Source organism: Dermacentor albipictus, chromosome 8, assembly GCF_038994185.2.
Source record: "Dermacentor albipictus isolate Rhodes 1998 colony chromosome 8, USDA_Dalb.pri_finalv2, whole genome shotgun sequence".
NCBI classification, from domain to species: domain Eukaryota; kingdom Metazoa; phylum Arthropoda; class Arachnida; order Ixodida; family Ixodidae; genus Dermacentor; species Dermacentor albipictus.
In genome coordinates, this window is record NC_091828.1 from 70,288,137 (window position 1) to 70,360,225 (window position 72,089).

The 72,089-nt window shown below is 43.1% G+C and overlaps 2 protein-coding genes and 1 long non-coding RNA gene across 4 annotated transcripts in view; 1 reads left to right on the forward strand and 2 right to left on the reverse strand.

The window, feature by feature from the left end:
- Nucleotides 1-313: 313 nt before the first annotated feature.
- Nucleotides 314-20,642, reverse strand: LOC139048471 (centromere protein X-like). The gene is made up of 6 exons (XM_070522864.1): nt 20,444-20,642; nt 9,451-9,502; nt 8,556-8,609; nt 5,433-5,464; nt 3,435-3,491; nt 314-508 (listed from the first exon to the last, which is right to left on the reverse strand). The coding sequence occupies exons 1-6, from the start codon at nt 20,582-20,584 to the stop codon at nt 491-493; spliced, it is 354 nt and encodes a 117-aa protein (XP_070378965.1). The 5' UTR covers nt 20,585-20,642; the 3' UTR covers nt 314-490.
- A 402-nt stretch (nt 20,643-21,044) lies between these two features.
- PICK1 (protein interacting with PRKCA 1) lies at nt 21,045-58,781 on the forward strand. 2 transcript variants are annotated; one of them, XM_070523582.1, is made up of 12 exons: nt 21,047-21,244; nt 22,682-22,796; nt 32,949-33,060; nt 33,737-33,865; nt 38,932-39,001; nt 40,163-40,252; nt 43,798-43,914; nt 48,100-48,233; nt 49,364-49,456; nt 52,414-52,609; nt 54,234-54,564; nt 58,029-58,781. In XM_070523582.1, exons 2-11 carry the CDS (start codon nt 22,705-22,707, stop codon nt 54,539-54,541), a joined length of 1,341 nt encoding a protein of 446 aa, XP_070379683.1. In that variant the 5' UTR covers nt 21,047-21,244; nt 22,682-22,704; the 3' UTR covers nt 54,542-54,564; nt 58,029-58,781. The 2 variants fall into 2 exon arrangements, with proteins under 2 accessions (XP_070379684.1, XP_070379683.1); XM_070523583.1 differs by lacking the exon at nt 22,682-22,796 and having other exon boundaries at nt 21,045-21,244.
- Nucleotides 58,782-70,018: 11,237 nt separating this feature from the next.
- Nucleotides 70,019-72,089, reverse strand: part of LOC139048814 (uncharacterized) — a 9,810-nt gene continuing 7,739 nt past the window's right edge. Inside the window, exon 3 of the long non-coding RNA XR_011507964.1 lies at nt 70,019-70,178. This is a non-coding gene — a long non-coding RNA (uncharacterized lncRNA). The remainder of the gene's footprint in view (nt 70,179-72,089) is intronic.

Sequence of the window (72,089 nt, forward strand, 5' to 3'; positions counted from 1 at the left end):
TGTAATGGTAAAGAACGAAGTCCCTGGCAGCAATAACCGACATATACTAGTCCCCTGAAGTAAGGCAGACTACTAAATATGAATCAGTATGTAAAGAAGTGCACTTATAAATGTCAGTTAGGGCCCTTCAGCTTGTGAACGGCTCGAGATGGCACAATGCTTGCATATCCTCTTGCCACCTTTCTTGACTGCAGCTCCTCTTGGCACAGTTTCTCTCATTTGCAACATTAATGAAATGGGGCAGATTGTCACAATAAGCACAACCTATCCACCATTAGAATTAATATCTCAGACACAAAAGAACTACAAGACAATCGGTTACAAAGGAATTTTATTTCAGTAGTTCGAACTGTGAACACAAATATGTACATGATGACAATGACTTCTACTTCTATTCAATATTGCTGTAGCACCAGCATTGGAAACCTTAACTACATTGTTAACACCGGCTGTCAGCACAAGTGGAAGCAGAACTAGCTTGGCACCATCTTCAAGGAAAGTCAAGCATCTAAAAGACAAAAGGAAAATGCAATACCTTGTATTTACTACAACAGCTAATGTAAAAAGTTAGTATCACAAACAAAGCATCACAGACAAGTTAGAGGTCATTGATTTCCCTCAAACATATGTACTTAAGCTAGAACATGCACAGTCCTCATACTTTAACATGAAAGTTTCTAAATTAAAGAAAGACACCCGACTAGGATGAGAATCAAGAACCATGATCTGCCATCCAGTGTAGCTTACTTGGCTCTTGTTTAATTTGTGTTTTAATTGAGAAACACATACAGGAGAATATGCCAAATAAACAATACTTGAAGAGAGATGCAGGGATTTAAAGAATTTTTAAAAAATGAAAGCCATATTCCGGAGGAAGAAATAAGTGCCTTGTACGAAAGTGGTAGTTATGTTCGAATGGAATACAATGGCTGACTCATTAAAGACTGCTCCACATTCAACGTTATGCCCAAGAATCTACCTTGGACAACAAACATCAAGAACGGAAATGGGCAATACAACAAAACAGCAAGTTTCATCTGTTTAATGGCACTGCCCAGTGTTCCAATGGGCCCATATGTTCAGGTCACTGAGCATTTAATATGATCGGCATTCTAGCCTAACATGGTGCAATATCACTGTTTCTTTGCCTTCCTATTCACTATGCTGTACTAACATGCAGACCTTGCCAGCCCTCAAACATTAGGTATACCACAGTCCAAGCCAAAATTAAATTTTCCTGACAAATAGTATAATTTTTTTACTTGTGATATTAGGTTTATCATAGCCTATGCCAAAACTAAATATTCCTGACAAATACTATTAATATTTTTATTCAAGATGTTGACAGATCATCAAAAAAAAAAAAACACTTCACAGAAGTCTGCCAATCTGACAACTTACACATCAAAGCTAGCTAGCTAATCTGTACTAGGCCTGTTTTCACAGCCTTTAGAAGCACTAGGGGTCTATTTGCTGGCACACGGCCTCGCTCAAATGCAGCAGCAGTTGCTGTTGTTGCCCTACAGCGTCAACTGCCACAGCCATACAAATACCTAGCTAACCACCAATGTGAAACCAGTATAACACGACTTAAAAACAATAATGATGAAAACCTGGTTGAAAAAAAGACAGCACCTATAAGTTGTGGTCTACTCGAATGAGATACCCACAAGGTAACTTATTTTTTACAATAATTGATCATTACATGTTTCAAAGCAAATTTGGGACTCTGAGATACGTTGCATTTGATATGACCATGCCGTCACATGCCGGCCTTCACTGCCACATGCAAACTGTTGCGGAGCTCTTTTAATAGCTTCACAGTAAAATTCACAGACTCAATTCTGCAAAGGTGCTGTGAACAGGCGCTCTGCCCTATAGCTATAGAATGATCTGCACACTGACAGGTGGCAATATTCACAAAGCTTATGAAATATTAATGTAACAGCAACTGAAACTTTGATTGCTGTTATACACTATCTGGAGTGGGTGGCGGTGCTGCGTGTAAGTTCAAACTTTTAAATAGATCCGATAAATCAGCTTCTGAACAATTGGCTGGTGACTGCATTTGTAATCTCTTGAAATCTTTTTATACAAAACCGGAGGCAAATAAAAAATTTCAAGATTACTGGTATTATTAGAACAATCACAAAGCTTTAAAGATAGGCCACTTCGCAACAAAATTGTAAAAGTAGGCAGGTGTGTATAGTGCTCAACGAATCAAGTGCAACAGACAGTATGACTGCGTGGTGGCCAGAGCTTCTGACAGTCCCAATAAGCATTGGGTGATTACTGGAAACAAAACGCAGTCACAATGTGTCACAAAGGCTCTGGTGTTCATTTTTTATACCATGAGGTATGAGCTCGGTCACCCCAGTGGCCACTCGTAGTGCAAGAATTGGCAGTATCCATGTGCTTCAAGTACCGTCTTTCACTAACTGAGCTGTGTACCTGCTAACCTAGCGTGCCGACCTTTCAAAGTGATTTACTCTTGTTTTAGAAAATGGCTGAGGCTCACTTTGAGCCCTTTCTGCATTTCGTAAGTTTGGTGGTTTGCTTTCGATGTTTGTTACCACTGCAGCCCGTGCTCAATCCAAGTCTTGCTTTCCAGGACACAAAATGCACTGTGGTGGGTTCAGAGTCTGCTGGAGCATTTACCAGAACATAAAATATGCTAATGCTGGTCCATGAATCTATAGTCATACAAAATTGTGAGAAAGTGCGAGACCTTACTTCAAGCTATTTATGGTTCCTTTTAATCCTGCAATCTGAAGCACAAACCACTTGCTCCACAATTTGTAAAATAGTCTCTCTGGATTAAGGTGCCAGCAATATAAGATGCATAAAGGGAAAATCAGACATCCACCCGTTTGTAGCAATTGCTACAAAGGAGACCCATACGGGTTCCTCGAAAGAAAGGCTCATAGTTGATAAAAAAAACTCGTGCCTTTGCTACGTGCTGTCGACAAATTCGACTTCGCCCTGCCATCTGCTAGCCGCCTGGTTAGCTCAGATGGTAGAGCGGCTGCCCCGGACAGGTGGTGGTCCCTGGTTTGAGACCCGGACCAGGACGAATATTTCAACTATGAGGCTTTTCTTTCGAGGAACCCGTATGGGTCTCCTTTGTAGCAATTGCTACGAACGGGTGGATGTCTGATTTTCCCTTTATTCATTACTTCTCTCCACCTTGCGGGTTTCCGCAGAACTACTACGTCAATATAAGATGCAGTGCTCCACATCAAAACAGATCCCATTTTACAATTTTTGGTGGTTTACTATGCACTAATAACAAACTGTTACTAGCTAGACAAGTTTTGCCATTCTACAAAACTACTCTGGACCTCCTTGGAAACAGGTTGAGGCTAATTTCATAAATGATCTTCAAGCGATTCCCATTCATTTTGTTGTAAAGTGTGTGTAAGCACGATACTCACCAGCTGCGGCAGAATTTTCTCTACGTGCTCCGTTGTAACCACATTGTCACACTGAACCTGAAACCGTGAAGAGGCTCTGCTGATTTGCTTATTTAATTGACGAGGGTTCAGCATTACAAAACACTGCCAGCAGTACAAAAGGTGTCAGGTAGATGGCTACAGTGTGAGTTCAACTGGCTAAGTCAATTGTTAGCATTTAAAAGATTGCTAAACAAAGATTTTCACATTCTAACCCCATATATATATGCAGTCACCACAACTGGTAGTCAAGCCTGAAACATTGTGTTCGGCAGTAGAACACCACGACAGTGGATCACCATGGGGTTTCCTAGTGTACAGGTGTAGTCTCCACTAGCACGAAGTACACAGGAAAGCTTCCAATCTTGAACTTTTTTTAAAGTAGTACTGACATGAAAATTTTGTTTTTCACATTTTCGTACTATTGTAGATAGCTGTCGACTCCATTATTACTGTACGAATCCTCAATTCCTAATGAGCACCACAAACATTTAACTGCTACACCCCCACTTTTACACGACCCATTCAATATGTATGTCAAGCACAGCTTGGCTTGAGCCATGGAAAAGGAGACTCACCACGTCACCAAAACTAGATGTGGCGATCGCGCGGCATCATAAACTAAAGGGTATGTGAGTCAACCTGTTGCCATGGTTGAAGGCCATGCAATGAGCATGTCACTGAAAGCTGTGAAATCAGCCCTTCGAACGGTTCACTTGTCTTGGAAACACAGAGGGGCACACTGCAAAGTGCCGAATGGGCTCGGCTTTCAGCAACATGGTCATAGCATCTGTGCACGCGTCAGTGGTATCCGGTACTATGAGTCTGCCACAGCACATTTTGATGACGTGATGAGACTTCTTTCAGAGTCTTTTGGAGACTCCTTTGGTGCTTGGCATGTGTTTTGAACTGGCCGCATTAAAAGGTAACACAATTCATTATTCTTCGTGCCATCAGCGAATTGAGGTTCCATAGTGTTTTAACTCCATAGTGGGTTTACATCCAATAAAGCAATAAAAATGAGATGAAAATCTTCAGCCAGCGCTCCTTTAAGAACATCCCTTTTTCATTGAAGACACAGCAGGCATTTTTTGTTAATCATGCAAGAATACTGCTTATATCAAAAGACAGCATAGCAGAAAAGAGGTTACAGCAAAACATATGTGAACACCCATTCACCATTCACATAAAATGCTGGTATAAGCAATGCATGTTGCAGTAACAACAGCCGAAAATACGGGCTATACAACAGTTTACTAAACTAAGATCAGCCATTCAGACGACAAACGCAATAATGCAAAATAAGGTAACCTGGTGTAGTCAAGCAGAATTAGAGGGGTACAAAATACAAGACAGTGTACTTATAGTACTACAGACAGAATAACAGGCTATTGGAAGTTCAGACTACTGTACCATTAAATAATGGGGCACCCTGGACAAGGATGTATGGTTCAATGTCAGCCAAGGCAGAAAGGCTGCTAGGAAAAGTATCTGGATTTGCAGTCAGCAGAACAAATGTAAATCAAAGCCACTAAGCATCTCCAGTGCATAACTGCAGCAGTTTTTGTTAAAATGCTAACAAACAGCGAACCACTGCTAAAATTAGACTTCGGTATATGCATAAATGAAGGGCATTCTAGTGCTTTTACTTAATGCAGAGACCAGGTGAAGACCTACACCAATGTGGAGGGACAGAAAGCACACACACACAGAGAGAAATGCAAAGGAAAGACAGGGAGGTTAACCAGAGATTATCTCCGGTTGGCTATCCTGTACTGGGGGAGGGACAGAGGGATGTGATAGGTGAGAGAGAGAAAAGGATAAAAAAAAATGAAAACACATACACACACATACATACACACGAACTGTTTCTGTGGGCACTGCCACACAGCCTACAAGGACGTTCCTAGTGTTATGCAGTGTTACCGTACAATCACATCACCCAATGAGTACCACAATATGCAAGTTTGAAGCTCGTACCTTTGCTTGCTCAGTGGCCCTTTCTACCGCTTCTGCATGAATAAGAGCAAAGAGACAATTGAGTTGCCAAGTACTTCACATGTGTGCCAACAGATGTGCTAAAAGTATTATAAAACATTTATATTATCTATAGGAGTAAACAGTTCTGTTGTGCAAAAATATGAGCTTTGGTTGTTCCTCTATCAAATTGTTCTTGGGTTACCTTTTTATTTAATGTGATAACTGACCTTCTGTACAGCAACTAGTACTGGAAAATATTTGAGTACCATTAGTATAAATAACGAGAACCTTTATACGTTTTGATAGCTCCAAGAAGGTGTTTGAATACATACATACATCTGCATGTGTGTGGGTCAATTGTATTGTTCACAATAAAATTAATTTGAGAAGGTATACCACGGCAGATAAACGATGCCACTGTTGATAGCTGTTCCCAAGCAGGCCTTTACGACATTTTGTGGCTCACTGCTATCATTTGTATTGTGTGTTCAAATTATTTTGTTGATACAGTAATCGTATGCTTAGCTTCAGCCAGATCGTGCCATGCAGGAAATGGCTCCCTCTGTTAATGGCAGCAAAAAGCTGCTTTGGTGGCCCTTTACATCATAATTTTTAATATCTATTTTTTTTAACACACATGCAGTTCGCCAGCTTCAACCTCAATAACCAGCATCAGCTGATTAACAAGGCAAGGCAGGCAGCTAGGTCACATGGCTGTCTGGACTGATGAGGCCAGCTGGAAGGAAGGCAACAAACACCTTCGTTTGCTCTTAAAGGGCAACTCCAGCAATCTTTCAATGTCAATGGATGTCGATGAAATTCACTGGATACGTTCCTCTGAACACTTCTGCCCCATCCTCAAAAAAGCAGGTTAGAGAGTTAAACAGATTTTTGACAAATTAATTTAATTAATTGCCTCCAACACCCTACTTGGCTTCCTCCTCAATTACAAGCTACATTGTGTATGATGTCAGGAGTGTTCCATGCAGAGCATGCCAGGATTTTGCAGACAACAGTGAAGAGAACATCAAGGAATTGACAATTGTGAGCGTGTGCATGGCGTGAGAAGTTGCTGTAGCGAGAGGCTGCGTTTCCTGTAGATGTAGGGTGCACGAATTTCAGCCCTCGCCATCCGCAAACACAGTTTAAGCCGATGCCAATTGCATTCAGCCGAGCTTAAGCCTACAAGTCACAGTCGTGTGGTTTATACGTCTGCACCTAGCGAATCTGAGTGACTGACATGAAGCAAATTAAGCCAACAGGATGAAAAAAACATTTTCTGTAGCTTAGTATTGACCTTACGGATTTGAAATAAACCATTCCTCATTTCATACAGTGCACACACAAAAAGCAAGAAGCGACGACACGGAGCAGTATTGACATCGGTACGTTGCTGTTTTCGACAGAAAGCTGCCTGCCGCACTCATTGGTAATTACTTAAATTAGATGCGACTAAGAACATGGGTGTATTTTTACGTATTGTCATGCAGACTCATTATTTAGCTTCCGAGGTGCACTGCTTGCCTCGTATCCCAAATGGGCAGCAAGCGTAGGCCCCTCCATGCACCAGCGTAAACAACCACCTCGTTCAGCTGCCAATGGTGTCTATACTGGCATCAGCATTCCCACGAAAAAACTACACGTTCTCTAAATAAACGATCATACGCGTAAAGTCCTCATCTATGTCCACTTTACGGAACATATTGTGTGCATGAAGAGAATACGAAGAATGAGCGGGCTACAAATAATTAATTAAAGCTAAACATTAGTAAAACTAAAGCAGCTTTGTTTCACTCACAAAACAAATTCTGCAAAATCCCACGACTACTGCTAAACGATTTCGAAATAGAAGTTGTAGAAAGCTTTAAAACGCTTGGCGTGATTTTCTCCAATAACTTGTCCTGGGATGCTCACGTCAATCACCTAACGAAAAAACTGTGCAAAGTAATTGGTCTCATGCGTTGACATTGCTTTACGGTACCTCTATCTATCAACAATATCTTGTACAATGCTCTATTTTCTTCCATGCTAAACTATGGTGCGATAGTTTGGGGAACAACTAACAAAAATATAACGAAACTTCTTTCACTTCAGAAGCATGCAATATGCCTTGTTTTTAAAGCTCCGTACCTAAGTCACACACAGGACATGTTTAACAAGCTTAAGCTTGTAAACGTACAATCCATGTAAATTTCTGACTACTTCGACAACATAAACTGTAAACAAACAAGAAAACTTTCCTTCTGAAATCACTGGCGCAGTTGCAAAAAAATTCCCCTGCATACAACACACGCCATTCCGAAACATGGAAAGTTGTTGTGCATGTCCAAGCAGTCCGACGTTTTGGCACTGGCCGGCGGCAAATATCGCGCTGTGTCGGCCTCTAAGCTAGATGCAGCTATACTTAATATTTTTTCTAAATCATGTCACCGCTAAGAAGGTGAAAAGCATTCATTATGAAAAAAAAAAACAACATTGACTGGATTGATTTTGCCAGAAAGAGCAACATTCGATAAACAGTAGCCAGTTGCTTTGGTGCTTCATGCAAGAGGTAATTTTGTGCTTCAGTGCTCCCATGTATGCGGCATACACTCTTTCGTTTGTCATTTCCCTGTATTTGGATGTGAGTTGTTTTTGACAATGTGCTGTTTATTATTTCTTTCAGTGACTCCTATGGGCTCTCGCACTTCAGTGTTTCTGTATAAAGACATTTCAAGCAGGGAATTCCCCTGGCTTTGTCACGCTTCTTTCAACCTTTTTTGTCAGTGTGACATGCACCGTTATTAAGTAAAATTCATAAAATGGTTTTGTGTGTGTCCCTATGGGTCACTTGAAATAAAACATTCAAACATAAAAGCACTGAAAGTGAGCACATTTCTAGCCATAACAAAACAGCTAACGGGTTAGAATTATTGCTACTCTTGGTGCTTCTTTGAAGATGTTAAAGCATTTATGAAACATTTATTGACATCCTGCATGCATATGTTTTATGCAACTACGAAGGTGATGAAGGTGGCTAGTTTTGTAGTACAGGCAATGGATCAACTTACAAGGACATTGAGAGATGAAAGGGCCCAGAACTGGTTACTGCTATAAGCATATGGCGAAGAAAGCGAGACTCACCCATTGTAAACACCCGGAAGAACTCTGCAAGCAGCTTGAGTGCATCGGCGCTTACTACAAGGATGGAATGAGAAACAATAGTAACACATAATGCAGGACCTGGTTTCTGACTAGAGTGAACAGAAATGCTGTGTGGCATAAAATGGACCATGAGTGGATACTATGATTAATTGACGCAATGTTGCATTACTAAGTTCCAAATGATAATTGATGGGGTTTTCTGTCTCAAAGTTCGAGAAGTACGATACTGCGATACTTTTCTGTCAAAAGTATCGCAGAGTTAACATTTGATAATGCTGCTTTTGCTGGTGTGTAAATTCAATGTCACGTGCTGTTGACAGACATACCTTAACATTCATAAACAACTTCTGCATTGACACCACATCAATTAAGTAATTTGAATAGAAGTTAGCTAATTAAGCTAATCTAAATAGTTATTTTTACACACAGTAAAAAAATTAATACTCATGGCTGGCATGAACTGTGTATATCAAAGTACAGCACGACCCATTTGCATAAGCCCTCTGTTATTTTTGTCATTTCTTGGTGACGTTTAGTTAGGATAGCCCCCATGCTCCAGCTATTTCAGGCAAGTAACAATAGTAATGCCTTATCATTAGCGATGTGCTGTCAAAAGACAACGTGCTATGACGCGAGTGATAATGACCTAACAGGTGAGAGTCTAATGTACTTTTTCAAAAATTTTTTTAAGAAATGACATTTCAAGCAGCGTTCCACCTGTCCTATATATACTATATGCTTTGCCACAGAATAAAGGCAAGGTCTCAACAACTCCGAAGTCACAGTCAGAGCAACTATTGAAATTATTGAAACAAAATAAACTAAAGAAGCAGGAAATAATTTCATATTTAGGCAACATCAGTTTACTACTCACTCCTTGTCTTGTCATCTTCAAAGTTTAGCTTCATCAGCTCTTGGATGGTTTTCTGCATTGGTTCCATATATGGCAAGAAATTAGTTTGTTTTGAGGAGATATTAAAAGCAAACATCAAGCTTGTCTAAAGTGAAATGCTTGCCCCAATATTGTTTTTCTTTTGTTTCCAGGTTTGGTAACATAGTAAAGAGAAAACAATACCTACTGATGACAAAGTACAACATTTGCTGAATACAAATTGCTTGTTAATATTTTAACATACGTGTCGTCTTTGCTGGCCGTAGTATCCGAAGTCGTCGGTGCATCACAGGAGCAGTGCATTTGCCAACAATCTCTGACGACATGCTATTCTACTCCAGGTGAGCTTAAGTGTGATGCAGATAGGGTGTCGCTCAACCAGGAGCTCTACGGGAGCCACATACAGTAACTCTAGCACGCTCCAAGTAGGTTTTCACAGCTGCAGGTGACTTTAATAAATAAAGCAGAGATTGGCAGAATGCTGAATTCAAATAAATACTAAAGCATAATTAGGTCTCACAAGCTAGATGGCTATGTGCCACCACCTCACATCAGAGGGGATGCCATTAATGATCATTATCATCATAATTAAACCCTCAGACTATTTTAAGCAGTAACACGTTCACGTGATCCCCTTTTTCCTTTCTCTAAACAGCTTAAATGGCGTCATCCCCTCATTTTGGTCATGGGCATGGAGCTAGTCCTTCACGCCCACAGCGACTATCCATACCTCCACTCTGCCTTTCTCAGCCTTCAACGTGAGATAGGCTGGTGATCTACTGCCACTTCTCATGAAACTCGAGGCCTCCGCACATTATTTTGCATTCTCTCCCTGATTATCCTGCTAAGTGTAGCCTCTGCTTTTGGTAAGAGGGTCATGGTGCGCCCTGCGATCACTACACTAGGCTGACATGCGCACTGACCCGCAAGTACAAAAAACATGTGAGCATTTAACATGCTGCACATTCTCAAGTGATCACAGCCACCAATTAACATGGAGGGGAGGATCACAGAGGCCATCAAAGGACACTGCCACTTTAACTTCTTCTGGAAAAGAGCGACAAAAGAATCCTGCAAAGTGAGATTTTGTTGAATGGCAGCGTACAATTATTGTGATATTCTCTTCCTTTGTGCTACTGAATTCCTTTAATCCAAAGACAAAGAAAAATTTTTAGGCTGCCTATCCTAATAGATTAACAGCTCTCGCACTTTCTGTTATGACAGTATTGCCATGAGTGCAGGTCTCAGAAAGTCAGAAAGGGGGCAAAACATGAACTTTCAGTAACGTCATATATCTGTAAAGAGTCTGCTCGGCCCTACACTCACCTCATACTTAGTAAGCAATGATGAGTAAGCTATGCAAGTTGAAGTTAAAAACAACTTTACTGACACATAGTAAAAGTAATATAAGGATAGTTGGCCCAATAGCCTAGTTCCTGGTAAGTATGCACGCTCCACAGTAGCAATGTCTCTAATCTATAATGCTTTTTATGGAACAATTACTTCATATACAGTTGGACCCGGTTATAACGAACTGGCTTTTGCACTATACACGGTTCCAATATGTCAGGACATTCAATACGTCCAAACTCGCCCCCAACAAACTTGCACGAATTTTGGTGATGCATTCATTACACATGGATTTGTTATCTCCAGTGCAGAAGAGGAGTAAGGAAGGAATCCATACACTAAAAACAAAAGTATGCACAGTAGGCAGCAATTTTTGCTTGAGTTTTGTTTCTGTGCATCACTGAGAATGGAATTCTTGATGCGGGAGATTGCACACACCTGCTCCTGTTCGCTTCCAATGCCCCCACAGTACTGGCACAGCGCATCCATTGCAAAAGTGGATCATGAAGTGTCGGTAGGGGTGGCTCTTCAAACCTAACAGCCACCTCTCAGTTCAATACATCCAATGTCCAGTTCGTCATCATGGAGAAGTTATTTACAGGAATATCGGGTGGTGAGTTCCACATGTCCAATATTCAAAATGCACTTTATGTGGGTTCGGCTGTACCACAACTACAACTCATGGACGTAAGCCCATGCAAAGGTGCACATTATTTGAACACTTTTGTACTTCCAGTGTGAGACATACTAAGTTTTGGTCATGAGCACTGTAGCCACTGGTCGCAAATGTGTGTCACTGCACTTGCTAGGTCATAAATGGGATCACATTCAAGATGCAGGGTGTCTACCAAGTTGACATTTCCAAATTCCCTGAGTTTTCCAGGTTTTCCCTGAGCACCTTTGCGAAATTCCCTGAATGAGTCAGATCTTTGTTTTATGTAAAGACAGGCTGACACCACGTTGCCCGATGCTGTCACTCTCTAGTAAGCATGCTGAAACAAAAAAATGACTTAATCCAGTTTGAATAGTAAGGAGTAATATATATTTTATTTAAAAAGAAAACAGAAGGAAGGTGTTAGTAAAATGCACAGCGAAAGAAATGGTAAAGCCCATTCCAAATTGAGTCGAACATTTTCAAATACGAATGAAAAGGAGATGCATACATAAGAAAATATTTTTTTAATATCAGCTATTTCTATCAACTGATAGCAAGCTCATCTGTATGAGGTCCTGAACTTTGTCACAACTAAGGTTCTCTCTCAGCAGCTGGGAAGTCAACCTCAACTGTCCTGACATACTCTCAGCCCGTACAGAACATCTCAGTGTTGGGTTTCACTGCGTAAACAATTTATTTTGGTTTGGATGAGGGACACCTGTGTCTCAGCATCAGCCATCACTTAGTTTTTTTAGCTCAAGCTCCTTCAAAAAGGTGGCGGCACCCCTCCTTTCCCGTTAATTCCTCAGTGCGTCGGTCCTTTCTGTTCTCATCCTCCTTCTACCACGCTTTCACCACATGGATCATCTGAAGCATCCTCTTGGTCAGTTGTACAGTCAACATTTGATTTCTTGGACTTTCGAGGGGCCGCAAAAAAAAAAAATTGAAAAGGCAGTCTGAAAAAAATTAATGCATGTCTTTAACTGCCTTTAAGGGCTAAAATTACCACAGGCACGTCTCAAAAAGCTCTAAAGGCCTGCCAGTACTTTTTTTAGGCATATCAGGGCTTGTACTGTGACAGAAGACGACGTGCACGCATGTGTAATTAAGTAATGTATACTGTGTCCCGCGACAATTGCCCCTTTCCCACGCTTGTTATGCTTCACCGCCTAACACTAGTGTACCGAGGCGAAGCTAACTTTCGCAGACTGGCATTACGCAACGCACTGTGCTCTGCGAGCTTCAAAGCCAATCGCTAGGATTACAAAGGCGGAGTCGGTGCCATTGGTGATAGCGGCGAATTCTTTCAATGAAAAACACGGCACCGCACGGCAAGAAGCTTAATAGCGAACATAGAAGCAGCTAGGCCTGACGTTGCCGCGGTGGTGGTTACGGATTTGCGGATTTGCCTGCGAGAGTGCCGGTTCGAGGCGGCGAGATAATCAAAATAGCGGCGGTGGCGGCTTTGATTAATGCCATTTCAGACCTGCAGTCGGGGCAATATACATTGACTATATGGAGTGCGTGGTGGTGCCGCAAAACCGTGCAAATTATCGGGCATGTCCGAAAAATCGGGCGTCTAGAAAATCGGTCGTTAACTACTCTGGCAATACATCGTGCCGATGACACGGCGTCAATAATGATTCGTTGCGATTCCTCTGTTACTGGAGCCAGCATTAACACGACTTTCGTTCCCTTTCAATAAAGTTACAGCTAATTTTCCCTGATGGAAGCACAAATTCCCTGAGTTTTCCCCGAGTTTTTCCAGACTGTTCAAATTTCCTGAGAATTCCCGGTTTTCCCGGTTGGTAGACACCCTGAAGATGCCTTCCGTGTAATAAATACATCACATTTTGTGGCTTAAAACCACGAAACATAATGCTACATAACATTATGTGAGGCAACTGTATAATTTTTTCATGAACGATGCTATGCGCACCATGGAGTGCGCTCCTGCTGCAAATGGTTACGTGCACGACGCACAGATTCCACACAGCGATGCTGACACATTGCGTGTGAGGCTTGTTGTTTCAGCTGCACAGAAGTTTGACAATCGATACGTACACTCGCCGGGCATCCCAAGTCTGGTTCAGACCTTTACATTCGCGCACCCAAGCCGGGAGCTTCAGTAATATTTTGTTAAAGCCAAACTATCCCCAACTTGTATTTAAAGTAACCTAAACTTGCGCCAATTTTAATCCCCATACTCACATGCGTTAAAAAAAGATAGCAAGTTTCACGAATGCGAGAATCGCCATTTTGTAATGGCGCTGCATCGTCGTGAAGATCACATGGGAAGTGGAAAACCAGCAATCGACTATTGATTACTGTCTGATAACTCAAGGAATTCAAGATAAGTTGAGAGAAATGCTCATTGACGAGGAAGGGTATAGCAGCATAGGGAGTGACCATAAACACATCATTTTGAAAATGGGATATGTAGTTGGGAAAGAGAGAAAGGAGTGCAAGATGGCCAGTCCAAATTTGAATGCTGAACAAATAACAAATATAGTCACAAGAGTCAAAGAAGAACTTGACAAGTGGCCAAGTAAAGAGTGCACATAGTGAGCTAAGTGTAATAACGACAGAAATACGAAAAGAGAAACAACATGTTCATTGGAAAGGAATAAAGGAACCGAAAAGCTGGTGGAACAGGGAGATACAAGAAGCGATCGCTGAATGACAAAGAGCATTCTGAAAGCACAGGCAGGCAAAGAAGGCGCAGGTGCCGCAGGATGAAGTGGCCAATAAATGGGAAACATACCACAAGAAAAAGTTTACGGTTCAAATACTGGTGCAAGCAAAGATAGAAGGTGAAAGTGAACGCTGGTTGACAGAAATACGTGAGAAAAAGAAGGCCGAACCTAGAATATTTTGGAACCATATAAAATTATTAGGCAGGAAGTCAACAACAATACGACATATCCTAGACGAAGTTGCAAACAAACTGGAAGGGGAAACATTAAGTTACATCTGAAAAATAACAGCTGAATCTTTCAAAGGCAATGAAGAGCATGAAAGAGAACCAGATGGAAAAAGAGCTCGTGCTGACAAATTTCAACAGGAAAAAGCCAAAGAGAAAATTCCTAAGTGGACAGCCACAGGGCTAGACGAGGCTCCTGTTAGGCTGATTAATTAACTAGGACCAAAAAGTAAGGAAGCTCTGGTGAAAGCAGTGGAAAAAAACTTTAAAAGATAGGCGAATACCAGAATACCAGATAGTTGGCGACATAGTAGAATGATATTAATTTATAAAAGTAAGGGGGAGAAAGATAGAATTCACTCGTATAGACCATTGACCATTACGTCGGTAATATACAGGCTAGTAACGCAGGCAATCAAATTAAAGCTTTAAGCATGGGCAGAGAATAATGGCATTTTGTGAGAACTTCAGTATGGCTTCAGAATAGGTAGGCGTTTAGTTGATAACTTATTTGCTCTTACTTGGTGTATTGAAATATCAAAAGTATAATGCAGACTGTTATATGTGGCCTTTTTAGAAATTATAGGAGTGTATGACATTGTAGACTGCAACATATTGTGGGATATTCAGGAAGGGGGAGGCTTAGGCGATGATTGTGTACAGCTTTAGAGAGAGATTTACCTAGAAAATACCGTTTGCGTTGAATGGGAAGGGATGAGGATCGAGGAGGAAGTTTATATCAACAAGAGACTGAGGCAGAAGTGCCCTATATCCCCATTTCTGTTTATGATGTACATGGTGAGGATGGACAAGGAGGTAGAAGGAAGTAATATCGGGTTTAATCTCTCATACAAACAGACAGGTACAGTAGCAGAGCAGCAGCTTCAAGGTTTATCTTATGCGGACGACATTGTGCTGTTAGCTAACAAGCAAAGTGATTTGCAACGTCTGACTAATATCTCTGGACAGGGAGGCAAGAGTTTAGGCCTGAAATTTAGTAGTAGAAAATCAAGTGTTGTGGTATTTAATGAAAACAGTGAACAGACAGTGGTAATACACGGCCAGGAAATACCTCAGGTAAGAGAATATAAATAGCTTGGTATATGGATAAACGAAGGCAATAGATATATAGAAACACAGGAAAAACCAATAGCACTAAAGGGGAAGAGAAATGCAGCAATAATGAAGCACAGAGCACTATGGGAATACAATAGGTACAAGGTGCTCCGGGGTATCTGGAAAGGTGTAATGGTTCCAGGACTTACTTTTGGAAATGCGGTTGTTGCTTGAAATCAGGGGTACAATTAGGACTCGATGGCAACCAAAAGACAGTGGGATGCCTCGCATTGGGCGCTCACAGGAAGACGAAATCAGGAAAGAAACAATTTATTGTAGTGAAGAGGAGGACTAAGAAAACGCTACTACTATGTCGCCTACTTACTTCACCGCCGATTCCTCGACACTATGATCCCACAGCGCCTACAGAGGTACACACGGACGCCAGCGGCATCGGACTTAGTGCAGTCCTCGCACATTGGAAAGATGGCTATGACGAGCAGGTATGTCTTTGCATATGCGTGCTTTAAAGAGGGCAGAAGCCAACTACTCTGTAACAGAAAATGAGTGTTTGATCATTATTTGGGCTCACGCCAAATTTCGTCCATACCTATACAGTCGCCCTTTTCACATTGCCACCGACCACCATTCCCTTTGCTGGCTGTCCTCGTTGAAAGATACGTCAGGTTGCCTAGGCCGATGGGCACTTCGCTTACAAGAATATGACATCCGCGTTGTCTACTGATCGGGCACAAAGCACTCTGACGCCGACGCGCTTTCCCAATCACCGATACCTTCTCATAAGGTTTCAGTGTCTCCGCTCATCGCATCCATGTCAGCCTTCAACGTCGCTGATATGCCGGACGAGCAGCGTAAGGATCCACTGCTTTCAACTATGATGCATTTCCTCCACAACACATCCATCACACCCTCTTCTCGAACACTTTGTCGCCAAGTCACTCACTTTGCTGTACACGACAACGTCCTTTACTGCAGGAATTATTTGCCTGATGGCCGCAAATGGCCCCTTGTGATACCACGACACATGCGTTGTAACATATATGCGCTTATTTTCATGCTGCTCCTCACAATGGCCACGTCTCCATTCTGAAAACGTGTACTCGGCTAAGGCAGCATTTTTACTGGCATGGCACGTATCACTTCGTGCGCCAGTACGTACGGACTTGCACGGTGTGTCAACGGCGTAAAACTCCACAGTGCCCTCCTGGTGAGCTACAGCCGATGCCCTGTCCGGCTTGGCCCTTCGATCACGCCAGCACAGACCTATACGGGCCACTTCCCTGCAGCTGCTCGGGTAACCAATGGATAACTGTAGGTGTCGACCGCTTGACGCGCTACGCCCCAGCAGCAGCCCAGCAGCCTAGGCACGTGAAGTTGTGTTTTTCATCTTGCGGAACTTTGTTCTTCGACGAACAAGCTGCTCAGCAACGGGGGGCGTGTCTTCCTGTCCGAAGTAATCCAAGCACTTCTCGCTGCATGCAGCATCGTTCACTGCAAGTCTACTGCCTACCATCTGCAGATGAACCGCTTGACAGAGAGGTTCAACCGCACACTCGGAGACATGTTGACTATGTACATTGCCTTGAACCACTGTAACCGGGAAACTGTTTTGCCGTTCATCATGCATGCCTATAATACAGCCATACAAGCTACCACTGCCTTCTTGCCCTTTCTTTCTGCTGTATGGACGGGAGCCTTCGTAAACTACGGACACACTGCTCTCATACCGATCCAACGCTTCCGAATGCACGCCTGTGTCTGAAGTCGCCAAATACACCGAGGACTGTAGGTAGCTTGTGCGAACCCTAACAACCGCTGCTCAAGGTCGTCAAAAATTGCGGCTTTTGGTAACAGTCCACAAGCCCGACAACCAACACATTCATCCAAAAGCTCCAGCCTCGCGAACGAGGCCTGCTCACACACTGTTTGCCAGGGCTTTCGCTCTCCCTCTCCCCCATGCACCTGTAAAAGTAAGACAGTGCATGCCTTCCCATGTAAAAGAGAGAGGAAAAGACTGGACAGTTGGTCCGTTACTCAAATACCTCCCGCCCGAGTGCACATCCTTCAACCTGCTGACCCTCCACATAGAGGAGTGCTTGATATATCTTTCTTTACGGCGGCAGTGCAGCTCGGGACTTTTTCCAAATCTTGTACTTTTTTCCCCCGCTTATGCCATCATCATTTGTCTACCTCACGCATCTTTATGCGGCCTTTTTTTCAGTCTATTTATTACTGCCATCTCTACAGCTGCCCATCCCCCCTTTCTTTCCCTCTCAACCATCCAACTTCTTATTTTGGTCTAGCGCAAGCTGAACAAGGACAACAGAAAGGCACATCTGACACACACAGTGCTAACTTTCAACAACAGATTTATTTCCCGTTCTCGTCACTATATATACACCCTCAAACCGTCATACATCACGCGTAAAATTTCGGTAAAAAACGAACAAACAAATATAACTTGGGAACCACATGTAAGCAGTTTCTTGACTCACATATTCACAGACATGTACACGTTCAGCGCGAACAAAGATAATTGAGTTCTTTTGAGGATAATGAAATGGAAGGTTTACTGACCCATGCATCGCCGAATGTTGATATGTTGTCGTTTGTGTTCGAATACGGCCACACAAGCTACCACTGGCTTTCCACCCTTTCTTATGCTGTATGGATGAGAGCCCTCGTGTACTATGGACACACTGCTCCCATACCGACCCGACGCTTCCGAATGCACGCCTGTGTCTGAAGCCGCGAAATACGCCGAGGACTGTAGGCAGCTCGCGTGAACCCTTATGACCGCTGCTCAAGGTCGTCAAAAGCTGCGACGTGACAGTGGCGCGCTTACACGAGTTTCCGACTGGTTCCCTTGTTTGGTTGTGGGTCCCACCTCCCAGCCCTAGCCTTTCAACCAAACTCCTTGCACACTATGATGGCCCCTACCACGTCATAGACCCTACCTCTGCTGTCACCTACGTTGTAGAACCTGTGACACCACCACCCGACCTTAGGCATCGCAGACATGACACGGTTCATGTAAACCGACTTAAGCCGTACTATGACCCCCTCATTCTACCTACGCTTTAAGTCGCCAGGATTGCTTCTCTTCTCTCCCGGGGGCCACCGTAGTGAAGAGGAGGACAAAGAAAACACTCTTGCGTCGGCTGTGCACACGATCAGCATTTGTGTACTTCCGGTGCAACTAGATTGTGCGTAGTGTCTTATAATAAGTCCTCATATTACATTATTATAACTCAATGGGAAGCTCATTACCTTTCGAAGCAAGATCTGGATGCCTTAGAACACGCACCTATAAAGCGAGATATAAGAAGGAAGAAGAAGCATGTGCTGGCTGTGATAAAGCCAGGAAAAAGATGGAGCATGTTTTATGAGAATGTGAAGATATCTGCCCAGCGGTTGACTTAGGCACCACTGGACTCCTTGAAGCCCTTGGGTTCAGCGAGAGCAGGGAGAAAGTAAGCATGTCCGCAGTAGAGATTAGTAAGAGGCGACTGGAAGATTGGTGGGAGAAAAGTAGGGAACCGACAAAAAACGGAGACGTACAAAAACAAAGTTCGCAATAGGGTGTCGAAAAATTTGGCTATGGGCATTTATCGTTCTTTTTTTTTTCTTGTTTAGCCTAGGTAGGACATTAGGAAGTATAATAGCAAGAGCTTGGTGGCACAACTCACAGCCCCGTTACAAAGGGGACGCTCATAACATGCATCCTCCATCCATCCATTTATCCATCCCAGCCATATCTGGCTGGCATGGGTGCACTCCATACACTCTTAAAAAAAGTTTACCACCTTTAGGGCTTATCTTGTCCCACAACAATAATCGTCACCTGCCTTGCCCGTATTTTCTTTCTTTAATGCTGCGAGCCCGGTACTTCTAAGTCATGAACGGCTTGTGCATTATTAGCGTGACACAGGAAAGTAGTGAGTGCTGACTTTTCAAAAAAGGAAACATAAGCAAGGCAGATGAAGATTATTGTTGTGGGACAGATATGCATCCCAATGTGTGCAACTGTTTTAAGAGAGTAGTGCACATAGCATCATTTCTTTTCATTTACGACACACAATTTTTTGGTCGCGAATGTGAGTTTGGATAAGAAATCTCCATAGCTTTGCTAGCATTGCCTGCTAACTTTAATATGTACTGTAGTGAACTGAATGGTAATAAAAAATTAGTACACTATAACTGATTAGCTTTCTTCATAAGTGCTCAAAAGCAAAGAAAATGAATGGGAACGGGAGCATGGATTTAACCTGACAAGTGTTCGTGCATAAGAGTGGACAAATTTGGCCACTCATACGAAAGTCGCAATATGAGCGTGACCTCATCTGCTTTACAAGATGGAGCATGAAGGTCAAAAACATAAGATTGCTGAGGTGTTCTTTGGGTTTCTCATATCCCACAAATAAAACGCAACATAGCACAACTGCAGAAAGTGGCCACGGATGCAAGATACCATCGCTGGCTTAACGGGCTTTTTTGTGTATTGGGTTTACACGAAGTGTTACACTGACATCTCTGGAAGGAACTTGAGTTGTAAAACGAAACGGCAGCTGCAGCTCCCTTTCGATACACTACTGCCAGACGCACCAGCGAATTAATTTTATTGAAAGCTCAAAGCGTTGAGATCGATAACCAATGTGCGGGGACGATATGGCAATGGACTTTCTCGTTTGAACATAGAAGTAAAAGTCCACCTGTGGGCAAGAGTTCTGGTTTACAGCGGATACTTGCAAGGCAGCCTTTGTACCGCAAATCGTCAATGACGGAAACAACTCGTCAGTATTTCAGTAGCACCATCCACTGTCAACGACGAGGTTGTTATTCACTACCTATCTAAAGAACATGACATGTGTACTCGTTCTATAATTTGGAAGTCGCAATGGCTCACACAAACCTTTGCAAGTCATTCGAGAGGATAAACAAACCAAGCTGGAAGAACGGGTACGGCTTACCACTTTAAACGTCGTCGTCCGCGGGATTAGCGGATCGGAGTCCATTTCCGCGTTGTCATCCAACACTTCAACATGATCGTCGCCTACTGGCTCTTTCGACGTTTGTTTCGAAGCGCCCGCTTTCGCTGCCATCTTTTCCATTCTTTTCTATTCTTGGAGGTCACGTGACAAATGTAATATACGAACTATAGAGATGCGAATGACGGACCAGCTGGATGAATGAACAGCAGTGGACAGATTAAAGATTGGACAATTGATTGGGCCATTAAAATTAGAGAGCATTTTCTTCCTCCACGTGAGAGAGCATAAAAAGCAACATTGATGAAAGAAGTAAATAGCAGATTTTTTTCGGCAAGCAAAAATGCGCAATAAATGTCTATTTGATTCTTTTCTTAGTAATATTGCCACCAGTATATTCATCAAACTGCCAAAATAAAATTGTAGGTAAAAAGGTATTGGCGGATAAGCACTTTATTAAACATTTCATGTTGAAGTTTAAAACTAACGAAAGTAAACAAAAGTTAGTTTCGATTTTGCTTTGCACTAGAGAGATGAACTAAAAAAAAAAATGCACGTCCTCCTTTCCTGAGTGGTGTTGCGCTACTAGCGCTGCGTACGCGCACGTAGCTGCCGGCGGTGCAAGGAGGCACGGCGCGGTGTGTTCCATGCCGAAGGTTGCTGCGCGAATGGTGCGGCTGTCTTGAAACTCTCTCTTCTCGTTGTCGGCTCGTTCGCGGAGTCGAACCTCATCGCAAACATGCTGGATCTCGAAGAAAACTGCTACTTCGAGGAGGACAAAATGTACGTAACGAGTACGGCACCTTATGCTAGCCCAACTCGTGACGTTTCCGCTTTGCGGCGTGTCGAGCTTGGACAGCTGCCTCCTTCTCATCGAGGCAGCTGCGGTTATGTTTCATGTGCGGCTGCTGGCGATGTTTTGTTGCTCTTGCTTTTTGCTTCGGCCGCCTCGCCCTCAAAGTTCAGATGTCGGCGGCGATACTACACCCGTGGCCACTGTCAGGCGCGCGTGTTGGAGCCGTTGCTGCCGCGTACACGCGATGTATGTGTGTCGAGTTCGCACCTCGCTTGCTGCGTGCTACGTACGCGGCTACCGTGGTTGATAGACTCGGGAACGCCCGCACTCAGGTAGTATATAATCTTGCTTCGCGAGCAGTAGTCACGTTCGAACATGAGTCTACTACAGCACAGTTGTTGGTTGTTGTTGCCCGTTGTGAAACTGAAGTAAAGGAACTGCGCGTCACATTGTAAGTGCGTACTTATGACATGCCGAGTCTCAGATAACTGAGCTTTCGGACTAGGCATGAAAACAGTGAGAAATCGAGGATCAAAAATGCGTTTGGGTAGGTGGCTAAAGACTTCTTTCCTGCACTACTCGCTTGTATTGCTGAGAAGGCGACTGCATAATACTGCTAGCTATGTTATCCCACTGCATCTGTAGAAGTGGACCCTTAACGATGAGCATACTGTGTTGACATAGCAGTGCGACTGTGCTGTTGGTTTACAAACTGCACCGAGCAAGAATAATTTGACAGGCGTACCTCATCAGGCAAGCCAAGGTTAATGACAGATGAGCGTTGATGGCTTATCACAAGGCAGCAAGCCACCGACTTGTCGTTACAAAGCTTGCAACATACTTTTGTCGTTGGGCGGTTCACATTCAATGGATGAGGCATTTGGTGTAAAATCATTACACATGGAATTCATTAACAGCTTTTCTGTGCCAGCATATACACCATTTGGCAAATATTATTGTGTGCTATAATCTTCCCAAGAAACTGTAAACAATATAATTTTTACCTTTAATGCATGTAGGTCTATACGTATTGTGGGTGTGCCTCAACTGCATGCCCATTTTCGGCTTAAGGAGCACGCTGTCATGTGAAACTCTGTCGAACATGGCCAGTAAGGGCCTTCTTTCACTTCTCACTTTGCTTTCCAAAGAAAGGTCGGGCTCTCAACTTGACTATGCTGCACAGATCTCTCGCCTCTCCAAGGTTGACCAACATACTCCTGCTTGTTCTTGTTCACTAGCGCATGGCCTGTATCCCATTCTTTTGCAGTTTATGCTTTGTTTTTGCCGACTGCCCCCCTCGAGGGTAACGTAAAGCGTGTGTTCTTTCTTGTTACATGCACGGACATGTCTTTGCATCCTTGCCCTCCACCCGTCCCCCCTCCCTCTTTTGTTTTGTTATTTTTCTCTTGTTTGCTGGCACGTAGTGGCGGCGCGGCAGGCGCATGCTATGTCTGATGTGGCGTGTGGCTACCAGCTAGTACCCCAAGAGGACCCCGACGACTCGACGGATACCTTCTTCTTCACAATGGAGGACCGCATGTATGTCTGTTCATGCCCCTGCTATCTTTACCTTGACTGTAATAGAAACATCTTTGTATGCTTGTTTGGCTATCTGCTGAGATGCATTTGCTTAGATTGCGGAAGATGCTTTGGGACACCTGTCCACCTTTTGTTCGTTGCTGCTTGCCTCTCTGCATTGCATGTAATACTTTGTTTGGTTGTCAGCAAAGAACATTTCAGTGCATACAACTCAACTGACATGATCGAGATACTGAAGATGATCACAAAAGGAAGCCTGTTTGTGTATTTTTCTGCATTGAAAAACAGAAGAGGCATGCTTTACTGTCTGTCTGTTGAAATTAACCCAGCCATGTCCACTGACATTGAATCAATGCTTACACTATACAGCAAGACGTATTGTGGCTGTAGGATGCATTGGGTTAGATATTTCATCTCGAGGGCCCTACGATGGTGTTGATGCCTGTCTTGCCGACACATGGAGAGCTACAACTCTTGGAACTGAACACTTACTTCGCTTATGCTTTGCTTAACTTAATTTGGCTTTTGTGCAGTCATGTTCCGGATGTGGGCAGTTTAACAGTTCTCTGCTGTCCTTTCTTTTTTTCCTGGGTCTTGAATTCTACCCACTGCATACCATGATATAGGTTAGTGGGCTAATAATCTCCCAAGAGATCTACAGAACGCTAGCCTCCAGCACGTGTTGCATTATCTCCATTGTTCTTAGCCATTTCCAAGTACTGATATTGCCATGAATTGCACTTTCTCTGTGGAATACTTTCTTGCCAAGTTTAGAAAGGTGGAGGAGCTGGTTACAATTACGCTTTAGTGCTTTTTTCATGGGTTCTGACATGTGGCCTTGATGTGGCGCTGTGCTTCTTGTGCTTCTCTCTGGTATGTGGCGCAGTTCAAGGGCAGGCAATGAGCATTTCGTGGTGCCACATTTGGGGCAATGGATTAAGGGATAAATGTGCAGTGCAGTCATGTACAGTCTTTTTTGAAAGTTTAAAGGACACTTCTGAATAGTAATGAGGTCTGTGAGCAGTTCCATCTTTGGGGCTTCTGTAGTGGTGCACCTGGTGTTTTAGGAGAATGTTAGGTGTGCTGTTCGTGAACATTAGGGCTTTGGAGCAGCAAAATTTTCCTTCCACGGAGGCTCCCAGCTAGGTGGCTGTGCAGCAGGTACTGTCACAGGCACAGTGGCTGTAAGATATTTTACAAAGACTGTACCTTTGCATTGAAGACCCCCGTGAACAATTACAGGCAAACGAGCAGCAACCTCACTGCATGACACTGCTTAGTTTGTTTGCACATAAGTGCTTGCGGGGCTAGCGAATTACTAGCATGGTCAAAGGTTGCACATTTAATTGATTCACTCCTGTTGGGTTTATCTTTGGCAGTGTGTAAAGTGTATGAATGATTCCCTTATTGTTTTGTAATTTTGTGTTTGAATACTTCAGAAGTACGTCACTGACCATGGTAAAAAAAAAATACATGTTGAGATTTGATGGAATCCACTATTCACAATCACCGGTATAATGCACAATGGATCCATACAGATCTTGAAATGTTATTTTGTTTACCTGCTTTGTTCATAATAGTTGTACCTAAGCAAACGGCACTCCACTGAACTCTTGACAACATAGCTGAGCGATATGGCAGCCATGACATCATGTGCACAAAAGTTGTTGAAAACTGAATTTGTAAGGATACTCACATAGTGTTTCAGAGTGTTCATTTTTTTTTAGATTATATGAAGGTCTGGTACCTCTATATCTTAGAAAATATATTGACATACCTCAGAGTGCCCTAAATAATTTAATATTATAGCTTTGTTACAGCCAGTTTCGGTTTAGCTTTTGCTGTGTTTGGATATCATGATGCAGGAGGTGGGCATGGAAAAGCAGGACATTTTGAATATTATCTTGGCTCCATCAAGCTTAGTTTTATTTGCGTATTCAGCCCTCTCTTTTCTGTTGCTGTGTTTGAAAGACTTTCACTTTGAACACTGACCAACCAGCCAAAATCACCATCTTGTTGTGCACAAAGTATTCAGGTCACAAACACACAGGGAAAAAGAAATCTAAGAAGGTATGTCACATGACATTTAAGCGTAGGGAAAGATCATTAAAGAATTTTCCTGGAAGAATAGTGCCCATCGTGTAGAATACGCAAGCGATATTTTTCAGCAATTTCGCACATTATTGAGAGCGCTGAGAGTGGATGAAAGCATTCATCATCGTCATCATTAGCCTGTTCATGCTCAGTGCAGGACAAAAACTTCTCCCAGCGATCTCCAGTTACCGCAGTCTTGTGGCAGGTTGCATAATCTAGTGGTGTAAGGAAACATGCACTACTTACTCTATTCGGGAAGCATAAAATTTCATAGTGATGCTGCTACAAAGAAAACTGGTGCAGCCGCTACGTCAGTATGGCTGTTCAACAAGCCTGGGAATCACGGGCAGCACATGTATTTGTCTAATCTTCATCCTTCTTGTTTCTTGTTCTGTACCTAATATCGTTATATCAAGTTTGCTCTATGGTAATGATCATCATTTGCTCTCTAAATCCTGCCATTGTATTGGCTTCAGAGTATTACAAGCAAAGAAAATAATTCTTTCGCCTATTTAAAGCAGTAACCCATGGTGTATGTCCCTACCCAAAAGTCACCCAAATCTTTAAAATATTCATAACTAATTAGTACTTAAGCATTTGAAATTATATAACAGAATGATGTAGCTGTCAACAGAAAACACTCCACTGTTCTAAAGATGTGCGATTGTCTCACAACATAGCTGAACCACAAATAGCAATAAAATAAGTTGGAGCTTGCTTTCCTAATGAACCCATGCTAAGTTGTGGTAAAATTTATGCACAGCCCACCATTCCCATTGTGGCCGAATAACTGCAGAAGCAAATTTTCCTCTTGTGATTTTAGTAGGAAAGTGTATGGCAGGAAGCTTGGCACAGGTTGCTCGTAATGTGGCCATCATTAAAAGCTAAACCACGAACCAAACGCCGCCCCCAATGGTCTGACATCCATGTCGAGGCCCTTTTCCTAATCTTTAAAACAATTTTCGCAGTGCAAGTAGACGGGATATGAAGACGCACAAATGATGTACAGGGACGCATCAATGCGTCCGGGTACTCCATGCGCCCGGGATTGAAAGAACGTTGCACATCCGTTTCCCTAGCCATTAGCGGTGCTTGCTAACACTGCCTAGGCTATATCCGGTATGCATGCAGAAATGCCCAAGAAAATTGATGGGAGGATGGCCACTGCAGTTGATGAATGGTAGGGCACTGCGTGCATTATATGGAGGAGACGGGATCGGCAGGGGCATCTGCAGCAGCAGGCGTTTGGTGTGTTACTGCACCATCGGCCCAAGCACAAGGGGGTTGGATGCTCCCGCATTTAACTGTGCGTGGCTTAGCTGTGTCCGGGGAAAAAGGAGGTTTAGGCTGCTGCTATGGCGACAATTTCCCTTGTGGTGCCCCAAATGCACCTATTGAGGTGGGGAAGCCATCAGGTTGGGGACAAACACCCCCCATTCAAGCATTGAGGTCCCGTAATGGCCGAGCAGCAGGCTGGGAGCATGCCTGTATCTATTTTATTGGTTGGCCCCAGCACTTGCCTCCCACAGCTGTGGCAGATGCTCTTCAGCAAGGCTGTTTTCCCTTTGGAAAGGGGTGTTTGTCCCCAACCCGAGGGTGTCCCCATTTCAGAAGGTGCATTTGGGGCACCACATGGGAAATTGTCACCATAGCAGTAGCCTAAACCTCCTTTTTGTTGTGCTCACGAGGGTTGCAACAGGAATTTAGGGCGCCACTCCTTTCCCAAGCGTGTCACGCCTGAAGGAAGCTGAATGCCAGGCACTTGTGCCCATTTGAATGGTGCAACTGACCACCGTCAGTTGCACTTCACTCCTCGAAAAGGCAGCGCGTGTGTTGAGTGAGCTTCTGAACAACACTTTGCAATGCGGTGAGCATAGTTTAGAATCATGGATCCGGGACCGCAAATAGGTGTGACGTATTCCCTCACATTTACTGCTTAATGTGCACTGAGTTGTTTTATCCACTTTCATTTCCCTTTTTCTTATTATTTCCACATTAAAAATATGTAGAACTCCTAATTTCTTTTATGGTTTCCACACCTTTGCTGTCTGTTCACAGAAATCTGGCGATGGAAATTTGAAGCAGTGTTGCAACATGTATACATATTTGAATTGTTTTTCTACCCTTTCTTGCCCGGAAGGCCTCCTGTTGTTATTTGACGGACATACAATTCTGGATGTGCAGTCTGCCACTCTCTCCTGGGTTTTTATTTTGAGCACGTTCCTCTGTAACAGTAGCCCCGGACAGGGGGCCAGAATGAAATGTTTCGTCTCTCTCTCTGTAAAACTTCCACTTATGTGTTGTTAGTGGTGTTCTTCGTTAGTGCAGAGCATCAGGTAGTTGACATGATAATTGTGACTTGGCTGCCTTCTTGTTTACCTTGGTCGTCTGGATTGGATACTCTTTTTTTTGTTCATCTAAATACCCTGGTTGGCAGTTCATACGTATGGTATCAATGTGCAGAAATGATCGTGTGCAAACATTCATTTTCTTGCTAGAGAACCACAGGGAGTCTTGGTAAACTTGGAGCCCTCCATTATTCGGTCTCTCATAGCCCAGGTGCTGCTTCGGGTTGTAAAACTGCAAAGCTATTGTCAGTTAACTGAGGTGCTCCTCGTACATGGTAGCTTCGGCAGCTGTTGACGTGATTTCACGGCTGGTTGGAAGAGTTGTCTGGCGTGCATGTGGGCATAACAGACCGAGTCATTCCGAACTATACTGATGGGAGCTCCTCGGCTGGGTGTCTGACTTCGGCTGCCTGTCTGACTTGTGTGACTGTCGGCTGCCTAAGGGGTTCGGAGATGGAGCAGTTAATGGATGTAGTGACTACTTGGAAGCTATGGTGATATTTTGCCCTTACTCTGTAATCTGTGTGTATATTTGTCTGTGCAAGGGCAATTGCGAAAGCAGTAAACCTAGGAACATACTTTGACTGGTAGTCGCCAAATCTAATTTTACTGTAGGCACCACTTGCGCAGGAGGGTGGGCATATCGGTTAACCCTTTAATTGCCAAGCCCGAGCTGTTCAGGCCACAGCTTCTTCTGCTTTGCTTGCCATAGTCGCACTTGTCTATCGGGTTCCTTCTGTGCATTTGAGCTTTGGTGCTTTAAAATATTCTTCTATGCTTTGATCGCTTCTGCTGTCATCTGTTTAGATAGTTACACTTGAGTGATACATGGATGCTGAATGAAAGCCTCTTCTTCTTGAACAGGTATTTCATTTATATTTCGGGTGAATATAACAGGTAAATGTAGAATTTGGTATACTTCTTGAGTGTGAATGTAATGCAGAAGAATTTGCTTGCACAAAAAAAATGGGGGGGAATTTTGTACACTTTTGCAATATAGCTTGGGAGTTAAAGGGTTAATTTGGGCTGGCTTGCCTGTGAGATATGATTAGCAAGCATGTAGAGGAACAGAATCAACACAGAAAGAAGGGCACTGAACAGGTGCTGCAAAGCCTAAATTCCAAAGTACTTGCCAGTCATCTGTGGGGTACAAAAGATTGTGAGCAGTGGTAAAAAAAAAAAAATCTGAATATCCTTGGTGCTTAGAAGAGTAGCACAGAATGAACGTGTGTATGTGTTGTCATGCGCGTACAAAACAACACAGTAGTGCTGTTTTGCCTCAGGCCACATCCCTAGGTGGCAAGGACATTTTGCTTTTTACTCAGTGCCTGTGATCCATAAACATTCATCCTCACTAATGCCTTATATCTAGGGTTCGTTATCATCATCGTCATCATCAACCTATGTTAAGTCCACTGCAAGGCGAAGGCTTCTCCCTTCAACCTCCAATTACCCCTGTGCTGTGCCTGCGAATTTCTTAATTTCATCACCCCACCTAGTCTTTTGCCGCCCTCGACTGCGTTTCCCTTCATTTCAGTTTTTATTTTCCCAAAATTCAGCATTCTTTTCTCCACTCTTATTTCCATTAGAACTATTTGTTTTTCTCCGCGTATGTTTTTCCCTGAACTTTCACCGCCTTTTTCCAGTTCTTATTTTGGTGAATACCTTATTCAGTAGTTTTTGTGACACTGAAACAAGCTATATAGCTGCAGTTGCACCAAATTGACAGAATAAGAATAGAGAAGCTGTCCAGCAGGAGCAAGAGACTATGGCAATGGGATTATGCAAGAATCATGAGGCTTTATTTGTAACAATATGCAGGCACAGAGCTTCAGCGCATAATACAGAAAGAGATATGACTAGGTAGGTGCGACACGGCATTACAATAAGTGAATTTTCCCAATTCATCCACTGCAATGGCTGCAGCGCAAGGACTGCAAGGACACAAGCCAGAGCTTCAATGCCCACTCTGTATACACCCCCCTGCCTCACTTTTCATTTTGTCACAGTGACAGGTAAAATTGATGCAGACAAGAAAAAGGAGTTAACGTTGCTTATGTGGCAGATTGGCACGTGACCTTGACATTGCCTGGCTCATTGCGTCATGGCATACGTGGGCTGGTAGCCATGTGCCAAATTGCTGTGTTAGTTCTGCTGAACATGCTTTCACTGACTCTTTTCGACGAAAACTTAATTCTGGAAAAAGAAGTACCGCTTATTTGGTTTCGTTTTTTTCTGGCGTAAACCGAAAACACCGAATCCCAGTTACAGCAAGCCTGTACCATCTCATTATATTTGTTATTTAGGTGGTCATGAATTGTAAAAATGCATGCAAATAATTATTCTTAAGTATAGACTGCTGCGGTAACTCGATGGCTATGTTGTTATGTTGCAGAGCACAAGGTTTGGTTCTTGGCTGTAGTGGTCACATTCAAACGGGGACACAATGCAAGGACGCTTGTATAGTTAAGGGCTAGTTATAGAAATCCAGGTGGTTAAAGATAGCTCAGAGGCCCCGCCCCCTCCACTACAGCATCCCTCATAGCCGTCTTCTGTTTTGGCTTGTTACCAATCCCGTAGTTTGATTTGATTTCGATATAAGCGAATGTGCGCTTTCATTTCCTCTTGAAAGGAGGCCTCAGTAAAGGGAGGCCTCGTTTACTTCTCCATTTGCTGCAAACCATATCAAGCCTTTATGCCCTTTTGAGGTGCAGAGTGAAGGAAAGTGCTTAAACAGTCCCTCACCAAGCCTCATGAGAAATTTCAGTTATTAATGCACTGCTAGTTGTAAAAGGCCATCTGAGCAGCATTTTACCACAATAATTTTTCCAAGTAGGTTTGTTATTAGATGTGAAAGGGAAAGTGAAATGTTGCATCGCCATGCTGTTAAGAGGCAAGCTTCAGTGCCAACATTGAAGCTCTCCCTTTGCCTCGACTACAGTCTGTAGGTGACATTCCTTACCTGCCTTCTCTGATACCAGAGCGGAGAAGTTGTGCCATGTTAACATCATGAGCCCTGCCTCATCTTTCTTTTTTGTTTTTCATTTCACATTTTGCGAAGTCAAGTGGGGTTCCCCTAAGAGGAAGGATGCATGGGGTTTTGCTCTAAACTGCAGTTGTTCTTGTGGCATGCAGCTGTTTGATGCTTTGCAGACACGATTGTCAGCGTGTGATCTGTGCACCATGCTTGGCTATTTTCGATGCTCAAACCGGGTGAGGGACCATTTTGGACACAGTACAAGCTAGGACTTCTTTTTTTTTGTGTGTGTGCTTCCTGTGCAAAGCTTCCTGTGCAAACTGACAACTCATTGCTGCTTTCTGTGTGAAGCTTCTAAGTGGATATGGTCCTTCGGGAATGCATGTTGAAACGAGGGTGGAGTCCTTACTGGGTTTTGCATGGGCAGCCTAATCACCCGACAATGTTTTGGAAGCTGTGTTAGGGTTGTTGCATACTTCATTTGTGTTTTTGTGTGTCCATGTTGCGGGGTGACAGAGGTTTTGTCTTTTGAATGCACTGTTTTTACTATCTCGAAACAGTCCCAAAACCGCTCACATCTTAAATGTTTCTGAAACATTATAGAGTTGACTCATCACCGTGATCGTGTTTTCTGGTTTTTAGATGAAATGGCTCTTTGAAAAATGGGTGCCACTACAGAACATTCCAGGATTGCAAGCTCATTGCCTTTAAATATTGCATTGCTTGTTTTGTTTTTTCTGTATGGCAAACATCGCTAGGTGTTTGGGATCAAGCATGCCGGTACAGCCCCTGCATGTGTGGCTGTCTTGCAGTTAACCCTTGCGTCTCTCCCTCGTTATCATGAACAGGCTGTTCAAACCTACTGAAGGGCCACGGCTTCTTCAAATGATTTCCTTCCAGTTACCCTTGTTGTGTTTCGGCCAACTACATCTAATATTCACTTGTTGCTGGCTGCATTTTCTACCACAACAGTGGCTGTGGCTCTTTCGCGGCTGAGCACAAGGTCATGGGCTCGACTCTAGGCTGTGGTGGCTGCATTCCGTTAAGGTGCAATGCAAGAATTCTTGTAATATCAGATTTAGGTGCACTGTAAAGAAACCCGGGTGGTCCAAATTAATCCGGAGGCCTCACCACAGTGTTCCTCATAGCCTGTGTGTTGCTTCAGGACATTAAACCCCACAGTTAAACAACATTTTGTAGGGTGCGAGGTGCATTTTCCTTTCCTTGGCAGCCATTTTTCTACTTTAATGGGCCAGCTGTCATTTGGTCTCTTCCATTCCTTCTACTTAGCCTCGACTAGAATATCAGCCACCCCTGTTTTCATTCAGCTGGCCCTTCACACGTGGAGTCCTTCATTTTCATCTTTTGTATTTTTGAAACTCAAGGAGATGGTGGGAAGGAAGTATTGGGTGTTATTATTAAAAAAGGAAACTGGGGGTCAAGTCTGCATTTTGTGTTCCGTAAGCCCGAAGTTTGGTATTCTCCTGGTAACTCTTGAAAATGAATAACATAGCCAATGGCTTCTTTTTAGGCACAAACCTATCTAAACAAGCTAAATCACTCACAGGCATATATAATAGAGAGCTGTTCAGAAGTTATGTGGCAAATTAATTTGTGTAAATCTTCATTGGCTGACATTATTTATACTTTTGAAAGAACAAAGTAAACAAAATTAACAAGTAGAGACATGTTTGGTGCTCTCTTCTATACTTTGCTCTTTGCACTTTATTTAACGAGTAGAAAAGTATAATAATGCACGCGAGCATGCTTCACAAGACTTGAATTTCTTTTCGTCATCCTGCACGCCCTTGTTGACATACATTGTCATGTGCATTTTAAGCATTTCTCTGTATATCCTATACCGGTCGGGTGTTTCATCTTTGTATGTTGTCCTTTCTTTACTGTTTTATGCCATATAGTTTTGCAACGAAATCAATGGGACAGCAACTAGTCCAATCTTCCACCCTTGTTTGAACATAACCTGTTTGAGTAAATGTGCTTTCAGTGTTACAATTGCTATTTGCATTGCAGAGCAATGTCAGCATTTCGTTCACTTCCTAGTGCAGTACTGCGATTTACGTGCGTGTGACATGCAGGAAATGCGATATCATGGGCCATTGGTCGTACTCACGTAACGGCGAGTAAAAAAAAACACGACAAGCTCTTGTTCACTGATGGCCAGCAGATGCCGAATTTATTATATATGCCAGTTTGCGCTCGAGTGCTCAGAGAAAAGAAAGCAGAGTTCATATTCATATATGAATAATATAACTAAACTACTCTAATATATCTTGGCCACTTGCTCACACAAGGTGGGCAGCATTCATTAGTTTTATGTCATGTGCATTTAATATCCTTTACAAAAGAGGCAATCTTCGGGTAGAGATAAGCTCTAACTCAGTTTTGATAAATCTTGTTTGGTGCGCAAAAATGGGTATTGCCGGGCTTTACTCGACAACAAAAGACCTTATTCATATTGTGGTCTATCTTCCACTACTGCCCTGAATTCAACATGCTCCCTATCGACCCATACTCTACCCCGCTAATTGCTGAGAGCTGCGTTCCAATATGCAGTCTTGATACCCGATGAAAAAGTAAACCCCCAACAAGCTTTACGAGCATGTCTAAGCAGATGGCTGCATTGATGGCTATCAGCAATTGGGAAGTTCTGACCAGTGCGTTTGGAGATCAGTCAGGTGCATATATTCATGTACTACGTCCTGCACAACCCAGGGGCATGACAGTGACTTCTGGCAGCGTGGTCATCCAGAAGGACGACAGCAACCTCATTGGCATCAGCATCGGGGGAGGTGCCCCCCTCTGCCCTTGCCTCTACGTTGTGCAGGTGAGCAGTTGAAGGCAGAGCGGAGATCACATGTGGAGCATCACCCAAGTTATTGTAAAGCAACGAGCCATTAGCCCCTCTTTTTGGTCCGGTGAACCTCTTCGGTAATGGGATATGATTGCAGTATAAAACCAGCAGTCGCCGTGTGCACCTAAGCACCCAGCCCATGCATAGATCTGGTGATGTTTTATTTCTGTTGTTCATGTTAGTACTTTAAGGGTGCTAGTATTAGGTTGTAATTAAACTTCCCTACTGTAATGCCTTATGGGCTATGTAGGCATGCAAAACAAATTAATAAATAAGTAAATAAAAAGTTTTCTCCTCATAATCTAGCAGAGTGTTAATATTAATTTTACTGGAAGTGCAAAGGAAGAGATTAAAGCAAAAGCTAAAAACATACTTAGAAGGATATTGCAGAAGCACCAGCTTCTGCTTTGCAATGCAAAGATGACTGATAGCATCCCAGATATAAAGTACTCAAGAAAATTGCAAATACTGTATCAGCAGTTATCCTTCTTCCTGTTCCACTCTCTTAACTTGGCCACAGTGACCTTTCATCATAAGAGCCTAGGAATTGATAAATCAGATATAGTCAATCACTCAAAACACTTTGTGCTTGGTAGCTTAACACTCAGAATATCACCTGGTCTGAACTGATTTTTCGCATTGTGCGCAGGTGTTTGACAACACACCGGCTGCCCGGGACGGCACGCTGCAGTCTGGCGATGAGATTGTGGGCGTCAACGGGACTGCCGTCAAGGGCAAGACCAAGGTCGAGGTTGCCAAGATGATCCAGGGTGTCAAGGCAAGTGGCAGGCAAAAATGCCTTGGTGCAGGGGATGTAGTGCTCATTCATATGAAACTTCACTCTCACACAGGGCAGTGCTTTGCCCAGCTCTTAAGAAAGAAATAACAATTCCTTGCTTAATGCCGTTAATTTTAACATCATCAAATTTTACGATTCTGTGATGCGCAACTCTCCTGGCAGCCCTTAGGTTGATCTGTAAGTTTTTGAAAAACTCGCATGTTTAAAAGCCAAGAACCACTTTGCATTACATGAAGGCTGTTGCTGCAGGCATGCTTATGCTGCACTGGAAACGACTGAAAACAAAGCTGTGATGAATGATGTTGGCACATTTTTCTATTCCACACCTTATCGATCAGCATCTTGTGGTTCCTTTTGCATGTGGCCTATATAGTATTAGTGTGCAGGCAGAGACTTGCTGTGAAGAATTACCTTAGCGTGCTGTGTCGAACAGCATTTTGGAAAGAAGCTAAAGAATGGAGGTTGCCTGTTAATTGAGCATTGAAACTCAAGTTGGTGACACATTGTAGTATAGAAAACTTAGTTAGCTGGCTAGTTGTGTCGGTGCCAACATGTTCTTGTTGATGGGACAAACCTGTTAGGAACACCCCTTGGTACTTGATACCATCATGATTGGACAGGCGTAGGGACGACAGAAGAGGGGAATGCTTGTGAATCCATACTACCCAGATTTAATTGTAAGACCCATTAATGCGGCATGGGAACATTGTTGTGGTAAGTGGTTTATTTTATCATGGAACAAGCACAGAAGTTCAACAGTGTAGCAGCTGCTCATTACTACATCGAAGTATTGTTAAAACAAGTCATGCTGTAATAAGTAGCTTCGATTGTACGAAGGCTTTTTTTTTTCAAGGTCTGATCGATCACAAAATAAAAAGCACAGTGAAAACCAAAACTGTTTTATTTGGAACATTTAGATACACTTCCCAGCTACTTTTCTACATAGTCGCCGCTCCGATTGAGGCACTTGTCACAGCATGGTGCCAACTTTCCCATACCCTCATCATAGAAGGCAGCCGGCTGTGCTTTCAGCAAATTCTGTGTGCTGGTCTCCAGCTTGTTGTCTGAGTCGAACTCCTGTCTTCCTAGCCAGTGTTTCATGTGAGCAAAGAGATGGTAATCAGAGGTAGCCAGGTCTGGGCTATATGGTGGCTGATCGAACACTTCCCATTAAAAACGATGCAGGGGCTTCTCGGTCGCAGTACCACTGTGTGGCCATGCATTATCATGAAGAAGGACAATGCCTGATGACAGCATTTCACTTAGCTTGTTCTGAATTGCTTCTCTTTGACGTTCAAGAGTCATGCTGTATGAGGCTGCAGTGATGGTCGTGCCATGTCCTCATGAATTTCACCAGAACACCATTGCTGTCCCAGAACATAGCAGCTTTCTGCTGGAGATGGGGGTTTGCTTAAACTTCTTTGCTTTCAGGAAATCAGAATGCATCCACTGTTTGGATTGCTCTTTTATGTCTTCACTTTCGAAATGGACCCACATCTCTTCCTCTCCTCTGTGATGATCTTTTTTTTTTTTCAAAAAAATTTTGTTTCCTCGTGGTAGCGCTGGAGAAATGTTAAGGCTGCACCCATTAGCTGTGTTTTGTGATGGTTGGTCAGCACCTTGGGGACCCACCTCGAACAGAGTTTGCAGTACTGAAGTGTCTCGCGATGGCATTGAGGGCTGACCATGAAATTTCATGAAATGAATCACTCAACACAGCAATTGTAAACCAACAATTTTCTCTAATTGCCAGATCCACTCGCTAAACACGATCGTCGGTCGACCCTTGCTTCCTTCCCTGCCCGCCTGCGTCAAGAATGTCTGTATGTCGTGCTTCAAAGTTCTTGCACCATTGCCGCACTTTGCTGTCACTCATGAACATTGTAACATACAAATTACTCATTCGTTGGATGAATTTTGGCTGCATAGCACCCCTCAGCATGCAGAAATCGAATGGTGGCACACTTCACACGTAGCGGGAGACTCTATTGTTCGAGGCATGTTTATGTGCTTACTGCGCGCTCAGAATTGATAACCGCGACCTCAGGCGATCGACCGTCATACTAGAGAAACAGCGCAAGACAGGGCCATTGAATTTTCACTGTGGTTTTCATTTCACGACCGATCGGACCTTGAAAAAAACAATAACATATATATATATATATATATATAATTCAATGAGAAGTTCTGTAGGTCTGGTGCATAGGTAGATTTAGAAACGAAGGTGCACACTTACGAAAATTGCATCTTTAATGTTGGTAACGTTTCGGCCGTGGCACAGCCGAAACGTTACAAACATTAAAGATGCAATTTTCGTAAGTGCGCACCTTCGTTTCTAAATATATATATATATATATATATATATTGAATCGCATTAAAGATTTTGCATATTCATGTAGCCTCATTTTTAATGCTCAGAGGGCTGTTGACATGACACCACTAGTATTGGCATGACTTGGTAGCATTCGTGTTCCTCGTGGCGTTGTTTCTCTTGCCAAAGGTTATACACTTATGCATGCAAACAAACTCGTGCACGCTGCACTCTGTGGCATTATGACTTTGAGACCTGCCAGCACAACAAACTGCATTTGCTGCATTTATTGCTAGGTTTCACAGTATCGGATGTCATAATTGCACTTTGATGCAGCAGCAATAGGGCTGCACTGTTTAAGAATTGTAGGGCACCCTTAATTAGTTTGCGCATGCGTGAAGTTTGTTTTAACATGTGGTATGCACAGAGCTGTGGTATGACAATTCCACCTGGTAATCTTGTTTTCGCAGGTAATGAAATTGTCAAACGAAAGGAAGCTGAGGTAAAATGGATAGGGCATTGCAATATAGGGAATCGTAGAGGATACTGCTCTCAGTACTGTACAATAATAAGCCAGTGCTGCTTTGAAAGTGGCATCATAAGGAGTATATCTTATGACGAATGCATGCATTTGGGGGTGAGCATTCTTTTGTAAGATTTGGAGCTGCAATGCTATGTTAAGCATGTTTTATACATGTATTATGAATCTCTTTCTATTTTTGAAAAGTACTGTGTATTGATAAATTTAAAGCAAAATTTGCATTCTTCTCTCTCTTCTTTTGTTGTTACCAGTCTGAGAAAGTGCTGTGCATTATATTCAAAACCATGCTCTAAGTATAGTGCCAGACTTCTTTTCTTCTTTTTGCAAGCTTTGTGCTTTAAAGAAAGAATGCAGCAACTTCTGCCACCAGGCAACTAAGTAAGAAAGAAAGCCAGCATCCGAACTGCAGGAGGTGCAAGTTCAGGAACAATGAGAGCACAGATAACTCTAATCTAGAGAGTTGGGTACGGTGGGGCAGTACAGTAGGGACCGGTTTATCTATGAGCTAAGTCTAAGAGCACAGTAGTCTATTACAAGGAGGCGTGTGTCCATACAACCTTACAGCGTTTGCACAGTTTCCTTGCTACAGCCTGTTAGAATGCCAGTGCATGGGGAGATGGCCGTTCGCAAGCATGCCTTGCAATAGTGGATAACCAATTCTGAAGGGCATTATTATAAACTCGTGCATACTGTATTGCCACATATTCCTTTGAAGTTTCCACAACAAACTTTCTGACCTTTGTAAAATTTTCTGAGTTGTTGATAGCCTTCGTTACGTTATAGTATTCATTGTTTCGTTGTGCTCATGGAATTGCGGTACTTTGTATTTTTGTATTTAGACAATGTACAGTAGAACCTTGTTGATGCGATCCCGTTTTGTACGATTTTCCGGCACTAGCATTCGCTATCGAGAACTGAAAAAAGTTACCCAGCACAGTTGTACTTCTTTTTGTCAGTTAATACACTCCCAAAAAACGCAATCTTTCTGCTACAGTTTTTAGTATATTGCCAAATTGTGATCCTATGGGACGTTTTCCTGCCTCTGGAACCCACGTAAGCAAGAAAGTTCGAGGCAGATGTGATCGAGAGCAGTAGGTACGCGCAACAGCAGCTTCCCTGCAGTACTTGCCTGTCCATGTGATGAAAAAATTCCACCACACACTCAATTTCCTCTTCCGGTACCAGCAAATCTCCTCGCAGGTCGTCGCATGGCACCGCATATCCATTATCGCTGCCAATGCATTGCAACAAGCGCCTTCACCTGTCTGTTTCACAGCATGTTTGTCATACTACCGTTGAAAGTGTACTGCACACTTTTAGTAGGCCATAAACCAAACCTGCTGCAGTTCGTTGCAGTAGGCAGCGCAAAATGAGCATCGCATTTCGCACTGGCTGCATCGTATTCCCGCCATGCCCACCAGCTGGATTTCATTGTTTCTCATCGCCATTTTAAACGAGAGTGTGCTCGTTGAGCCCCACGAGCTCGATGTGTTTTGGTGTCTCACGCTGCAATGATTCTCACCGAGTGGGCATGTCAAAACTTCCTGCCAAAATGCTCCATCCGAAGAAGTCGCCGACCCAGGCCAAATTCGAGGAGCGTAAACATAAGCTTTCGGAGGCCACAAGAACGACGGTAGACTTTTGCAGCTGCGCGGGCCCCACCAGATCAGCACGTGTCGGTGTCTCGTGTTGTAAGACTTCATGGAACACTTTGTATTACATAGATGTCAACTACAGTTGAGTGTTTTGAATTTTTTAATGACTTCGGATGATACGTTCTGCCGGTTAGTACGTTTTCTTGCATCTGTTTTTTTTTTGGAAACATATGAACAAGGTTCTACTGTAATGAATCTTTTAGCAGTGCACAGCATGGCATGACCCTAGGAAAGGAGGCAGCTGGGGAATGCCCATGGTTATCTCACTCATGTTTCGCTTCTGGTCAGGAATTGCACATTGTCACTTCCGTCGCGAGTAAGTTGATGTACCGTAATGATGCAGTGTCGACAGGTACTGCACCGTGCATGCATTATTTGGTGATCAAACTGGTCTTGTGCGCTCCCCACCCATCCTTGCCCTGCACTCTTGCCTGCCCTCCCTTTTTTTTCCCTTTCCTTTTTTTCTTTCCCTGGCGGTATTGGGGTCACCTCCTTGGGGGGTTCTCTCTCTCTCTCTCCCCCTGCACATTCACTCCAGCAGAAAGAAGTGACCATCAACTACAACAAGCTCCACGCGGACCCCAAGCAGGGCAAGACACTCGACATTGGTGAGTTGGCGAGGGGGCCACAACTGGGCAAGTTGCTACGAGCCTGTGGTGAAATTGGGGGCATGCGAACGGTTTGTCCTAGGCCACTTGGACTTGGGTCGCGTCTCGGCCCACGGCATTTTCACGTTGCTTTAACATTGATGAGTTTGGAAGCACCTGGCTTGGTCGCAACATAGCAACATGTTTGACTGTTCAACAGGGTTTCTAAACAGTGGCCACGCAATGTGTTTTGTGCGCTCATCATAATTACAGATGAGCACACATTACAGAAGAGCACACATTACAGAAGAGCGCACATTACAAATGTAGTAAGGGTGGCCAAATTGTAGTGAAATTTTATCATTGGTAGGAATGTGATCAGAAAAATCTGACAAGTGGGTTAGTTGGTCCCTGTTTGTTTTCTGTTTGTAGTACTACAAGTGCAAATATGCATGTAGAGCACATGCAGAAATTCGGTTACGCAAGTGTCTGTGTTGTGCTTAGTGCAGAAAAAGATGAACGCTCCCAGTTTTTGTCCGCTTGAATATTGCCAACTCCCAAGTGGATAAAGTCAACACAGAGGGGTTTGGGGGTGGAGGGGGGTCCACTGTCCACTAGTTCTGAAAGCGTTTATTGGTGGCAGGCTTTCAGATACTCATTTTGAGTTATTAGTCTTGCATTTTGACAAAGCACGTGCCTTGCAGGTTTGTCATAGTTGCGCTGTGTTGTGCATGTCACACTATGGGGACTGCCGCTTCTTTTACTCACATTACAACTAAAAGTAGTGCTACGATTGTCTGATTCTTAACAGATACCTTTCATAATTTGCAAGTTTGCCTCTATGTGTGGCACACTTGTCTCACTGAGTAGTGGCACTATGTAGTCATAGTTGAAATCAAGACAGATTGTTGGCTGCACCTGCCGCCATTTGTCTCTTGTACGTTGTCTCATCATGGGAGCCACGTCAACATTTTCCATGTCATGACACAGGCAAACTGTGCTTGTGCGTGTTGTTTGTAAAAAATTACTCCGCCACCTTTAGTTGGGCGAACTGTCTTGGAGGAAAGTTAGCTTCACAATTATTAGAAGACTCTATGGCATTGCGTTCAGTAGCCTATCAACACTGCAGGAATTGTTTCAGTGAGCTTGCTTTAAGACAGAGTCATGTCCTCGCCATTTCAGTTCTGAAGAAAGCCAAGCACCGCATCGTGGAAAACATGAGCTCTACCACTGCAGATGCTCTTGGCCTGAGTCGGGCCATCCTCTGCAATGGTGAGTGGACAGTGTAGCATGATAGAGGTTGGGATTGTGTGCACTCTTACGGAAAATTTGCATTATGATATAATAAAATTAATATCCTTATCCAGACAAAGGTGTACAGTACTGACAATGCACATAGTTCCTCCATTTATATTTTAAACTATGCTCTTAGGAAAAAAATTACTTTATGTTTGACACTAAACAGTTGTCACATTTCATCTGCAGACCTGGCTGTATTAAAATGATGCTGATTTAACATCACTTTACTGATACTACATTCTAAAAAAAAAAAGGCTTACACCTTTTGGGGTGTATCTTGTTCCTAAACAATAATAGAGTCTTGCCTGTGTTCCCTTGGAAACTCTGTGCCCACTGCTTTCCTGTCAAGAAGGGGATGTCACTCTGATAATGGACATGCCATTCATGACCTGGAAGTACCAGACCTGCAGCATTAAGGAAAGCCATGTGCAGTAGATGATAACGACTGTTCGGGGACAAGATAAGCCTCGAAGGGTGCAAACTTATATTAGTTTACAGTGGCTGTGCAGTACGCTATATTTAATATGGTACTGAGCATGTCAGGAAACTTGGTCATTGTCATTATATATAACTTCATAGAGGCCAATCTTGCACATTCTTTGTATGAAATGTTACTGATACTGACCATACTTATAATCGGTTACCCTTGGGTCTGGAATGTATACTTGGAGCCTTTCATTTTCTGCTGAAGGGCTGCTTTACCTGATTTTAACACACAAATACAGTTATCTGGTGTTTCTTTGCGTGGAAGAGATTGTCTTGGCAGATTTATAGAATTGCTAGTTTTTTATAGCTTTCATCCGCATTAGTCAACTCTGATGACAGTACAGCTGAACTCACTTATAACAATATTCAGAAGTACTACAGTAGATCAAACCCACTTATTGCATTACAGTGAAACCTTGTTAATAAACCGTAGTTGGCTGGAGCTAGGAAAAAGTACATGCTAAACGGTAGTACTGCTTAACCGAAATAGCATGAGATCACCCACTTACCTGTCAAAAATGGAACTCGGAGAGAGTGAGATGAAAGGGGAAAAACATTTAGTATTTATTAACTTGATTTGACAAAAGTGTTATTTTTGTTTAATGCGCGGTTTGTCTAGCAGCGATTACAGCGGCCTCAAACTTAAGCTGCGAGCCAACTTTTCAGCCAGCCCCCTCTACTTGGCAGACACTCGCTTGGCAGATTCCTCGTTGGGATTGCATGTTCTCTGTGAACAGGCGCTGTAGCGCTGCACAAGTCGCTGGGCGCTTTTTTCATTGCGGGCTGCTGTTCTCGTCGTGACGATTGCATTCGTGAGGCTGACAGAATGCGCAGCTTCTGCCACTGTCGGGCCTGAATCACTCGTGCTGTCGCCTTCAGTGTTGTCCTCATCACTGTTGTTAGGCGGCACTGCGGCAACAACAGAGGCAATGATGGCGAAAAGTCAAACTTCGTAGCCAGCATCTCTTCGCGGTCACAGCAGTGTTACCGAGCAACTTCTTCACATTCCAAATGCCACACACTATAGTCAACAATAGATTCCTGTTGCGTGCCACTCCGCTTTCTTCATGTCACGTTTCACAGCACTAACAATGTCTAATTTTTCTTCTATGCTGAGCTTTTTTATCCGAACTTCGGCATGACGTGAGTCCTTGTTTCCACGATGTCACAACGCTCTCTGGCACGGCACCGAAATGATGTTGATGCTGATGTGGCTTCACGCCCAATTGCACAGGGCGCTTGGAGGCTGTTTTTCTGATCCATGGTTTCAATCTCGGGCTTGTTCTGCCAGGCGACCCGATGACGCACCGCCGTGTTTGCGCAACGGAAACTGGAAACACTATGCGTTAACCGATTCGTATGCAATAATCCGGTACGGTTTATGCGGACATAAAACACATTATGTTCAATGGCCGCTGAGTCAGGGATTTGACTTTACTACTTTTAAAACAAAACTACTGTTTAAGCGGGTATGGTTTAACGAGGTTTTACTGTACAATGAAATTTCAATATAACGAAATAAATTGCCGATTATACCTAGTTCAATATATAGAGGTTTATTTGTACTTGGGGCCTGTATGGCTAGTAAACAAAGCAGAAAAACCATAAAAATGTTGGTAGAGGCAAAAGTTATTTCAAGCATCCTTCCGCATTTTAAATTTGTGCAGCAAAAATGTTATCAATGCACGTGAGCAGGGATGTGGTAGGCAGGAAACACTGCTGTGCAAAAGACAGAGCATTGATGGCTTTCGCCATCAATATTCTGCCTTTCTGCGAAAACTGGGCTTCTTTCTTTTGTTCAGCAGAAATGTCTACCTTCTTACACTTTTGCTTTTAATATGTGGGTGATGCCTGCGGGCAGTGAGCGGGGTCAGCCATGGCGTACGGCATGATGCAACACATACAAATTTGGATGTCATGAGCCATGTCGATGCATTGTTCTTGGCACGATCTGCGCCGCATGAGCTGGCACTCATATGTGTGCTAGTATGATAGTGGCCCAGCCTACTTGTGATTTGTTTACAAGTGCATAATAACAGATGCTATGTACCAGGAATATTCTGGGAATTTGTGAGGGTGATTTTACTGCTGAAACTGTAACACATCAAGTTAAAGAAATTTTCAATTTGATGAAGTTTTTTGCTGGAAGCACAGCTTCATTATATTGAGGTTTGATAACACCTTATATATCGTTATATCAACATTTGACTGTTATGTCGTTAAAAACCACTATTGTTATGACTTGGTTCAACTGTACTTTATTGAAAGATGAGGGGTTTGCATTAGCTCATGTACTGTGCCTTCTTTTAAGCAAGTTTAACCTTGTATACAATGTATTGACCAACATTGACAAACACATTCGAGCTTACATTGACGTGACGCCTGTCTCTGTACTCTTTAGACATGGTGTAGACTATCGCATCGTCGCTCCCTGTCAGTAAGTCCAAGATGGTAAAAACTGTGCTTGATTCCAAATATTTCGTAAATAAAGGATACAGGTACAATAGCAGCATTGAGAGCATGCGACAAGGCGCTGGCTAATGTCTGAAGTTTATGGACATTCACAAATAATATACAGGTGGGGTATCACCATTGTCACACAAAAACATGCAAAAACAAAAAAAAATACTGCATAGCATCACCCATCCAGCAAAGCCGCCCCCTTTGGCGACAGCATGGTCAAAGCCCGGTTTACGCACTCATCAACCGCTTTGATAATTTCATAAGCCTCAGTTATCCCCGGGCACGTGTTTCCCGTGCACTGTTGAGCCACGATAAGTACAGGCATAAACTACTCTTCTGGCTAAGGCACCGGCTCATTCACGCTGATTTCGAAGAGGAGTGGTGTTGCATGTTGCATTTCGTTGTGGCATTTTGAAATGCAGTATATCTGTCAGCTTAAATTTGTTATGTATAAAAAATGTTATTGCACTTTAGTTTAATTACAACTGAAAGCACCACCAGTGAACTTTAGGAGTTAAAATGAATGAGAGTTGATAATCTGATATCTTCTCCCTGTGGCACTCCTGCAGACAGCCTGGTTAAGAAGCTGGAGGAGCTGTCGAGGAACGAGCAGATATACAAGGGCCTCATGGAGCACACCCACCACATGCTCAAGGCCTTCTTCGACATGTGCCACATATATCGCAGTGAGTGCTGCTTAGCCAGGTTGGAGGTGGCGGGATGGACGTTCCATCGCTATTTTAAAGGGCCCCTCACCAGGTTTGGGCATTGCAAACAGATCATGGTGCATAGGTCACATGCTGATTTTTCTGCCTGCAAAGTTAGCAAACAGTTGCACGGCGCAGTAACGGGTAAACTTTGAAACAGAAGCTTGTGCACCCCTTCCTCGCGAGAGAGCCGCACTCCCAGCCAGAGAATAATATAAGGGAGTGACTTTGGAAAACTTTCTAATAACTTCTGGTGTGTGCCTCTTTCATAAATGACAGCCCACCTACTACAGTATCCAACACAATTCATATTCTTGCATAGATTTAGTGATTGGCACGGCAGCCCTCCTGCCTTACATAGAATGGAATGTTGTCAAGAATCCGTTTGGGAGTTACCACTTCACTCTGATGCTGAACCTAATACAGCAACGTGACAGTCCACCCCATGCCCCCTATTGGAAAATAACATCAGATGACTGAAATCGTTTTAAAGAGTCAACCTACTTACTACGAGATTTTATCGATTTTAGCATTGATGGGGCAGTAGCGCATTTCACTGCTTTTATTCTTGATGCAGCTGAAAGATTTATTCCACAAACAGGTGGTCTCTCATGTAAATGACTGGTCCTCTGGTGGAATAAGGACTGCAGACTGGCATGAAAAAAACAAATCAAATTGTGGGGCTTACTGCATTGCTCTCTGATGTCAGAAAATCTTGTTGAATTTAAACTTGGTAAATCACAGGGAAGGTAGACTTGACAGTGGGCAAGCTGGGAGAGGCTTCTCTTAGGCATAACATCTTAAACACAGGGGTCCAAAGTACGGAATGGCCTAAGAAGGCTAAAAGGGCAGGAAACCCACCCATTGCCCCTGGTCAATAAAAAAGGAAGCTGCTTGGAAGACCAGGCCAACACTCTTGGTGAACACTTCAAGTGTCTGTCTAGCTCAATCCAATATTATTTTGTGAGCACCAATAAATAGCCAAGGGGACGGAATTTGACCTTAAATGCACACAAGGTAAACCTTATAACTTTTAGTATCGCCAAGCTCAGAGCTCCCTTGAACACATGTAAGAGCTTCTGCATTGGGAGCCGATAGAGTCATGTGCGATATAATAAAAAAACTCCACACACAAGCACTGAGGACACTTCTAGTACTTTTTAATAATGTTTTGATGGCTAGGTACGTTCCAGCTACATGGAAGGAAGCTGTTGTTTCAGTTCTGAAGCAGTGTAAAGATTCGTCCTCCCGCCAAGCTACCACCCAGTACCGCTTACGAGTTGCCTCTGTAAGCTTTTCAAAAAATGGTTATTCAACATATACATTTTCTGAAATTTAACGAACTGCTTGATCCGTATCAGTGTGGTTTTATAGAAGGCCGGCCGATGACTGACCATTTCATACGCATTGAGGGAAACGTTCGTAATGCCTTCCTTCACGAACAATTCTTTCTGTCGGTATTTCTAAATATGGAAATGGCATGTGATACTACCTGGCGCTACGGAATATTGTGAGACCTCTCCAAAATGGAAATCTGGAAACATTATTAGCTTAATTGAAACACCTTTCCAACCAGACATTTTGTGTTTTAATTGAAAACACTTTATCCAGGCAATTTGTACAGAAAGCTGCAGTTCAGCAGGGTGGCATACTTAGCTGCATTCTCTTTATTGTTAAAATGAATTCTTTGTGTTCTTATATTACACAGCGTCTAGTTTATTCTGAATATGTCGATGACTTCTAGACAGGATAAGAAGACAAGAACCTCCCAACTTTGGTAGATGTGGCAGGACGCTGACCTTGCTCCACGTCTTGCTGGAGTGTTGGGAAGCAGTACTTGAACTGAAGAAAACATTTCCTCTAGCATACCAACAGCGTATCCCTCTTTATCCCGCACTGTTTCTTGGTGCAGAACTATTCTTCAAGACCAAAGCAGTGATTAATTATTTTTTTTTCAATGATATTGTGTTGCACGTTAACAGCCCAAGCAATTTGTAGCACGTCCTCTCTCTAGAGGATGCTACTGCGATAGTACTAGTGTTGTAAGGCCTCTGGGCCCTTGTGTTTACCCCCCGATGAGGCAGTTGTGCTAGTGGCCGTGACACTTTTTTCTATTATCCACTTGTAGAATATATAATATGGTCATAGCCCACATCACTCGTCATTATTTTAATGCCTATATATTTTACACCCTTTCCAGCAAATGTTTTTAGGCCTCTATACAGCCGCATTGTATTTCACATTTGTCATTTCATTTACCACTTCATGGACTGCTTCATGCCATTTCTTGGCACTCTTTGGCCATCCTAAGCCCTTGCACCAATAAACCTCACATATTATTATGAGCTTTTATTGTACATTGCGGTTCAGTGTACTTTAAGATGCCAACTTCTACCATTATTTGTGTGTTGTATGGAATGTTTTGACCTCTCGCTTCTCACGTTGTAATTTCGTTTTGGCCCTAGCATAGCACTTAAAATGCTCAATTTATTCTCATTCAATTTGTAAGGTGACCCCTTTGCATTACCGTATTTACTTGATTCTAACGTGCCCTCGATTGTTACGTGCAACTGTTTGCTGTGACCTAAAGAAAGAAAAGTCCTTTACAGTACCGCACACCTCATTCTTTCTTACAGAAATACAACTTTCTCTCATTTTGAGAAAAAGATTTACTCCCAATGCAATAAATTTGCAATAAATGAAAAAGTCGCAGTTTTGCCCAAAAGGTGAAGCATCGATTACGATAGCAAATTAGTAGACAGCTATGCAAAAAGTAAGAATAGTAGTTTTATCAGCCCTATAAACTTTTAAACGTTTGCTTACTAACTAAATTGACATGCATGGTGTCACGCGCTCACAAGCAAAAATGAACTCATTGACCACAGAAACTCTTTATCAAAATGCTAGAGTGAGTAAGTGCGGTAGCAGGAGCGAGGGAATTGACCTTTCTGCGGCCTCTCGCTTCAATGCGAACTAAGCGACGAAAACACAGCGTGATGCACTTAGATGCGTAGACTCTCGTCTCTGTCTCAGATTGCTTTCAAGATAGGGGCTGCGCGGCCGCACCGTACATAGCAGTCACTGGTGTAGAACGCCTCTCCTGTTTGCGCCAGTCCTGCACGCAAGTTTCGGGAACTCCGAACGCCCGTGATGCGGCTCGATTTTAGACCTGCTCCGCACACGTGATCGCTTTCCTTTTAATTGTGGCATCGTGATGAACTCAGCATGTGTTTGCAGTCGGCGCTCCCATGCTGATAGAGCAAACGCAGAAAACGGAAGATGGACGGTGCACTAACCTAAGCCAAAGGAAGCATTGCCTAAGTACACATACTGCAGTACATGGAGGAAGCTATGCTAGGCTCGAAGCACGTACGAGGCGGCCGTTTTGAAATGCTGATGGCGATATGGTAACACAAATTTAGGGTCGTACTCGATTCTAACACGCATGCAATTTTTTTACCTGTTTTATTGCAAAAGAAAGAGTGCGTTAGATACGAGAACATATGGTAAATCGTGACATGAAAGTCGTACAACACGAGAGTCGCAATTACTTAAAGCTATCACATGAGAAATGTCAGTATCACAAATTTTTAGTAAGCAGGTATGGCATAGAGGAGCTCATCATTGTGTATAACCTTTGTATCCACTTCTGCATTGACCATTGCATTGATCAGTGTTGATCAGCATTGACAAGTGCAAACAGACACTGTCGTATAACAAGTGCGGATGTCAGCTATTTTTATTGTTGCAGTGTATCTTTTTGAGCAATAAACAAACACACAAATCACACAACAGCAACAACAACATTAAAAACATTAAGTTGCAGTGCTGCAAGGTTGTTTTCTATGCTGTTTGCCAATATAGTGTATATATTGGCTTATTGGCTGTGAAAGTGAGTCTTGTGATTAGTTTTACTGAATAATGTCGGCCAGGATTTTACAATGGACAACGTCTTTAGGATTCATTTAATGATTTAAAAGTTCTCCGTGACAGCTTGACAACTATTTATCGCGTTTGGAATAAGCTCTGATGGTTGAAGGCAATGGACAGCGTAAAACCTAAGATACCTTCACTGAACAATATAATACACCTTGCAGCGTATACACCTTGCAGTCATGCAGTGTCGCATTGAACCTAAGTTGTTGTTGCACTGGCCACTCGCAGTATTCGGTGACGTTTTTGCCGAGATCGGAGTCCGTGAGCCCCAGCCGAGGGCGAGCGAAGCCTTTACCCGCTTTGGCGAGGCACACCGCAGCATTGAGAAGTATGGCATCAAACTGCTCAAGACCGTGCGACCCGTGAGTGCCATGTACACCGTCATTTTGGTACCCGGAATCGTTGCAGTTGCATCTTCGGAAAGTGGGTTCATAATTGCCTCTTTGGAAGGTGCATTAACATCACCGCTTCTTGCTTCAGTAGCAATCCTTTGAAGCCGACAGACAATACAGTCAAACACATTTATAAAGAAGTCCTTGGGACCTCCAAAATCATTTGTTGTGCACGTCATTTCATTGTACAGCTCGCGCATCGTACCGCTGGGCGAGCTGGGCGGATGTCTGGGCGGATGTCTGAATGGGCGGATGTCTGATTTTCCCTTTATTAATTACTTCTCTCCACCTTGCGGGTTTCTGCAGAACTATTACGTAATATAAATAATAAGTGTCACGCTGCATGTCATACGTGTCATACTAACAAATGAAGCAACACTGCAGTTATAGCTCGATGTAGCAAAGTCATTAAAATTGGTAGTTTGCTTCTTTATCTCTAAATTTAATAATATATTGCAATTGAACCTTTTATTGAAGTAACTTCACTGACCAAAGGATTTGTCTTACACAAAAAGCACTGCAAAATTTTCCAAATTATTGAGCAATGGGAAAAAGCAAATTTTAATGAGAAAGAAAAGGTATTTTGTTCTATTTGAGAGTGGATGACGAAGGATAAAGTTGCATGTCGGGTTGACAGTGTCTTCGTATCAGCAGTACGAAGCGAAGTCAGCCATGCTTTCACATCAACTCCTCTTTTGCATCTGATAGTGTCACCAGCAGGGGGGCAGGGTATGCTACCATGAAAAGCACTGGCAGCGGCAAGCAAATTATCATCTGCCTGTCATTTCAGCGTGTCTGCGAAACTAGATATTACACAACCTCCAATACTAAACGTGCGCATAGACAGCGTACCAGATGCCACACCCACTCCTTGCACACTCCTAGTTGCTATATGTAAACTCAAAATAAAGTCTCTGGCATTACTGATTCTTCCCACTCATTGTTTCAGTTGTTAAGCAAACGAAATAACAATGGGCCTACCTGTTTGATTAAAAAAGGATTGTTAATGTTTATGGCAGGCTCACTTTTTGTATTGCATGCGTACACTTTTGTCCATTCATTGTGTCTTGTTTTTGTTATCTTTGCTGCTTTCCCCACAGATGCTGAGTGACCTGAACACGTACCTGAACAAGGCTGTACCCGACACCAAATTGACCATCAAGAAGTATGCAGATGCGAAGTTTGAATACCTGGTCAGTGGCTCCACGTAAACTCCACTCGAAGGCTAAGAAGTATTTTTGTGCATAAACCTGCCTTTAGCATAATGCGTGCTCACAGTTGCAACATTTGCGGAAGGAAAGACGAGTTTGGGCACACATAGAACTTTTAGCAGCTACAGATGATCACGTGATACTTGGCAAATAGCTGCATATATATTCAACTTCTTTAACTTCACTGCTGCTTGCTGAATGCCTTGTCCATGGTGTGGGATATGTAGACTTGTACATACTGAATGACTTCAATCAATTGCTTTAATCAGTTACGTTTGCTGATAACTTTGTAATTTAATGATAAATTTGCTTGCTTACTAAACTTGCTGTAATTCAATTACTTTTTTTAGTAACCAATTACATTATTCAGCCAGGAGTACTTATATTTGGCGAGAACTACAGTGTTTAAAGGGATGCAAACATGTACAATAGAACCTTGTTGATTCAATCTCGTTGCATGCAACTTCCCGGTGACTATGTTCACCATTGAGAACACCAAAAATGATCAATACAGTTATGCTTATTGTTTATCGATTTATATGTTCTTGGAAAGCACAATTTTTCAGCACTAACAAACAGTAGATCTCCAAGCTGCGATCGTATGATAAGTTTTCTGGCTGCTAGATCCCATGTAAACAAGAAAAAGTGCAAGGTGCGTGCAATCGACGATATAGCTGCCTGCTGCAGCAGCTCCCAAGTAATACTTGCCTTCACATCTCACTTGAAAGTACTGGTGCCCACTAAGTTTGTCATTCCGGTACCAGCAAATCTCCTCCCGGGTCGTTGCCCACCACATTCATGGCTATTGCCACCAACCCTATTGCAATAAGCATCTTAAACTATCTGTTTCAAAGTGTGTGGTCCGTAATGTTGTTGTAAGTATAATGCACGCTTTTAATAGACGATAACCCAAATGCACCGCCATTCCCTGCTCCAGGCGGCACTACTTGAGCGTCATGTAACGCGCTGGTGGCATTGTAGGCACTGTATTCCGGTGTCGCCCACCAGATGGATTTTGTTTGGCTTTCCTGTTGCAGTCTTAAAACGCTACAGAATAGGAAAACAACAGCAAGCTTCTCGAGTTGCTTGGGCCCTACCAGGTCGGCATGCGTTGATGTTCCCATGCCGCAGTGATTCACGCTGATTGGGAACATCAAAACTTCCTGCCAAAATGCTCCGCTTGAAGAAGCTGGTTGAAAAAGCCAGAACGTAAGGTTCTCCAACGTAAGGTTGGAGAAGCCATAAAAACGACAATGTGCATCTCGAGCCACTTCAGCCCTGCCAGCTATTGGCGCACGTCGGTGTCTCGTGCTGCAACAACTCGCACAACACTTCACATTACGTTCATGTCGACTACAATTGAGTTTGTCCATTTTTTTTTAGTGACGTTTAAGTGAGGTTGTACTGTAGATTTGTTACCTCTCTCCCACAACCAGCATTCTTCAGCTATGCCTGGATCATCTGAACATGGCAGGCTGGCAGATTTGCACACCTATCTTGGAAGTTTGGCTTTTCAGTTTTTTATCTATAATAAATCTCTCTCTTTTTCTCTCTCTCCTGGAAGTACTTTTAAGTAACCTTCATATGCATTAAGAGCTGCTGCTCAATTCTTCACTAGTGCAGTGTATGACTTGCCTTACATGGAGAGAAGTTTTTGACCATTAAGTGCTTATGTTTATACTGTTAAACCTCAATATAACAAACTTCAGTGTAATGAAAGTCTCGATATAACAAAGTATTTTGCTTTTCATAACCTCTTCTCCATGGAACACCATGTATTTAGAACCTCAACATAATGAAGTGTGTTTGTATGCGATTTCATACAACGAAACTTCACTGCAGCCGCAAAAAAATGCCAAGACAAATATAAATTTCCGTGGATACAGGTGGTCAAACGATTGAATAACAAGTGGATGCCTGCAAATGCACCTCTCAAATCACGCCCCGCACAACAAGAGCGACTGCTGAAGTGGAGCCGCATCATGTTCCGTGTAAAGTCGATAAGATAAATGTGATAAGATCCTAGAGAAAGTGTGCGAGAGTAAGACAAGAAAGCATAGCCTTCCTGCGTGAGCTAAGGGAAAGAGGTGAAAAGGTGCGAACACGCACTAACTAACACTAACAAGGCATGCTGCATGCCTTGTACATGTAAGTTTTTTTTTTGTGTCATTCATCGCCGCATTTCATTCCCATTGAAATGCAGCTGCTGCTGCCAGAATTTGATTCCACGACCTTGTGTTTACCAGTAGATTGCCAACGCCAGTAGTTCTTACCAATTCTGCTAGTTCTCATCATGCCCGCTGCATTCAGTAACCATATACATCTATTCTTGTGATTGTAACAGGCGAACAGTATATTTAGGGCCAGTTGGTCAGCCTCTTAGAGTTTGTACAGGAGTATGTTTATCTAGGTCAATTACTTACAGGATACCCTGATCATGAGAGCAAATTTAAAGAATAAGAATGGGTTGGAGCACATACGGTAGGCATTACCATATCCTGACCGGGAGCTTGCCACTGTTAAAAAGAAAAGAAAGTCATGTTGCAATAAGGCTAGCTGTGATGGTGCTGCTCGTGAGATATAGGCGAAAAGGCCGTGCACGTTTTGTCTGGCTGCGCTCACACGTAGCCCTTGCAGCAACCTTGGGAACAGTGCAAGCCAATGTATCACGACACCCTGGTGCATCAACCACCTGTGTGCCGAAGCTGTTTCACGGAAACGACTTTCCTAAGTTATTCAGGTTGCTCAGATGCGTGCCAGTATTTTTTTTTCTAAGGCTCGGGGTGTTTGGGCTTTCCTTTAATGCACTTACAGGATAAATTGAAATTGTCGTGACAGTGCTTCTTTCGGGAGTTTGTTTGGTTAAATGGTGAACATGAAGTTGATGGTGTGTGAACCATTATGTAATTCCCCCTTCCGCACCTCTTTCTGCTGTGCAGTCGTACTGCTTGAAGGTCAAGGAGATGGACGATGAAGAGTACGCCTACCAGGCGCTGCAGGAGCCGCTCTATCGGGTGGAGACAGGCAACTACGAGTACCGCCTTATCCTGCGCTGCCGTCAGGATGCCCGCGTGCGCTTCGCCAAGCTGCGCTCAGATGTGCTTGTCAAGCTCGAGCTGCTCGACCAGAAGCATGGTAGGTGAATGCCTCTGTTCTTTTTTTTTTTTTTACTAGAATTCGAGAGATGTGTTCAGAACCGCCAAATTTCATCATGGTGTTGGAGTTCGGAAAATCTTTTTATGTATAGTGTTCAGCCACTGAGCTGTGACAAGAAACTGCCACTCTTACAGAGTCTGCACTATGTTCACAGCAGCAGCTGCAGCTTTCACAGCAACAGCCAGAAAGTCTGTCATCTAGTTGACGTGTTCATGCTCACTTTCCTTCCATCTGTTGTAGGGTGCATTTGGGTGTTAGGAATGATGAGGAGACCAAGGCTGGTAATAAATATAGACCCTGCCGTTCATCTGCTTTCTCATACGGAGATGGCGAGCTGCAGTCCACTAATGTGCTTATGGTGAATGCAGCATGAGTTGATTTGTCGCTGTGTTCCTCCGTGAAGGAATAAAACTAGCCTTAAGAAGGAAGGTTTAGCTCGGGAGCTCCTATCTAAATACAGTAAAACCTCGTTAAACCGTACCCGCTTAAACAGTAGTGTTGTTTTAAAAGTAGTAAAGTCAAATCACCGACTCAGCGGCCATTGAAAATAATGTGTTTTGTATCTGCATAAACCGTACCAGCTTATTGCATACATATCGGTTAACACGTAGTGTTTCCACTTTTCGTAGCGCAAATACGGCAGTACATCATCTCCTTCAGGTGGCTTGGCAGTACAACAGGCCTCACAGATCAGAACAACGGCCTCCATGTGCCCTGTGCGTTTGTGCATGAAGGCACCTCAACATCAACATCATTTCAGCACAGTGCCAGGAGCATTGCAGCGTCGTGCAAGCAAGGACTCGCGTTATTTGCTGAAGCTCGGGTAAAAAAGACGCCAGGTGCTCAGCACAAAAGAAAAATTAGACATTGTTCGTGCTATCGAGCATGGCAGGAAGGAGTCGGCGCTATACCTATGTACCGTGCTATGCCTATGTACCGTGCAACACCTATGTACTGTGCATTGGGTGCACATTAAAGAACCTCGGGCGGTCAAACTTAATCCGGCGTTTCCCCACGATGGCGTGCCTTATAAACATGTCGCAGTTGTGGTGCATAACACCGTAGAATTTTTTTGAGGGGTTAGACCACAGGAGCTATTCGTGCAAAAGCTGCACCCGCTGTCAGCTACTTGCCATGGTGGCTTGGTGTCTTCGGCATGAGGCTGCGGGATCAAATCCCAGCCATGGCAGCCGCATTTCGATGGGGGTGAATGCAAAAATGCCCATGTGCCACACATTGGGTGCTAGTTAAGAACCTTAGGTGGTTAAAAATTCTGGTCTTAAATTAATATGTGTGGCATAAAAGCTGTTCTTCCAGCTGCTGCTGTAAAACCTGTAGTTTCTACTGTCAGCTACTGTATATAAGCTGTTGTTCCTGCTGTCAGCTATTGCTGTGAAAGCTGTTCCTACAATCAGCTATTGCTGTGAAAGCTGTTCCTGCTTTCAGCTGTTGCAGTAAAAGACATTGTTCCTGCTGTTAACTGTTGCTGTAAAAGCCATTTCTGCTGTCAGCTATTGCTGTAGAAGCTGTTGTTTCTGCTGTCAACTATTTGCTTTAAAAGCTGTTGTTTTTCCTGCTTGTCTTCGCCTCTCACTGTCCACAGTGCAGGACATAGTGTTCCAACTGCAGCGACTGGTGTCTGCACTGTCCCAGTACCACAGCGACTGCCACGGCGTGATGAAGGGCAGTTGCATCTTCCCCATCGAGGTGGACCTGTCACGCTCCACCTTCCACTACCCGGACCCCTCCGTCAGCCCCTACCAGGATGAGGAGGAAGAGGACGAAGAGGATGATGAACTTCTCTCGGCCGGCTCGGGACCCTCCACAGCTGACGACAATGGCGCCAGTGCCGCCAGCTCTGCCACCTTAGTTGCCACTGCTGTCGAGAAGTCCCTGCTTCTCAACGACTAGGGGGGGCTGTTTCTCTGGATATGGTGAGCTTCTCAACATCCTTGCCACTTAACTTTTACAGTAGACTCCCCATAAGGGAAACCTGAAGACCCTGAATGTCCTTTATATGCTTGACACATGGCTACTTCAGAGGCCTTAGGTCTAGGAGACATCTACCAGAAAGACGTTCACGGGTGTGACTCACAGGAAAAAGTGCAGTAGAGCCTCAATATATGCCCGCTTAAAATGTGGTAATGGTGAAAACGTAGTTCTGACATATCCCCAACCCGTTCTTGATAGAGCCTACTGTATTAGCTTAACACTTAAGCTATAGTGGCTCATCATACTTCTATCTGTTAGTGCATACCATGATCACTTAGATGTCTTAGTGAGTTGGTGCATACACACACATGCATGCGTGCAGACACATGCACGCAAACAGGCTCTTGTGTGGGATGCCGCCCAGCAGAGCCTGTGCGCTTTTGTGGAGCACTTGGAGCTAGGTAGTTGCATTTTAGCCAGTATAATTGTCTGTTTTCTTCACTCTGCTTACAACCACAAACAAGAAATAAAAAATTAACTACCTCCTTCGTTTTGATCTCGCAGCACCACAGAATTTCAATTTCAATGTCAGAATTTATGCTAAATTTTATTTGACTGTTTACTATCCGACAGAGGCATATGAGTGTGACTCCTCTGAATGATTTGCTTTGTTTCCTTTTCTTAAAATTTAATTTGATTACACAGTTACTTTCATACACCTTGCTAAATTCTGTTGCCTGACAAACTTTGGGTACGATCCCCATTGCCTGCTGTACTTAGCTCATGACATTGTCTATTGCTGAGAGTTCAATAAACCTCTCAAATGCTGGGGTAAGCATTGGAAATGCGAATGGGAGCACAAATAGCGTACTACGTGTGACACTTGAGTGAAAATCCTTCAACTAGTTTTCATTTCACAAAATATTTGTAGGTTGTGGCCATAAGCCTGTCGCTGCTATACAATTTTAGTATACTGTGTTCAAAGCTCTTGCATGTATTGTGAAATAATGGGTCTAAAATGTACCTGTGCATATGAAAAGGTTTGTGGGTTTTGTATACATGCTAACATTTGGATTTAGTGTTGCAAGCTTTGCCTGACTTGTGTAGCTATTGTAACAACATTGCGGCTCCCATGCCATTCATTTCGATCCTACTTTGACCTTCCACTTGCCCCTTGTTGTCACAGCACAACATAAATGGTACAATCGGCTTTTAGTTATTCTCATCTTTCTTTTAACACAAAGTATTTGCAATGGTTCATCGGCATTATTGATATCAGCTATTTTGATGCAGCCAGGCTTAACAAAATATGGTACCATTGCCACGAACGTGCTCTGATTTATGTTAGTCAACTCCGATTAACTTGTCCTCAGTCAGTTCGACTTTCACTTCATACAAATGCACTGGAAACTCCTGGTGAGAAACCATATATGGGCAGTGGAAAGCAACTGGTTTAGTTTGATTGGGAAGGCATGCTGCTTTGAAGGCATGCTGCTTTGAAGGCATGCTGCTTTTTACATGTTACACTGTACAATATACATGTACAGTGTAACTTCATAACAAAGTGCTTAGGACCTCTAAAATCCTTTGTTATATAGATGACTTCGTCGTAAAGATTGTGCACTGCACCGCCCACAATAGAGCAGGCTGAACTTGTTCAACGAAAGAAAAACCTGTATTCATCTGGAATTCAAGAGAGATATAGTAAAATAAGTCCCTATATTTTTTTTATGCTTTGTCAAGTAGAATGTGAGACAGTGGCTTTATGGCATGCTCGGTGGCAAAATGTGGGAGCGCACCAGTTAATGCTGCAGATCGTTAAACACAGCTATCACCTTCCTTGCTGTCAAAGTTCTTCGTTTGTTTACTGAATAATCACTGTTGCCTTCGTGTATCTTTTCCATGTAGAAGGCGTTGAAGACGTCATCAGCTGTCAGTGCGATATTATCACCTCCTCGAGTACACTGCACCCACTGCTGTATCATTACAAGCAGCCTACTAATTCAGCGATTCCTGAGCAGTAAAGCTGAACTGTAAAATTTGCTGATATTGGCAAGCTTAACAAGGGCATTGCTAGTGCTGTCATTAGTGTGGAGCGCAGCTGAGTGATGTCTTCACAAGGCACAGGGGCACCGCTTGGTGGAGTTCTTTGTAAAGCAACAAATCAGCCTTCGGGGCACTTCAATTTCTTCTACGTACAGGGACATTCATTGTAGTGATCCTTGTTCTGGAGGCATTCACGATACTGACACGTGTACTTATCTTTTTTGGGTGACCGCTTTTCACCATCTAAGAAATGTTATCGCTCAGCGCAGGATGTTCCCGCATGTATCGGAAGTTTCTCGAACGTTATCAATGTTTCTACCCATTGTCTGTTGTGACTGAAGTTTTGTAATCTGATCGCATGTGAGACGTGAACTGTGTAGAATATTCTGGAAGACACGTGGGCACCAGCGATTACTATGGAACCTTCGATGACCCATGTATAAAAGCCAACACGCTTCACCCACTGATCAGATTTTCGCTGATCACCGACTGTGTTCGCCACTCTCGCCATTCTTTGTGTGTAGCCTGTTCTTGAGGGCACAGGTTCGCCCAAAGAAATGCTAGTTTTGTCATTTTCAGTTTTGCGACTTTCTTCACCGTCACTGCTATGTGACAATGCTCATGAGATATGGATTCAGCCTGGACATAATCCTTTGTTATACAGGTCATTTTATTTAGAGGTGTTCGACTGTGTGTGCAGCATGTGCTGTAGAATAGCACTTTACAGTCAAGACTCGATATAATTGACAAGCATATATAATATATAATATAATATAAATATATAAATATTATATATAAACTGTCATCGACAGCGTAGAATAAATGTAGTATGCGTGTATCGAGTATTGGATGCAATAAAGGCATTTCCGTGCTGAATGTTGCATAATCATAACAAAGTTTTACTATAACTGCGACTCTTTGTTCAAAATTTTCAGGTGTCAAATTTTCGTATAATCTTTAATTGATGTGCCAGGGTACTGGTCCATGTACTGGTTCTGCTTATTTCTTAGAAGATATGACCAAAGCTATGTGTGCATGCAGTGCGCATATGTACAGTGCTCACGGAATGAAACGCGTCAATTTAGGGCTAAGTAATGCGCATACTTATGTTTCAACCGGCTGGAGTTCGTGTCACATCGTCGTAATTCTGGCGCGTACACTTACATTGGGGTCTTCGTCACCTTTGGTGACCAAATTATTAGCAACATGAAATGGTGCTCCCGCGTACTTCGCACATATGTAGGGTTGTACTAAATGTTCCGTGTCCCATTTCATTCCGTGAGAACTGTATGTGTGTTTTTGCATGTTCCCTATTTTGCCGGCCAAAATCGCCTCAGACTTTACGTTTGTGATGTCGCTATATGTGGCATCTTAACAGTAATTGTGACATTAGTGCCATTTCATTTTTAAAATATTGCAGGATCTTGGAGTCGCTGTCTCGGCCTGGATGCCCCAAGTATGCATGCTGAGCAGCTTTGAGGAGACACTCATGACTAGTCATTTTTGTGCGCTGTTTTCAGTGCTGCCTAGTCAAGACTTTCCACCTGGAGCCTGAGGAGGTGTTATAAATTTTACCACTGCAGTGAATTTTCACCAGGTGCAGTGATGTCTGATACATTCCATGTTCACACAGGCCTTTTCATCTTCTCGTGTCTGCGGTACACAGTCTTTCCAGCAGCAATTAAACATCGGCCGGGTTAACCAAGTGTTTTTCATTATTTTTATATGTTTCTGAATCGCCTTGAGTGTTGATCTTATTGTGTTCAAAAACAACAAATTCAGTTATATTTTGCATATTTTCTTGGGCCCTTGGCATTCATCTTATTGAATTGTTGTGCAAAACTGTCCATTGTTTTCATGTGTCTGTCTAGTCATACTTCCTGAGCAAACATGTCTGTGAAACTGTGTTAAAATGTTGACTCAGGGCTTATAAGTGATGGATGGACATTGTATGCGCACCTGTGCATGGCATAAGAAAAGATGAAAATGCTACTAGCAAAATGTATCTTTTCTTATGTGCATGCTTGTTTTAATTTTACCACTAGAAATGCACACTGGTCTGTGGTGGGGAGTAAACCTGGTGTCAAGTGGTGAATTTACTGTTACACTGATGAGAAACATAGAATGCATAGTAACCCTTGAGGAGGAATAAACTTTATTTTAAGACAGCAGATTTGAGACCTAGGCCTCTCTACCTAGATGATGATCTCGAGCCCTTGGGCCCTGGCGGCACCTTTGCCCTGCTGGATTGCCTAAGCTGGTCTTCCGGTGCACAGCTGAGCAATGTGGTCTCCCACTGCTCTCTGGTCTTGTGTATTTTATTCTGTAACCTTTGAAACTCTTGAATATCAGAACACCCTTTCTAAGGCCCTTGTGTCTTTCAACGTATCTTAAATATTGCTGAATTATATTTCAAGCTAGCTCACTTTGTTTGGACATTTGATTGTAGACTTTGTTCAGTATGAGAGCTTAAGCCAATCCTGCACATTTAGCAAATTTGTAGTGGTTCGCATGTTACGCTATTTCTTTGTATCTTTTTGTTGTAGTGCTAAAGGAAAAAAAGTTGTTGAAGACAGTATATTTTGTTTTTAAGCTGTGTACTGTAATACAGTTGAATTTGTTTATAACAAGCTCGATAGTTCTGCGAGAAGTGGTTGTTGTATCAGTAGTTGGTTATATATGGATCTGGCCTTGAAAACGCTCAAAAAGTGACCACGCTGAAGCTGGCATCATCAATTACACTGCGGCTGCACTTCGGCCTGAAAACCAAATTTTCAGTGTCATTTTATTGCGATAGCAACTATATGGACACTGCAAGGGCTTTTCTGCCGCAGGCGTCGCCATGAGGCTCGTTTAAAGTCCATGGGTGATGACTGTCGCCGCGTGCCCTACGCTGTGCGAGTGACAGCGTGCGAGGGGAGCCGACGATCGCTGCTCAACCTCACCCATGCAAAAAAGACGAAAGCGAGGAGGAAGCGTGCACACTTTCATCGCACGCAAGGCACCCAACGTTGTGAAAAATCGGGGGGGGGGGGGGGCAGTGTTCTACTCCGGCTGCAACTGCGCACGTGGCGGCTACGCGCGGTCGAGCGGCCATATCTTGAAAGCGACCTGCGTTGGGGGCAGAGTTTAGGTGCCTCGATGTCTTTGTCTGCAATGTGTGTTCTCGGCGCTCACTTTGCGTTGGAGCGATAGAAAGCACGAACGTCACTTCGCTTGCTGTTGCTGCCGCGTTTCCTCACGCCAGCAGTTTGATTGGCAGTTTCCGCGGTGATCGAGTGAGATGTCTTTATGCTTAATCGTGCGCGCGTGACACCATGCTTGTTAATTTAATTAATATGCCTATGTTTACAAGTTTATACAGCCGATAAAACTACTATCCTTACTTCGTATAGTTGTCCACTAATTCGCTATCACAATCGATGCTTCGCCTCTTGGGCGAAACTGCCACTTTTTTGTTCTCGGTGCGTTCCTGCGCCTAGCCTGCAAATTTCCGTTACAAATGTCCATGTAAAGCGTGAAATGCAGCGTCCTTTAGCTCTTACGAAACGGCGCCCACTTCCGATCACCTGTAGTTTCGAAATTGCAAAAAGCACAGCTGCCATTTTTTATTCGAGAGCTTTTGATCTCTTTTACTACCAGCGGGACATGACCGTATTCTGCATAAGAAATCGAAGCATTCTAGTTGGCCAGAACGTAAACTTCGGAAACTGCTGCGACATGCCGCCATTCTGCTAAGGTCTCGGACATCATGGTCTCGGCCCTACGACTGCGCGTTAGCCGCACAAGAGCCGTAAGTAACGTTATCTATGTCACTTCTGATGGAAGAAAATGCCATGTTTGAAATTTACAACGCCACCGTGAACCGCAACGTTTGAGCGGCCATTGTTCTCATGATGGAAGGACATAGATGGTCGTTGCAAATCGTTTAAATAGACGTAATGCACTTGGTGCCGCACGGACAATTTCGCAATAACTGGAGTACCGCCGTCGTGATATTCGATATTGGACCGGTGCATGTGCAGTACTGTTTCTGCTGTACACTTCCTCCTCCTCTTCCCTGGAGATGTGCTGAAAAAGCGAGTGACCTAATTCTTTGTGGCTTTTAAAACCCGCGTGTGGCAGTCGCTCGCCCCTTTTCAAGGCTGGAAGTATCGCGGTTTGACTGGTGTGGGGCATGCTGCCGTGTCTTTGCAATTCGTGTGTGCAATCTTTTTACCATGACTGGGTTCGAAGCGTTCGTTGCAGCAACAGTACGACGAATTGAAGAACGTTTGTTGCATCTGGAAGCAGTTTCAATAGGCAGGATCGGAAAATCGTAAATGCACTGAAATGTGGTCATTAAAACTGATGGATCGTTATAAACCAGTTCGACTGTATTGCTGCTGTCCTTAATACTAACACTTTGTCTGGACAAAAGAAGCCTTTAAAGGACCTTTAGTATTTTTAAAAATAAAAACCAATGGGAACGCTGGAAATGACGCTGTTGAAATTACGTAGCAGCCTATTTTCACAGTGCCTGCTAAATCACTGCACAATGCATGGAAGCTAGTGGCCTACAGTAGTGGCATCAAGTTACCATGCCCTGTATGCCCTGAGGCATTTACCCTCGCATAAAAAAAAGTTACCAGGCATTTTGTACCTGTCATTAGAGTACAGCCACTGCCGCCACGCCTTTGCTTCAGCATGGTGTGCACTGAAAGACGGTTGACATGGTTCTAGCAGTGCCCCTGTAAACTTGAACCAGCTATCAGGAAAGTGGTGCCCTTTATGCGACTCCCGGTCACCTGTATTGAAAAAATGCAGGTGGCTATGGCTGTCGTCGTCTTCCCTAGTGGCTCAGGTGGTATTAGTGTTCTGCTGCTGAACACAGCTGCATTGTCAAGTTCCACCTACTCAAGCCTTATTCCGAAGATAGCGCGATGCAAAAGTGCTTGTGTACATAGGTTTACATTGGTTTCATAGGGTGTAGCAATGTAAAGAGCATGAAGTGCTGTTTTCGTGACTGACATTCTTTGGGGTTACTTGAACCTGACTGCGAAAGCAATGGTTTTACAATAGACTTTCATGAATTCAAGATCTGCAAATTATACTCCTCACCTTAAAACTTTACTATGTTAAAAGTTTCTAGGGGCATTCATGCATGATAACGGGACACTAAAGAGAAACAATAATATTATTCCTTGAAAACTCTATTTTTCTTGATTTCGCAGTGCTTGGTCGATTATTGAATGAAAAATGAAGTCTAGAGTTGCATTTATTGAATTTCATGCAGAAACACCAGTGCCAGTATGTCAGTGTGACATCATGGATTTCAAAGTGTTTTCTCCTATTTGGGCCATTGTTGGGCATTAAAAGCTTGTGAAACTTGCCAAGTGTTTGGCTTCTCTAAAGTACAATGTAGTTCATTGTTACTGATAAATGTTTAGCTAGGCTTCAGGTAACGTCAACAAAATTCAAGATGTCATGGCCAGATAGCATAACTTCAAGGTGGCGGCACCATCTGTCTTTCACTTTTGCAGCTTCTCTACCCTTTCAAGCTTCCTGTCACATGAATGCTTTTGTGGTTTTGTAGAAGCGTAATTTGCACCACTGAACCTGTTTTTCTCTTTAGTTTCTTTTCATTTTTAACATGTGGTACTTGAAACAAATTTTTGTGCAATTAGTATAGAAGTCGGCTGTAGTATAGTATTTTTAAAAGCCATCCGAGGTATGCGAAATGGTAGTTTTTGTACACTTTATGAAAAAACTGTGAATCTTGTTGACTGAGCAGTGTTCAGCTGCAATGAATAGGACCTTGTCTGGACATATATTGTAGACATCGTTACATGCTACTGTCAAGCTTTTCAGGTTGCAATGCTTGGAAGAAGTGTAGCTGCTCATGCATTGCAAGTATTGCACAGAACTTTATCATAGTAGTGGCTCGCACATCAGACTTTACTTTATTTCACCTACCCAATCTTTCTTTTGCTCATTTTTGACCCAGTGGTCTGTTTACATTTTTTGATGTTTTTTTACTTTCCTCCTTGTATGAACTTTTGCTGAACAGTTGAACCTTGATATAACAAACTATCGGATAAAACGAAGTAAATATCAAATGTTCTTAGCCAATGGTGTCATGGAACAAATATATGCTCATAGCGAGTATTGAATATAATGAAGGTATTGTGTGAGATGTGACTTTGTTATAACGAGGCTCATCTGTAATATAATCTCGTGCCCTCTTGTCTTTCGAAGTCTATGCTTATTTCCCTTCATTTTCAAGCCCTTGCCAGGATTGCCCTTTCCCTATTGTGAGAGCAGGCAACACACAAGGCACTTTATTTTTTATTTCCTTAAGGCACCATTGTGCAATATTGTTGAAGTATTGTGAAGAAATGGATGCCTTCCGTGTTCGTTGTCGTGTTTTATTTTCTCTTTGTGGCTTCTTGCCGGTGGTCTGGAACAAAAATGGCGTAAATGCGTGTTTGACTAGTCTTCCTGCAACAGTGTATGTATCCATGCACCTTGTGTGCCTGGCCTCAAAACAGAAAATCTTTACACTCTTGCTTCAACTATGCACATCTCGTGTAAACAGGGTTGTCATTATCTTATACCAAATATTTCTTTAAAAGAACTGCCGGGATCTGATAGAATCCGCTGAATATTTTATCAATGTGCTGAACATCTACTATGAGAGTCTTCTCAGAAGTAGTATGAAGCAGAGTTACACGTATGTCGAAGTATTGAGCGAACATAGAATCAAACAGCTTAAACGGCACCAATAAGAATCCCAGTTCTTTTGTGGCTTCACATTTGTTTACATTGACAAAATCGGTTTTTAACGTTCCTAAAAAAATGGCTTTTTGTGTAAAAAAGTATATGTGTAAGGAAAGTTATACGAGGAAGTATTTTATTGTAGTGGCTAATTCAGAACAGCAGGTGCTCAAAATCAGCTTGGCAATTTTCATTCTCTAAGCAGACAGTTGAAACAACAGTGAAATATAATATGATCTTCCAAATAATTTTATGAAGCAGTTTAAAGTTTGCTAAAGACAATTGGTTGGGAATTGACCATCCTCTAGAAGCTAAACAAGCCTCAAATTCACTAGAGCTAGCGAAACATTCACTACAGTGCAACACTTGACAATGCGCTGTGGAGCTCGAGGTCACAGATATGATCCTGACCACAGTGGCCACATTTTAATCGGGTCTAAATGTAGAAGTGCTTGCGAACTTAGATTTAGCTGCACGCTAAACAACCATCTGGTGAAAATCAACTCAGAGTCCCCCACTATTGCGTGCCTCATGATGATATGATTTTGGCTTGTAAAATGCCACAGTTTCTTTAAAGTTAGATAAATAACACATCCACCGTGGTTGCTTAGTGGCTTTGGTGTTGCGCTGCTAAGCACGAGGTCGTGGGATCAAATTCTGGCCACCCACATTTCGATGGGGGCGAAATGCAAAAACACACATGTACTTAGGTTTAGGGGCACATGAAAAAATCCTGCGTGGTGAGAATTACCCTGGAGTCCCCTGCTATGGCGTGCCTCATAATCAGATCATGGTTTTGGCATATAAAACCCCATAATTTAATTTGTAGATAAATAACACAGCTAAAAGATGTGCCATCACAATAATGTCACACTCTACATTATCACACACACTGCGTTCTCATTAAGCCTTTAATTGGGATATTCATTCTGGAAGCAACCTGCACGTTTCCAACTTCTTTTTTTATTTGTGTGTTAATCTGTAGCCATACGAGTTACTGACTGTAGTTAAACATCTATTGTATTTATAGTTTGCCTTTCATGTTAGCAATAAAAATGAAGTTATGGAGAACTGCACTGAAGTAGATGCTTGTGCTGAGGACAAACGTAAATTTTAAATCTGTACAAACGCATAATGAAATAATGTTTCGACTGGGGCTACTTGGTATGGCATCGTCCTCTTTACTGCACTATATTGTTGTATAAAGGACAAACAGGAGGCTGACGCCCATGTGCACCAACTGTAGACTTCAATCAATCAATCAATCAATCAATCAATCAATCAATCAATCAATCAGCTTTATTTCCTTGGAATATGAGGAGTACGGGACTAAAAGCTTGAGCAGCTTGATGAGGTCCCGGCCCCTTTACAGGCTTGGCTCCCTTTTTCCTCTAAAAAAAGTGAAGAACCAAAATTCGATGAACTTTACCAACGTGAATGTTTCAGGATTTGCGCACTCAATATTCGACAAGGGACCTAAGTTTGCAGTTTGCACACTTGTGTCAGCGTATCTTTTGTTTGTCCTTTGTATAACAGTACAGCACAGTAAACAGAACAATGTAAATGGGAAATTAGATTTGAGCTAAAAGTTAAATTCATATTGCCAGATAACTTTCATCTTATCACTTGCTGAATCTATTCATTGTAAAAAATATCTGAAATCTGCTTTTTTACATCATATTTCATTCCCAAATAAGCCAGTAATTTTGCAGTTCTTAGATGTAACCGCATGGCATGAGGAGCCTATGCAGTATTGTCACGTGGTCGTGACGTCAAAGAACACAGTAGCAATACTGTGGAACACAAAACTAACTTTTATTGGGCGAACCTGTGCCCACAAAAGAGGCTACACTTATAGCACAACGATAGCGGCGAACACGGTCGGCGATCGTCGAAAATCCGATCAGCGGGTCAAGCGCGTCGGCCCCCATAGAGCAGTCGTCGAATGTTCCAGACCAATCGCTCGGACCCGCGTGCCCTCCACAAAGTTCCACACCACTCGCGCCACGCGACGAAATCAGATAACACAAGGTTCGGCGACAACAGACAGCCGGGTAGAAGCATCGATAACCTTCCAGAAACGTCGGATACATGCAGGCGCGTCCCTCGCTGTGCGATTACAGTTGTTAAGCGGCGAAACGTGGTCGCCCGATAAAGATAAGTACGCGTGTCAGTATTCATGAATGCCTATCACTTAAATGCCATCAACTTTTGCGGCCTGTTAAGTTTGACGTCCTGTTTGAATCACCGGCATCGATAACAAAATCTGCAACAAGTTTCATGCTTACTACATAGGCTTGACAAAAATTAAGTTCATCTTGAAAAGGTGCAGTGAAGGCAACTGTACGGAAAAGAAAGATTAAGAACCACAACAAGTGCTGCAATCATAACTGCATATCTTAGTATACACACATGCTCATGTGACCTACATTTGTATATTGTAACAAACTAGGCAATAAATACAAATTAAGTAATCAGATATTACCATTACCGAGGCCCCTGGCTGTTAACAAGCATGGTACATAAATAAATATATTATTGTTAATATAGTAATAATAGTGTGATAGATGCCAGCTGACTTAGTCGACCTTTCCATTCTGCCGTGGAGCATGAAGTGGAGGGTCCTGTTCCTAGCCGCCATGACTACATCTTGATTGAATGTGAAAACGCCTGTACCATGTATTGAGTGCATACAAAATTAATAACCCCAGAAGTTTAATATTAACCTACAACTGTCAAATATGTCTCATAGCTCTGAAGACGAGTCAATTGAAGTGTGAGTAGCAAGGAGTGACTCAACTGAGCCTAAAACCCAGAAACATTTCCTAGTCGTGCCTTCCACTAGTTCTCAAAACATTATATGCAAGGTCAAGGCAATGTAGCGGCCCTATTACTATTGGGATATGTTCACACATTGTCAGTGGTCGAAGCAGTGCTCCAACCCTATTACCAGGATCGTCTGGTCATGCATAGTGGAGGATAAGAAAGGAATAGAATTGAGCAAAAGGAATCCATACGTTGTAGCAGCCCAAGTCTGCGATTCTGATTTTCATTATTCAGCAGCAGCCATGCCTACAAAGTCGAGTGTGTAAACTGCATTTTGCAGGCACCAAATGAAATGATGCACATGCTGGTACCTAAAGCTGTGGGTGTTTGGCTAACTTCACCACTGCACAACACTCAAAACGATATAACAGGTGTCCAGTGCCGCCAGAATTAAATGTGGAAATCGTATATATGATACTGTCCCTCCGCCTGTGATCTTTCACTCTTTCATTCTTTCCGGAGGTTTGTGTGCCGGTTGTTATTGCTTGATGGTAAAGAGCGCAAAACATTGTGCATTTTTAAAGATTAATTTTCACAGTTCTGCATGTTCTAATGATTAAAGTTCGATAATTATTTTAGATGCTGTTTATTACAGACGTAGCAACTGTGTTCTTACTCTGCTGTCTTGACTTGTTGACTGAACATAATTGCCTTAGCTTAGTTAGCAGTTTGTTTTTGGATGGTTATATATTAGGATCTGTAAAATCTGAGTGGTTGATTGTTTCATGGATTCGATTGCATTCCGAACAGTCAGTGGAATCCACAATAACTGATTGTACAGTGTCCATCAAAGCAACCCTCTGCTAGTCTACCTAGTTCTGAAACTAGCTCTGTTGGTGAATGAACACGAATTGAATGTATTATAGCTTGCATACAGTATGGACTATTGTAGCCTTTTCGAATTGTTCCTTCTATATGTTTTCTGTTGTGCTAATGTACAATTCAGCACCGATGCTAGCTGCTTGTAACAAAGCAGCAGTAAATGGTTGCCATGGATTGGTCTTATCGGGTACTATCATGACAAGTTCCATGTGTTGCACACTTAACACATCTTTTGAGCAATGTAATATGTTGCAGTTGTGAGCAGCATTTTGTTTTCTGTTTATCATGGCAGGGCACTTTGTGGCCACTGTATGCACAGCCTCAAACTGAAGTAAAATATGTTCAAATCAGTTGTATCATGTCTGATAATTTAACCTAAAACAATTGCTAGCTCTTCCATTATCGAGAGTAGATGTAAGCATGAAATGGCAGCCGGCAAAGCAGATTGGTTGGTGATGATACTAGCCACAATTTTATAGTGGGTGTAGTGCATGTTTGCAACCGCACGCGCCACCGCACCACCCCACACTGCACACTGGTCCATGCATATGCACGCTGCCCAGCTAGAAGAAAACGGGCTGAAGGCCGCACGGCAGGCAGCGAAAGACGCCAGGGAGACAGAGCGCATTGTCCAGCTAGAAGAACAGTGAAATCTGGGGTTTTACATGCCAAAACCACGACTTGATTATAAGGCAGGCCGTAGTGGTGGACTCCGGATTAATTTTGGCCACCGGGGATGTTTAACGTGGCCCCAATGTACAGGATACAGGCGTTTTTGCATTTCGCCTCCATCGAAATGCAGCCACATTGTTACCATATCCATGTTCATGGCGAATGTTTCGCTTGGTGCTTGGGGTTTTCGGTGTAGAATCGAGGTGATTCATCGAAGCCGAAAGGTCTCTTGCCGCATTTTGATCTGTCTCGAGGATTTCAGCGGCAAAACAGCGGAGGTCGTTGCGGTGTGCGTGTAAACGTCCGGCCTACCTACGAGCCGCATCAGTCTTTATTAAAGGCAAAGAGCCTTTGAAGTGAGTCGGAGCATAAAAAAGGGAAGTGGTTGTGGGTAGCGGGCCTCCGAAAAGTGCAAGCATTTTTTCGCGGCCTTGGTGTACCACTACAGGTACGATACTTGGTTGTTTTCGACCTACATAGGCGACTCCGCATTGTGAATCCGGTGGCAGTATATCACATAGCATTCCACAATTTATAAGCAGTAATTTCTGTTGTGCTTCCAGAAGGCAAATACAGATATTGTGCACTGATAAAACAAGGCTAAAAGCTTTAAGTTACCTGATCAGCGTGCTTTGGCAGAAAAACAAATGAGAGTTCCGTTCGTGACTGAGGGGGTACTTTCTCTTTAGTTCATCAGTGTGATAAAGTCTGAGTGCTGACTGTTCGCGTTCGCAGTACGCAGTGTTTGAGGTAGGGCCCAGGCTTGTGAGCGTAGCAGACACCCGCTGCCTGTAGGAATTCTCAAATACCCGTCAACCGTGAGAGGTAAATAACAAATCGGACCACGTTGCATTTCGGCCAATAAGTGTATGAAATTTAGCGAGAGTTTTGGTTTGAGCGATGTCACTTTTACAAGTCTAAATGCATGACCTGCAAACGAAGTGAACCTGTTGTAATTAAATTTGACCGCGTGCACAGTATAGGAAAGCGAACTAGCAGCGCTGTGGCTAGGCCGAGTGCTCCAAATCTGGAACGAACGCTGCATGCGGTTGCTTTTATATTTCTTGCGAACAAATGAACTGACAACTCATAGCGCTGAATGAGAAAACAGCATCTTTTGCTTACACTTCTCAACTAAAGCTTGCCATCTGAGCGACATGTCGCCTCGCGGCATAAAATCTGTCATGATCAACTTCATGCTTTCTGAGCTAGTTACTGTTCCTACTACCGGTGCCAGCAGAGAAAAGTACATTAGCGAGAATATTCCTGCTGCTTAAGGCATTATTAGTACCAATGCTGCGGCTGAAAATTAAACCAACCAAACCTTAAGCGTATATCACTAACTTATTAGCGCGCCTGCCTAAACAAAGCACACTCCGCGATTTGAAACTCCAGCATATTTAAAATATATAAAAAGAACGCAATAATTTACTCTGCGGGAATAAAGTCGTTCCGAATGAAGCGTTTCGAACAAACCACAACAATTTCAGTCGCCTTTTTCCCAATGTGCAAGTTTCTTATCCATGTCACTCTCCATTGCGCGTCGTTCGCAACTTTCGGGAAACGCTGAAATGATGAATTGCTGTCTTTCCACCGCTATGATCGCCATAATGGTAAACAGCAACGTTCTTTCGACATCCGCTTTTGTTCTCTTTCAGGCTTGAGCGCGGCGGCACCACGACGATTGGACAACTATGAGGCAACGTTGTGGTGCACTCTGTAACTTTAGAACCTGCGGTGGAACCAAGATCGGCTGGTTCTCGGGGTGGCCGCTAGGGGCTGAGTGCTTAGTTGGAGTCTCCAATAAGAAACTTACTACGCTCGCATCAGAGCACGCGTTTTCTCCTTCCTTCCCTATGGTTAGCTAGCGCCTTCGAACGACGTGTCCCATTGCGTCGCCTTAAGGATCGGTCCAGTTTACCTACTCAGGTAATAACGGAGCAGGTTCTAACGGCCCCGTCGCCGGAGTATACAATAAATCACTGGTCGTGCCATTCTCATTGCCATTGTCAAGCCGTCGCCTTGCCGTGCCCATCACATAAACGCTCCCGTCGCATGCTTGCCCTACAGGAACACGTTACGCCATCTGGTAACACTTTGCAGAACTTGGAAGATGCAGTCAGCTACCTGCGATATGCTTCTCATAACATCAATAACATCCATTCCCGCAGTGTGCGGTGTTTGGATATACATATATATATATACATATATATATATATTCAGTGCGGTTTTCTTGCAAAATAGCATACCTCCATAAGGTGTTCTTTTCTGAGAAGGTGGCAGGCTTGCGTTAAGTAGCGATACATAAGACGATGAAGTCTGATTGGTCAGGTAATGCGGTTTATTTTCTTTGGTCGATGAACATCGCATTTTAGTCATTCCTTCGACTTGGCGCCAGTGCCGGCGAAACCACGCACCGCGTTTGCCAAAGCAGCGGTTAATCCGCTGATGATTTGGCCAGCCTGGTCAATGGCCGTGCAGGCCACGAAGCTCACTGCGTGCAATAGGAGGAAGGAAAAAAATAATGCAGAATAAATGCACATATTGGAACACAGGTGAAGCGATGTTAAAAGCTATACAAGTAAGTGCGACGTCTACAATTCTATTTAACGTCGAAGAAGCGACGTCAAAACGGCTGAGCCTGCGCATGATGTTTGTAGAAGAGTGGATGCTGAAGTGCTTGAACAAAAAACTACGCCACATGTAAGCACATTCAGGGTTTCTGCACCTGTGTGTCACAGTGGCATATACACATTTTTGTGTATTGGTGAAGAAAGGGTACATTCCCATTGAAATAATGTTCGTGGGCCAAATATAATGAATTAAACGAAATCAAGGTAGTTTGATAATGCGCCCTTTCAGAAAGAGGTCCGCGTGCTTTAGAAATTCCTATGAGCCGATATTATATATACATGACTTATTTTGCACGCTTTATTGTTCTTTTTCGCACAACACAGGTGCTCTCATTTTCGCTGTTTTATCCGTTAGTAATAAACCTGTTTGTCATGGAGACAGCATTGAAAGACAAGAAAGTTTGGACAGTAGGTTACAAAAGTGTCCCTTTAAAAATAAAAAAAGGAAACATCAGTTGGAAACCTTAATTTTCTAGACTCGGTTGCTGCGAGCAGTGATTATTAGACCCTAATTGCACTTTGATTGCGATAGCACTAAGTTATCAAGACTAACTGTAGCGGAAAAACTCCTTATAGCGCTCATGAATATATTCGGCCACCACGCACACAGCGCCACGCTACATTTATCGAGTTGCTCAGACGCCTGCCCGACGTAAACACAGACTGAGAATATCAACACAGCACAACATCCGTGTTTAATGAGTATGCTATTGTCCTCAGGCAGCCTGCATGGGCCTGGAATGGCAAGGCACGGCCCTTTGCGTTGTACAAATATTCCCTCCTAATTTTTATCCGTATTGGCTACATTGATTGTTTTCTTTGTCTACATCCTTTGCATCCAATTTGCCGTCCCTGTTTCCCTGACTTTCTTTTCGATGACTCGTGGTTGTCTATTAACACTTTCCTTACCCTGTACTTGGTTGCAACTTCCTTGACCTATTCCTCCCTTCCATGTCCCCATTTGTTGAAGTACATAAATGTGTACACTTTAGCCACCCATTTCTTTTCATCTATCCTCCTGGGTCTTTCGTCGTTCCTCAAAACTAATTTTTTTGGGCGATTCCCTTAGCGCAAAAGAGGCCCAACCCACTTGACCCTGCATAGCCCCATTTGTGGTTTCACAGTGGGCATGTCCGATACCAATTGGTATATATGGATGATGGACGTGCCAATCGGTCTAATGGCATTAAGTTAACTTAAGACTCCGACCATCTCTAAATTTATCCACAGAATGGCATTTGCAAAGGTTAGCGCTGGCACCATTACTGATTTCCAGATTGCGCGCGCCACCCCATATTATTGGTAGCCTCAAGTACTATATATTTCATTATTGCTGTATTACACTTTTATTTCATATTCAGATTGCCTTGGTGGATGTTTCAGTATTTTTTTCGTTTGTGTATACATCCAGGTATTTATATTGTTTGACTATGGGTATGACTTGCTGTTCAACTGATACCCCGTCGTCACTCGTCTCTTCATTAAAGGTTACAATTGCTGAATTCTCTGCGCTAAACTAAAGGCCTCGATTTGTCGCAGCATTGGTACATATATTCGCAAGTTTGTGTAAATTCCTTATATTGTCCGCTAAAGGCAACATAGTCAGCCATGTATCTCTTTGTTTCACGCTTTGCCTATTACAGATATAAGGTAAATGAAAAACTAATTCAGTGTTTCCAGTCGTCTTTCTATGCATTTTGCTTAAAGCGTGAACAACAATGGAGAGAGATGGAGAGAGAGGGCATTCTTGGTGCAGTCCTTCTTGATTTCCA

Coding starts and splice junctions, on each gene's coding strand:
- LOC139048471 (XM_070522864.1), bottom strand. CDS start 20,584: ATGGAAAAGATGGCAGCGAAAGCGGGCGCTTCGAAACAAACGTCGAAA. Junction 9,503..20,443: donor GGACGACGACGTTTAAAGTG/GTAAGCCGTACC, acceptor GAACCAATGCAG/AAAACCATCCAAGAGCTGAT. Junction 3,492..5,432: donor GGGCCACTGAGCAAGCAAAG/GTACGAGCTTCA, acceptor TCACGGTTTCAG/GTTCAGTGTGACAATGTGGT.
- PICK1 (XM_070523582.1), top strand. CDS start 22,705: ATGTCTGATGTGGCGTGTGGCTACCAGCTAGTACCCCAAGAGGACCCC. Junction 40,253..43,797: donor TCGGGCCATCCTCTGCAATG/GTGAGTGGACAG, acceptor GCACTCCTGCAG/ACAGCCTGGTTAAGAAGCTG. Junction 52,610..54,233: donor GCTGCTCGACCAGAAGCATG/GTAGGTGAATGC, acceptor CACTGTCCACAG/TGCAGGACATAGTGTTCCAA.